Raw genomic sequence first — 72,089 nt, forward strand, 5'->3', positions numbered from 1 at the left:
AAACTCAGGGGAGCTGGAGCTGACCGTAAGTGACTAACCTGCTGTAGCCCCTTTTGCTCTACTCCCTTTTGCCTTCCCTAGGTGCTTCAGAGCACAAAAGGGCTAAAAGGAATAGCCCAGCCTTGGAACGCCGGAGAGCACAGATGGGCTTATCTTAGCCATGGTCTCTGAAGCTCCGGAGCAAAGCTAAGAACAATGGGCTAATTAACAGCTGAGCCTTGGACTGCCCTTGGCTAATTACCATCAGTGGATTTGCCCGCACACTTGGTCCCAGACACAAGGAAAATTTCTGGCCCATTAGGAAACAAATGCCCTCAATTGTCTACCTCACAGGTGTGAACTACACCCTTGAACTCTCTGTGAGAACCAGCATCAGACAGTAACAGAGAGGGAGCCGTGATAGTCTGTACACTATCAAAACAAAAAGCAGTCAAGTAGCACTTTAAAGACTAGCAAAATATGGTCTGAAGAAGTGGGTCTGTCCCACGAAAGCTCACCTAATAAACTATTTTGCTGGTCTTTAAAGTGCTACTTGACTGCTTTTTGTTTGACAGCATCAGACAGTTTAATTCAATTGGCATTTCTTTTTAAACCAAGGAAGAAGCCTACGTGACCCAATGGGTATAAAAGAGGGGTCCGGCAGACCCCCTATTGGAGTTCCAATCATCTTTCCTGCCGGACAGGAGGGTGGGGTCTCCCCAGGTCCCCGGGGATGCCCAACTCCTGGAGAAAAAGGGACAAAGGACTTCTTCCCAAGGGATTGAGAGGAAACTGGCCAAGCCACGTTGGTAACGCAGGGGTGTTCTTTTGTGTGCATTTAACAAGTATAGATCTATGAACTAGAGTGCATGCTAGCTATTTGTAATCAAAGTATAAACCTTGTAACAATTGTAACCACAAGAGCTTAACTCGCTAGGTAAACAAACAAACGTAACAGTAAGAGCTTAACTTGTTAGATAAATAAACAAAGTAATTGATTAAGTGGTAACCTGACTCCTCCTGTTACTGTGCAAGCTGAACACAAACAAAGAATCCGGCTGCTTTCAGATGCTCTCAGCCTCCTCACTGGTGGCCTCTGCCATAGACAAGGGCATACGTGGCATCTCACCTGGCCATTGGCTAACACCTGCTTAGACCAAAATTGTAACTTCCTGCGGTAAGTTTTAGTCATTAGGAAATGTTTTGTTTTACTTGTAACAGTACCTCTGTCTTTTGTTCTGTCTTAATTCTTGCAATCTCTTGTTCTTTGTCAGTCAACTTATTCTGGTTTTGTTTAAAAAAAAAACAGCTCAGTGCCGTGAATTAAACTGACAGGTGAGGTCCTCAGCTAATCAGGCTGGTGTGAGCTCTGTCTCTTTGGAGGCAGTGAATTTAGTAACTTCTGTGTGTACCCTGTGGCCTGGAGCCGACACTGCAAGGCAAATGATTCTGGAATGAGTCAGTACTGGAAGGGGTGTTGGTGTCACCCTGCAAGGACTAGCCAGGCTGGTGGAAGCCCAGGTGAAGTCATTGTACTAAGAATATGCTGCTGTTGTCAGGGGTCTGTGCACAGGTGCCAAAAGGGGAGTGGGAGGTAAGGCACTAGAGCCTTCTCATACTGGAAAATGGTCCCATCACACCTTTTCCTCCAGAAGCTCCACCCCCCGGCCAAGCTGGGGAGCTGCAGATGTTCCACCTGTCCTGGGGCAGGAGGACAAGAGCAAAGAAAGGTTATAATTATTTTTGTTTGTTTGTTTGTTTAAGGGACATAGAGCAAAAGACTATAAAAATGAGCTCCCAGACTAAAGATACAAAAGCAGCTGAGGACAAAAGCCCAGCCTCCAGCAAGGCAACCACATAACTCAAACTGAAACAGAGGAGACCAAAAACTGAAGATGTCTAAAAAGGAGAAGGACGGAGAGCACCAGAGATGGGTTTGAGACAGAGAAGTTGACTGACAGCCCAGGAGAAAAGCACAGTCTAGAAACACCCAGGGTTGATGAAGATGAGTGATACAATCCCTTACTCATTCACAGCTCCTGACAGATAGTGACTAGCGAAGCTTCAGAGCATGGTTTTGCAGGCAGGCCCATCCTCGGTCTTCACAACATCCTCAGGCAAAGAGCTCCACAGTTCGACAATGTGCTGTGTGAAGAAATACTTCCTTTTCTGTGTTTTAAACCTGCTGCCTAGCTATCCCTCCAGGGTTTTCAGTCCAGGTCTATTTATACCCAGGAAATTCCACTGATACAGTTTAAGAATGTTAAAAGTCTCACAAAGAAGGGCTGTAAAGCATCACAAATGTATTTCATAGTAAATTCAACAAACAACATTTGGCCAATGTTATCATCTTGTGCTCTCCTCGTAATAGACAGCAGTATGCAACTGACCCGAGGAGCAATGCTAGGGTTTGCTCAGTGCTATGGTCTGAGACTGAATAGGCCCAAATGATCAGGCCACTGAGATGGCTTTATTTGGCCTCATAATCAGAAGAATTTAGCAGCTCGTTTCTGACAGTCAAAAATCTTGTACTTCTCTGTCATGAAGTTTTAAATTATACTTACAAGGCAATTAGTAACCATCAGCTCTGCAGTGCCATGATGAGATAATCCTTTTAAAACAATCATCTGTTTAATATTGCTAGTTTAATGGTTGTGACTGGCTACGTATCAGCATAATTGATGCACTGCCACTTTAATAGTTAAGGTTATTGGAAGAAGCTATGTAATTGATGTATTATTACTTCCATTTTTCTTTATTAGGGAGCTTAGTCAGGTGCATGGGAACTGGTAAGAGAAGAAGTGGAATTCATTGAATGGATCTGGAATTTAGAATACATGTTCCTGGGAATGGAGGGGGAGGGGAGAGGGAGATGGGTGTGCACACCCTTGAGGGGTAAGAAAGAAAGGTGGCCACAGAAAAGTGCTGGGTTTTATTTTGTTGCAGGCTATATGAAATACAGCCACAGTGATATATAAACTGGCCTTCTCAGGCTTTTGCTCCATCCCCTGTCAGTTCACAATCCATGTATCTAGCTAACCTAGGCAGTGGCAGATTCGACACTGTGCCAGTGGGGCCCTGGCCAAATGGGGGCTTCAGAAAAATAGGCACCCCTGTGCCCGAGCCCACACTTCCCAGCCGACTGGGGAGCAAGGTTGGAGTGCAGAGGCTTTTCCTGCTCCCCAGCAGGAGTGCCAGGTGGAGCGAGGCAAGCCTCCGCGTGCGTGACCGCATTTCTCTAGCAGAAGCATTGGGACGGGGTGGAGGGGAGGCGGGAGGGATTGCTGGGGGGGAGGGATGGGGAGGAGCTCCCATTTGCTCTAGACCAGGGCCCCACAAAACTGTAATGCATCTCTGATCATAGGTATATATGCTCCTCTTACCACAGTATCAGAGGCCCAGCTCCACAAAGGGAGTACGGTAAAGCTCCAGTTTGGGTGCTACTATAAGCCACAATACCCCCCCACACACCCTCAATTGCTTCCCAAACCCTGCAGGTGCCTAAATTTTCCCTGTAAAAGTTCCCCAGATGTCACCCCCAGGGGATGCACACAAGAACGCATTCTAGATGTCTGGATTCCTATAGCCCCAGCATAATCCTCAAGCCAGGTAAAGATAGGTGAGCATATTCCTACCTAATCTGCAGGGGCTAGTGTGGTAGGTGTGTTCTGAGCAACTCCCAATTCACCCTTTGCAGATCTGGGCCTGCCTGCCACTTTAATGTACAGTATTATCTTCACAACAGTCCTGCCAGGTAGGGGGAATTGTTATAGTTCCCATTCTACAGATGGCAAAGTGTCAGTTAGGCACCTAAATCCAACCATCAAGCACCACAAGTATTCACAAAATGTCTACTCAGTTAAACCCTAACATCCCTCTGTTTCTCTGGCTGAAGTCCCCAAAGCATTAATGTTTCAACATCTGACTATGTTTGCAGCTTCTTAAGTCCTGACACAGCTCAGCAGCTAAAACATGTCTCAGCTCCAGCAAGATTTTTTTTTCCTCTTCCTACCCTGTCTTGAGGCCGATTAAGGAGGCATGGTCCAAGATTGCTTCAGTTAGAGCCCCACAGAAAAAGCAGGAAGAGTGAACTGAACCTGAGTCTTTCACCTCTGACACACGTGACTCTAGAGCCCAGTGGTCAGGGAAATCTCCTATACTGTCTGGCATGTGGAATATTTGATTATGCATGTGCACTGGAATAGCTCCTTCAGGAAACACTGAATGAGGTTGGCCCTGGAACACCCTGTAGGTCAGTGGGTAGGTCACTCAGGTAGGAGTTCTGGGTCCAAGTCCCTGCATCTGCAGCTCTGCAGTTTCTAAGAAAATAAGGTACAGAGATGTTTGTGCCTCCAGTTCTTTAGATGTCACAAGAACAGCTAAATGGATCCAATTCATGCCTGGCAAAATGCTACTGAACCCCTTTGAGTTTCACCAGGAATTAAACTGACTTAAATCTTTTTCTTTCCCCTCTTCTCCTAAACTTATTCAGTCACAGGTAAAGAGAAATAGACACAGAAGCTGGAGCTTACAATGACAAAAACATAACTTCATACAAATGAGGACAGCATGCTACTAACGGCACTTCATGATACTGTAAAAATCAATACATTTGGAGAGCCAGTTCACTAATAAAGAAGCACTGAAGCACAGAGAGGTACCGTCGGATAATACCAACACTGGGCTACACAAGTACAAAAGATATGGTACCCTGATTCTTAATCTGCTAAATCATCCTCATGGAGTTTTTTTACACATCATTGTTAGGAATTGCATGGCAGTTTTCTTATATGTTTGAAATATGATCCTTAACCATTTTCAAATCACAGATTCAATACTTCATCTGCATAGCTCAAAGAAATGAATCCACTTCCTCAGGATAAAAGATCTATAGAAAGTGTTTTATCAATCCATATAGTGTCTTTACCCGAGCAGTAAGTATGACACAGGCTCACAAGTGTATCTCAACAATTTCTCTAACTCTTTAACCCTTTTAGAATCTTCACAGTGCAGTATCAATGAGACCACTACCCATCCTACTCATTTAGCCGTGTCAGCTCACAAGGTAACAGCCTCTGCTCTGAAACCAGTTCTCAGTGCCCTTGTTTGCAAGTGCTTAAATGAAAGCATGGTGCAAATCAGATTCCAGTTTTTATCAATTATTAGCTGTTCTAGACTTTTAGTTTAACTTTTCAGCCTGGATTCTCAAGTGGTTTAGGCACCTCACTCCCATTTGTGTCAAGGGAAGTTAGGTGCTTAAATACATTTGCAGATCAGGGCCTTAGTCCCTTGGTTATGGCACCTCTTTACTGAGATGAGACAAGACAAGAGGGACGATTAGCACCAGTTGTGGTGAGGGCATTCTTGGTGCGGGACTGGTTCTTGGTGATGGCTGAGATCATAAGAATGGACATAATGAGTCAGACCAAAGATCCAGCTCCCTCCCAGTAACCTGTTTTCCAACATGGCCAATGCCAAATGCTTCAGAGAGAATGAACAGAACAGATAAGCATCAAGTGATCCATCTCTTGTTGCCCATTCCCAGTGTCTGGCAAAATTGAAGCTAGTGATACTATTCCTGACAACCCTGTCTAATAACCATTGATGGATCTATCCTCCATGAATTTATCTAGTTCTTTTCTGTACCTCAGAAGTCTTGGCCTTCACCACATCCTCTGGCAAGGAGTCCCACAGGTTGACTGCATTGTATGAAGAAATTTTTCCTTTTGTTTGTTTTAAACCTGCTGCCTTTTACCAAACTCTTGCCTATTATCAAACTTGCCTCACCATAGACCACAAATCAGACTGGGTCAACTTTTGGTTACTTTCAAACCCAGCCCAGTCTGCATTTGTATGACTAAACTATATGTGAAAAACTCTGTGGGCTCCCTAGTAGCAATCTTAGCATTTGAGTCCTCTTGTACCCCAAATTTCTGCATAAATAACTCACTAATGCTATTACATTGTTTTTTTTTAAAAAAAGTAACAGTAATGGAAGCTTTGGAAGAGTCCCAAGTAACTTGTATTTATGTTACCAGTTCAGTAAGTAATCACAAAATGTAGTGATGAGATGAACACTATGAAAAGAGCATTTGATGAATAAAATCAACATGAATGTGTTAACAGCATGACCATCTAAGTTAGCGCAAGAATGTCTGAACTCTCTCCCACCGGAACGTGATCCAAAAGGTCTTCAGAATGTTACGAAACAGTTGTTCCTTTGTCAGTTCCATATCCACCAAATAGGTAATGTAAAGGCCACATTTTCTTCTTGAATAGGCATCCTCAACCAAGCACTTCTCTTCTTTAAAAAGACGTTTTGCTGTGTCAGAAAAGGGGGTTAATAAACCTGGTACACTGGCATATGGATGCATGTAGAAGCAGACTCCTCACTTGGAATGACTACTGTGATTTAAAAAAAAAAATCAACCAATGCAAACATATTAGGCCAGGTGCTGCCCTCATTCACTACCAGGCAATCCCACAGCACTTTCTGGCCTTCCTGGCTTATGCCTGCCAGACCATTAGTACCCTTCTTGTTATGCTTTATACCAGGGTTAGGTGAGTGTGGGGTGTGCTGTTCTCCTTGTTAAGGCATGGAGAGCCTGTATGTAATCCATGTTATTTTATTTAAACAGTAACTCTTACTTCTAGACATTAACAAAAAGTATAAATTCCAACTCAAAATAAAATAGGCATGCTAGCTCTGACTGATCTAGTACAGGTTGCACCTCCCTTGTCTGGCATGGCTGGGACCTGACAGGTCCTGAATTAGAGAATTTGCTGGACTAGGAGAGGTCCAGGACTTCTGCCCCACTCCCTCCACCAGATTGTCTGGGGCTCCCAGTGTTACTGCAGCTCCTGCCCCTACCCCAAGGACTCTGGCCCCAGCCTGGACTACAAAGAGGCTGCAGCCTCTGCCCCCCATAGATGCCACAGGGCTGTCAGAGGGCTCCAGCCAACCCCACACTGCTGAAGGACAGGCAGATGCTCTGGTGGGCTCCACTGCTGCCAGGGCAGAGAGAAAAGGGAGGCGCTCCACTCCCAACACCATTAGCACAGAGCAGGCAGGGTTCTTGCACTGGTCCCAGCCCTGTACTCTCTCATCATGGAACACCTGTGGGCCTGCTGGCGGACAGAGTACTGGATTTGAGAGGTGCAGCCGATATACTAAAATAGAATGTAACTGCAGAAGTATGAGCAAATGACAGATTAGCCACCTCAAGTGTGCTCCTAGTGTCTTGAAGATGTACATACTTGGAACGCCACCCTGCTCCTGCCACTGCTTGCACTCGCCGTCACTACATCCTAGTTTTCATGCACTGGCTCCAACAAAGCTAGTGCAGGTATGTTTCCTCAAGCTGGAACTTATACCTTCAGCTCAGAAACGCAGATGTACTTTCACTCAACACAGCAACCAAAACCCAGCATTGACTGATACCTGCAACCTCCTGAAGCCCAGAGTCACCTCCACGCTGGAGGAAGTTTGGCCTTTGAAGCTGCACCCTTGTCCTTACATAGCAGTAACAGTTGTTACACTCAGTGATCAAGACAGTTCCATACTAGCTAATAGCTCCACTAGAACAAGGCAGTTCTCAGCTGGCTGGTTAACAAAACCAGAGAACATCACAGAATTTGACCCATTGGATATAAACCATGGAAGACTTTGCCCTATGTTTCTATGCTGCCTTTTTTACCCTCCTACTTTTATCCTTTCAAGACAATGAATTCCTGCCACACCCAAGAGGTAATTCCATAAAACTCTCTGTCAGGTTCCATCTTTAATGTTCTAAATGAGCAACAATTGAAAAATGTCAGCAAAGAAAAAATAAATCAGAGGGTAGCCACCAAATACAGTATAAGAGCCAAGATTGCAAAGAGCTTGAAAAGGTATCTCCTCAAAACCATCCTCAGGAATATTAAGCAAGAGGTTTTTGTTGTTGTTTGTTAGTGCTTCTCAAAGGGATTTCAGGTCTTAGCTGAAAGTCATAACTGTAAGTCCTGTGGCACCTTCTAGACTAACAGATATTTTGGAGCATAAGTTTTTGTGGGCAAAAACCCGCTTCATCAGAGGTGCATCTGACAAAGCGGGTCTTTGCCCACAAAAGCTTATGCCCCAAAATATCAGTTAGTCTGTAAGGTGCCACAGGACTTCTTGTTGCTTTTGAAGATACAGACTAGCTCAGCTACCTCTCTGATAACTGTGAGGTAAACTAATATCTGGCTTGCCATTGATTTGCACTGAACTCCGCTGCCCATGGCAGATACTGGGCTGTAATGCAGTCTCTAGCACAGGGGTGTGCAAAGCGGGCAGCAGGGCCCCTTGTGGGAGTGAAATTTCATAAGAGGGGTGCAGCACGATTGGCTGCTAGGTTTCAGGCTCATCCATTTCATTAAAAATGCTGAAATCTGTTACTGTTTTTATGTACATGCATTCACATTTATATACCGATTAATAAAGCTTTTACATTTTACGTACTTATTCTCTTACATGTGCCCAGAGGGTGGGTTTGTTGGGTTGGTTTTTGTCACATGAATATAACCAAAATTTCTGTTGGTTTGAATTACATTAGATGTGTTGGGGAGAGAGAGGGGCACTGCTAATTGCAGGGATGAAAATGGGGCCTAACATAAAAAGTTTGCTCAGCTCTGCTCTAGAGTTCAGATGATTTCTACCCAAAGACTGGCCATTGGGGCTAGAGGCAGCAAAGAAAGGAGGTGAGAAAATCAAGGTCTCAAAGGAAATTTTGGCAGAACAAATGAGACAGTAACTGCTGTTTTATTATTTTCCATGTGTGAGAATTTGTGTAGCCACCCCTTTTTTCCCCACATCTACCCGGCTGCTACCTGCAATAAAACATCTCAAACAGGGGACGGTGGCATCCCCTGAAGAAAGGGAAAAGACCAACAAAACCTTCCAGCATATGTCAATATTGTTTTGAGAAATGCAGTGAACAAAAGAGTGAATCCCCGGGGCCGGACAAGTGTGGAAGGTGTTTGCACCAGACAAATTAGGAGGTACAAAGCCATGTGTTTAATTGTTGCTGAAGGCAATGCAGAGGTTCAAAAGTTTCAGAACTTTTAACATGAAGGGAATAGGGGGCTAGGGAAAGAGAGAGAGACAGAGGGAGGAGGAAAATGACCTTTGTGCAATGACAGTTAAGAAGAAGAGATTACAAAAATTTACTATTATAGGATGGGGATTTGGATAGCCATGAAGTTTTTCATGTACGATTTACACTTGAGATAAGCAAAGCCCTGTTTTCATTACTTCCTGGATTATATGCACCGTTGCAGAGCAGCCCATGGTTTCGTGACTACATTAAAGCCAGACCATCTTTTTACATTAGTGGAAAAGGTGATAGCAGCCACCCCAGGAAAAATCTGGTGAGTTTAGCTGAGCCATAATTGTCTCCTTTCTTGAGTTTTCTATCACGACAGTTTTTCCAGCGACCGTTAAGTTTTTGTCTTCTGAGCGACCCATGCATGCAAGACTAACATTTAGAGTAGCTCCAAGATTTTCCTGCCTACTGACAAGACTATCAAAGTGGGCACTACGCAGGCTTAAATTGATTTCAACTGAGCTGTCATCTTGAAATCAGGCTATCTTTGGCATTTTTGTCAATAATCAACTTTGCTTAAGTCTTATATTACCTTCATGACTTCACTTTCCAGTATTTGGAACCGTATTTCTAATACCCAAAAATTTTCTGTCCTTTAGTCCCCAACGGCTATTTTTCTCCTTACACAAAGAACAACTGATACTGTCTGTGGAAATGATTTTGATTTTCAATTGACACAACACTGAGAACAGAAGTAAACTCAGAGAGCACATGGTGTGTGTGTTTACTCTGACAGTCTACATTGATCTCACTACAAAATGGCTTCCAGTCTGGGGCTCAGAACCTTTAGAGCCACAGTGTCCAGTATGCTCCCTGTTCACCACGTCACACCTAAATATAAGACTGAATAAATAGTTTAATGAAGTAGGTTACAGAGCAGGGATGATAGAACATTTTTTGTAATGGGGGTGCTGAGAACTACTGAACCAAACTGTGAACCCTGTATATAATGGAAACCTCTTCAATTTGTGGGGCAGGGAGGGTGTTCTGAAGCACCCTCCACACCCCTCGTTTCAGCACCTAGGTTTCAGAGGTAGCCAAGTTCATCTGTTTCAGCAAAAATAAGTCTAGTGGCACCTTAGAGACTAATAATTTTATTGTAGCATAAGCTTTTGTGATTTGCTAGTCACTTCATCAGATGCATAAATGGAAAGAAAAAGAAACAGATAGTAGGGATACATGTTCCTGGACACCGTTACAGACTTGAAAGTAGCATCCTCAAGCAGAGAAAAAACCTTCAAAACCAGGCTGCAATGTGAAACTGCTGAGCTGGAATTCGTATGCAAATTTGACACTATCAGAACGGGTCTGAATAGAGAGTAGGAATGGTTCATTCATTACCATATCCACTTTAGATAGTCTCACCTTCTTATCCACAGCTACCCTGATTGAATTAGCTCTGATGTGACACTCCCATCTTTGTACTCCTACCATCTATTTCTTCTTCTTACACTTCATGCATCTGATTAAGTGAGTTGTAACTCATGAATGCTTGTGCTATAACAAAAGCATTAGTCTTCAAGGTGCCACCAGACTCCTTGTTGTTTTTAGTGAAGTAGTTAGCACATATTCTAAAGGACCATGCAAAGTGAAGTAACCAATTAACACCCATTGAGTCATGGGAGGGAGGTGAGGGTGGGGGGAATTAGTGGGTAACAGATCGTTGTAATAAGCCATAAATCCAGTGTCTTTATTAAGATCATGATTCTTTAAGCACCTAGCAATGTTAAGAATGTAAACTCCCAGGCTTGTCTTTCATGAGTTCTGTGGGTTTCCTTTGAAAATGAGGACGGATAGGGCAGATCTGAAGAGTGTTCAAGAGGAAAAACAAGTAGAGAGAAAGCCGTGTTAGTCTATATTCTATCAAAATAAAAAGGCAGTCCAGTAGCACTTTAAAGACTAACAAAACAATTTACTAGGTAGTGAGCTTTCGTGGGAAAGACCCAGTTCTTCAGATCGTAGCCCTACCAGAACAGACTCAATATTCAAGGCACAGAGAACCAAAAATTGTTATCAAAGTTGACAAATCAGAAAAATTGTAATCAAGGGTTTACAATTACAATTTTTCTGATTTGTCAACCTTGGTAACAATTTTTGCTTCTCTGTGCCTTAAATATTGAGTCTGTTCTGATATGGCTATGATCTGAAGAAGTGGGTCTGTCCCAGGAAAGCTCACCACCTAATAAATTGTTCTGTTAGTCTTCACTAAGGACTTGCCAGACACCCATCACATCTGCAAGAGATGCAGCAAGGACTGTCACTCTCGTGTGGGTCTTCATAGTCACAGTAGACGCTGTAAATGAAGTACTCAATTGAAACTATAAAGTGCGCGATCCATAGTCTATGCAGACTGAAGGATGCCTACTAGTCTTTAAAGTGCTACTGGACTGCCTTTCAGTTTTCAAGAGGAAAAACAGATATTATGGTGAAACCCATTGAGAACATTAATCCCCCCCACCCCCAAACACACACACACACACACATCCTCCATCCCGAATTAGAAAGGGGGCCAGAGCCCACTACCAAAGTTAAGAAGAAGAATGGGAAGAATAAAAGAAGGCATGTAAGGGGAGAGTGGGGCATGATACCAGTGACTGCAACACTGGTACTGCCCTGATACAGAGATGCTGGGAAGCATGGAAGCTGGATTCTGGAACAATCTATTAGCTCAGGATGCCAGGGATGATGGGGCTGAAGGCAGAACGCGAGACACACAAAACTGATTTTAACAGTGAGCCCCTCTGAGACAGGACGAGGTAAATCTACAGCTGCATGTTCTTACAGGAAAAATAACTTTCTCACCTGTTATGAGAAGCAGCCAGGGAACATAAAGCTTCAGTCCTGAAACATTAGCCAAGCCTCAAAGCACTGTAACACAGACACTGGCTGTGAGAGATAGGAGCATAGGAAAAGTTAGCTGTTTACTAAGAACAGCAGGGTTAGCCGACAGAAGGTTACAATTCAATGTTGATATGTTGATTTTCGCTGGCCAAGGGCCTGGCTATATGCATATTTGTGTCAGTAATGCCATAGATGAGTAGATCAAGAATCCTGCTGTTCTGATCATTCCTACCATACCTGGGCCAGTTTTCCAGTCTGAAAAGGTTATTATGGATACAAGCCAACTATTTGTACTACATTCCACAAGTATGGACACTATGTACCTCCAGGGAGTTATGACAGTGTATGCCAGCTGAGGATTTGACCCTACATAATGACAGTCCAAAGGAGAACAAAAAATAACAAGAAATTTAGCAAACATGGCCAATAAGGAACACTTTAAAAACAAAAACATGTTAGTCTGAAAACTGAGGACATGACCAAATAACTGTCTTTGAATTTCAGAGTATTATGAAGAGGCCAATGACAAGTTGGTCTCCATGCCCCTTGAATACAGGACACAAAATAATGGGCTTAATTTACAGCAAGGAGATTTAGGTTAGATATTAGGAAAAACAGCCTAACTGTAAGGGTAGTTAAACAGCAAAATTCCAAGGAAGGTTGTGGAATCAGAGGGTTTTTAAGAACATGTTGGACAAACACCTGGAAGCGATGGGCTACTTGGCCCTAACTCAGTGCTGGACCCTCTCAGGGCCCCTTTCCAGTTATACATGACTGCGATTGTCACAGCCCCAAAATAAAATTCTCCAAAAAAGCCTAAATGTATTTAAATTCTTTGTGTTAATTAATGTGAAAGACAGGCTATAGTCATCTGGGTTTGTGGATTTACTGCAGCTAATTTCTACTGAGGTATGAAATGAAAAATTCTTGCCTACTGCACAGAGAGAATTATACAGATATTGCTATTCCATCACTGATATGCCAACTGATGCTTGCTTTACATACACTATTCAACTCATAGAAATGCAGTCAAAAAGGCACGTTGTGCTCAAAAGACTGAATGCCAAAAAAAGTCTTTCAAATACCACTTTTGTGAAAATTCTAGCTTTAAAGTAACTTTTTCTTTCTTCATCTCAGAAAGAAAGAAAGAAAGAAAGAAAGAGGCACCCCCTAATTCTGTGAATATATACTCCTTTAAAACTGCTGCTCTAAAACTGGTATAGGAAGCCAGACATCATGCTGTAGAAATTTATAGGCAGAAGATCTGCTCGTAAATTTAGGGGAAAAAGCAGTGTATTCATGATTTTAATAAATATTCTTGTTCAAGAGTGGAAGAAAGTGACTTTTTTCCCCCAGGGATTCATTAAAACCATTCTGTGACACACAAACCCCTTCCAACCCAAACCTTCCCCCCACCCGGCCTCCCACCCAGCCTACCTACTCAAGCACTACCGTGAAATATTCTAAACTTTGCTACTGACCTGTGGATAATCTCTATGCTGAACTCCAGGGAAATCTGTATAAAGGCATACAAGGTGTGCTTGGCCAGAGGTTTTTTTTTTAAAAAAACAATTATTGTATAACCAAGAAAGCAGCATTTGCCCACAATGGCAAGAGGAGAGCGTGGGCCTGTGTATCCCTGACCAGGAGTAATTGAAGCAGCAAAGCAGGTCTACTCAGCCTTTTGTTGTTGCTGTTGTTGTGGTCACTGAAACCGTAAAACCTTAGCTGCCCATAGTAGACATCCTTCAGTCTGCATAGACTATGGATCGCGCCCTTTAAAGTTTCAATTGAGGACTTCATTCACAGCGTCTATTGTGACTATAAAGACCAACACGAGAGTGACAGTCCTTGCTGCATCTCTTGCAGATGTAGTGGGTGTCTGGCAAGTCCTTATTGTGCTTTCTGTGCGCTCGCTTCTCCTCTGCTTACTGTCTGATCTTCAACTCGCCCTTCTGAAGGCCCTTGTGTAACCCCTGCCTCCATCTGCTGCGGTCGTCTGCTCATTCTTCCCAGTTGTCCAGCTCGATGTCTACCTCTCTGAGGTCTCTCTTGCAGACATCTTTGTAACGCAACTGGGGGCGTCCAGGAGGTCTTTTGCCAGAGGCTAGCTCACCATACAGGATGTCTTTTGGAATCCTTCCATCGTTCATCCTGTGGACGTGGCCAAGCCAGTGGAGTCGACGCTGCCTGAGGAGGGTGTGCATGGTTGGGATTCCAGCTTGCTCGAGGACGGCGGTGTTGGTCACTTTGTCCTTCCATGATATTCCAAGGATGCGCCTGAGGCAGCGCAAGTGGAAGACGTTCAGCCTCTTTTCCTGGCGGGCATATAGGGTCCAAGTCTCGCTGCCATAAAGGAGGGTGCTGAGGATGCAGGCTCTGTAGACTTGCATTTTGGTGTGAGTGTACAGCTTGTTGTTATTCCACACTCTCTTGCTGAGTCTGGGCAGAGTTGTGGCTGCTTTTCCGATCCTCCTATTTAGCTCAGTGTCCAACGACAGGGTGTCAGTGATGATGGACCCGAGGTAAACGAACTCGTGGACGACCTCTAACGTATAGTTGTCAATGCTGATTGATGGGGATTCAGCAACATCCTGACCGAGTATGTTCGTCTTCTTTAGGCTGATGGTAAGCCCAAAGTCCTTGCACGCTTTGGAGAACCGATCCAGCAGTTTTTGAAGCTGGTCTTCTGTGTGAGACACCAAAGCAGCATCATCTGCGAACAGCATGTCTCTGATGAGGACTTCTCACACCTTAGACTTAGCTTTCAGCCTTGCAAGGTTAAACAGTTTCCCATCAGATCTTGTGTGCAACAAGATGCCCTCTGTTGAAGATCCAAAGGCATGCTTCAGGAGGAGTGCGAAGAAGATCCCAAACAATGTCGGAGCAAGCACGCATCCTTGTTTGACGCCACTCCTGATTCTGAAAGCATCCGATAATGCGCCGTCATATTGGATGGTTCCTCTCATGTTTTCGTGGAACGACTGGATCATCTTGAGTAACCGTGGAGGACAGCCTATCTTGTGGAGCAGTTTGAACAGACCATCCCTGCTGACCAAGTCAAAAGCCTTGGTCAAGTCGATGAAGGCTATGTAGAGTGGCTTTCTCTGCTCCCTGCACTTCTCCTGCAGCTGCCTCAGAGAGAAGACCATGTCAACGGTAGACCTCTCTGCGCGGAATCCGCACTGCGATTCGGGGTACACCCTCTCAGCAATCTTCTGGAGTCTGCCAAGGATGATGCGAGCGAACAGTTTACCAGTGACGCTTAGGAGGGAGATTCCACAGTAGTTGTTGCAGTCGCTTCTGTCTCCTTTGTTCTTATATAACGTTACAATGTTAGCGCCACGCATATCCTGTGGAACCTCACTCTCTTTCCAGCACAGGCACAGTAGCTCATGCAAGGGTTCCAGGAGTGTGTCTGCAGCACATTTGATTACCTCTGGTGGTATACCACCCTGACCAGGGGCCTTTCCTGCTGCAATGTTGTCGATGGCTCTCTTCAGTTCATCCACAGTCGGTTCTTGATCCAGTTCGTCCATTACTGGTAGGAGCTCGACGGCATTGAGGGCTGCGTCAACCACAACGTTCTCGCGTGAGTACAGCTCGGAGTAGTGCTCAACCCAGCGCTCCATCTGTTTGGCTTTGTCAGTGATGACCTCACCAGATTTGGATTTCAGAGGTGCCATCTTGTTCTGGGTGGGTCCTAATGCCTTCTTCATACCCTCGTACATTCCTCTGAGATTACCAAAGTCGGTACAGGTCTGGATGCTGCTGCATAGCTGGAGCCAGTGGTTGTTGGCACAGCACCTGGCTGTCTGCTGTACTGTTCTTCTGGCCTCTCTAAGTGCTTGCTGGGTACTCTGGCTCGGTGAGCGTTTGTACTCCAGGAGTGCAGCGCGCTTCTCTTCAATGACTGGAAACATACTGCATGGATATCCCCTTATCACTCACTGAGGATGCATGCTGTTGGCCATCTACTGTTCTCTGACAACTGTGGTGGCTTTTCAGTGATACCATATGTCAGAGGCTTGCCCAGTACTTTGTGCAGTCCATTTATGTCACCAAAAGGTGTGTACACAAACATCACCAAATCAGAACCTTACTCTACCCTCAGAAGTAATTTGCAGCAAACAGCAACCAAATATATACCTCAGCCTACATGTTCACTGAGATTAACTGTGAAATATTCCTCTCCCTTCTGCCCCTAGATCCCTCTGCCCCAGTGAGACATTCAATCATATTTATGCCCACCTCAGGTGGAGCAGAGAGTAATCAGTAACCATCCCCCTTGTTTTAGGAGGAGACAGTATATCCCAACCTCCCTGTATCACAGCTACTTAACGGATTTATCGTATCTGCAATAAGATGTGTACTACCAAAAACTTCCAAGGTGAATACAGAGATCTGGCTGTTCTAAGGAAGCGAATATTTTTCTGCTCATAAGAACTATGTTATTGCAAAGGACCTCCTAGGTCATGGAGCTAAGTTCTATGTTACTGGAGGCAACTCTCTTCTATAAACCCCATATTAAAACCAGTTAGGATTTTGCTTGCACTGGTCCTGTTAAAAGGCTAGTCCACAACCTCAGTTCTCTGATGGTTAGAAACCTTCTAATTTCTAACCTAAATTGACTCATGGCCATTTTATACCTATTGTTTTTGGTACTAACATTGTTCCATTGTTCTTTAGTTTAAATAGCTCTTCTTCCTCCCGGGTGTTTACCCTTAGCCCCATCCCCCCTGCCCCAACTCCTCAATGTATTTATTAAGAGCAATCACAGCCATAGGTGCTGGAACTAGAGCCCTGGAGAGGTGCTGCTGCACCCTCTAACTTGAAGTGGTTTCCATTATATACAGGCTTTACAGTTTGTTCAATGGCTGTCAGCACCCCCACTATAAAAACTGTCCTAGCACCACAGCCTCTCTCAGCCTTCATTTTGCTAGGCTACACAAACCAAGCTCTCCCAGACTCCTCTCGCTAGACAGTGTCTATTCCCTGATTGTCCCCATAGCCATCTTCTGTGCTTGTTGAAGTTATTGAACATGAATGACCAACATTGTACACAAACAACAAGAGGTCCTGTGGTACCTTATATACTAACAGATATTTTGGAGCATAAGCTTTTGTGGGCAAAGACCTGCTTCATCAGGTGCAAGTGTGGGGGGGATTCCAGTGGACCATTTAAAGAGGGGGTCCCAGTAAAAGGGAGGGTCAGATGCTAATGTGATAATGGCATCTGACAATGGGCCACATCCTCCCTGACTGAACAGGCTTTTCTCCTCTCTTGATGTTCACTACTAAGCACTAACTGCCGATAATGGGCCATTTCCACCCTGATTGAATAGACCATGTCAGCTCTGGCCCTCCCCTTTACTGGGACCCTGTCTTTAAATCCTCCTCTGTAAACCCACACACCCCACTCGTGCATCTGATGAAGCAGGTCTTTGCCCACAAAAGCTTGAGCACCAAAATACGTTAGGCTATAAGGTGCCACAGGACTTCTTGTTGTTTTTGAAGATACAGACTAACTCAGCTACCTCTCTGAACATTGTACACAGGATTCCAGATGAGATCTTACCAGTACTTTATTCAATAGCATTAATATTCCCCAATCTCTCCTGGGCATACTTGGCCTGATTCTTCCTATGATCTCATTTGCCTTTTTTCATGGTCACCTCTTCATGGTGGCTCAGTTGTTCTGTGATTAAATACACCAAGGTCTTTTTTCTCCTCATTTGTTTCCAACTGACAAGCCCTCAGCTTACAGCAGAAACTCCCTGCTAACCAGGCAGGCTATTCTTCTTCACACATCTCCTGGTTCATCTGAGCAAAGTCTTTTCCAATCAGAGTGTTTTCAGCTTGAATTCCCACACGGGATGGCACTGATATTTTGAGTTATACAACTAGTTTCAGTTTTCCACGGTCGGATGTCAATACCCTGCCAGCAAACTCATTTGTAACATTGCCAGGATAATGACTGGAAAGGAAGCCCCGCTTAAAGCAGCTTCACTTTGTAGTAGTACCAGTACTGCACAAGCTGCTGTTTCATTTAAAGCCTTCCAAAATCTACAGCTCCAGTATCTGAATGGGAATAAATGCATGGCCAACATACATCACAAAGCCCTGCATCATCCCTTAGAAATTTTCAGCCAACAGAATGTCTTTAAAAGTCAGTTTACAGACAATTAAATCAATGCTAGAATGAAACCCTAAATGTAAATTTCTTTCTATTTTTTCTAGGGATTTCCACAGAAGAAGAAATTTTATCCTCAGTTCTCTGACTGAAGGGGTTAAGAATACTTAAAGAACAGTAAAAGAAAGGGGGAAAAAAAAAGAAGAAAACTGTTGTCTTATTCCAGGGGCTTGCCTTAAATACATGACAGATGCTATCACAAATAATTAGGCTGATACTTGCTCCAAGTTACAATTGCCTTTTTAAAATTTCTAGTTTTGTTGGAGACTGTTTAACAGGATGACATATACCAAAATCTCCCTTTAGGGCATGCTAGATTGTTTATATTCAGGTGCCAATGCCACACTGAGAAAAGTCAAACTTTAAATAAGATTTGTATTGTGTAGGGTTTTAAAGACTGGCTAGTAGTAAAATGTCACAATCTCATTTCAAATAGATCAATAAGAAAAAAATCATAGCATAATTTTAATTATCTACTTTTAGACAACATGCTCTCTTGAAAGAGAGTGGGCCAAACCCTACAGCTGCTGGATCAAAGCTCTTCTGCTGACGTTAATGTGAGCTACTCACATTGAGTAATTCCAAAATCTGGCCTATGGAGTCCATCTTGAGTTGTAAATTGCCAATCCTGTGAATCATGTAAATTAAAATCTGGCACTCTTTCCACTCATCTTCTTCATTTTCACCCCCTGGACAGCTGGTTTAGGGCTCTCCTGAGTCACAAAACAACTGTCAGCCTAGTCACTGTCATCTGAGGGTAGATAATATGGCTGCCAAGCAACTGTACCCAGAATAATGAAAGACAGAGAACCAGTTCTCATATATTTACCTAATAAAATCTATTGTAAGTAATTTATTGGAGGGCTGAACATATGGAGGGAAGGATGAAAGACAGGATAGTTCTCTGGGAACTCTTGGGCGCTAAAAAGCTTCCAAATGCCTTGTCTCATTACTGACAGAGCTCACTTTCTTTCCTAGGAATTAATAAATCTAAGTGGTTTAATACTTGCTAAATTATGGGCCAGGCACACTGGCCAAAAGCATATGTTACAATCATGGGAGTGCCACAAGCTGACTCCTTCCTTGAAGCTGATGTGATGGCAGAGCCAATCGCACTGACTGGCATGATTCCTCCCATGTATGGAAGATTAGCTGATGGATCCACATAGTCAGTCCCATTGATGGCTGTGGTTGCAGGGTCGGAGGGAGAAGCAACTGGGGCAAATGTCCTAGGTCCCAGAGATTAAAAAGAGCCCGGAGCTCCCAGTCCTTGCTGCTGCTTTAGTGGTGGCCAGAGCTCAGGGCCCTTCAAATCGCTTCAGGAGCGCTGCACAGCACACTCCAGGCTGCTCAGAGGGCTGGTGCAGGCAGGGTGGGATGGGGGCAGAGTGTGGCACACTCCAGCCAGTGCTGAGGGCTGGCTGCCCCAGCCCAGTCCTGCCTCTTGCAGCCCAGGCCCTGCCCTCTCTGGGAGCATAGCTCTTGGCTTCCCTCCCACCTTGCCCAGAGGTCCAGCAAGTGTGTCAGTCAAACTGCACAGTCACAGATTCACCAGCCATACCTTCCCATTGTTCAGAATTACACCACTAATGAAGAGCCAGAGAGGGCAGACCCACAGCACACCTGTGGTGAAGATCTGCTATACAGGCTGCCCAGATCCCACCCCATAGCCACATTGATTCCATTGCCACCATGGGGCATGGAGAGCAGGGTGGGGACCAGAATACAATTAATGAGTGCAAGGACAACTGGTGGTCTAACACACTGAAAATGCTGCCTGCCATATCCATCTATCTAACCCCATTTCCACCTCCACACAGCTCACGTTGGCCTAGCCTGTGTTAGTACATTGAACTACATAAAACGTTCCTGAACACCAGCTGCCACAAGATCTGCTGAAGATCATTTGCTGAGGTGCAGTCCTCTGTGTAGGCATTTACAGCTGGTACGTTGTTAAAAGGTCGAGACGCCGTTAGGAGTTTTCCCTGGGAGGGAACAGCAATGACAGAGCACCCATAATCCACAGAGGGACTGCACATGTAGGGAAGTGGGGGGAAATTCTCTCCTTAGATACCAGTCATTTCAAGATAATGATGGGCCTGTGAGCCAGCACCAGGCAGGATGAAACTCATGCATAGCTCCTGTTTATAGCGCATGGAAACGAACAGGGGGTCTTGTATGTATGTCCACAAGCTGAATTTTACCAGTATTATAGTTGCTGCCATATCCCAGAATAAGACACTGTTTTCAGTTGCACGTCACTTTGCCATGCTTCAGTCAGAGAACTAGAACAAGAATGAAGTGGGTCTTTGCCAAAGAAAGCTTATGCTCCAAAATATCTGTTAGTCTATACGGTGCCACAGGACTTCTTGTTGTTCTCAAAGATACAGACTAACAGGGCTACCTCTCTGACACGTGTCATCAGAGAACTAGATAAGTTCATGGATAGGTTCACCAGTGGCTATTCGCCAGGACGGGCAGGGATGGTGCCCCCGGCCTCTGTTTGCCAGAAGCTGGGAATGGGTGGCAGTAGTGGCTGCCCCATTCTGCAGCCTATTGGAGGAGGGGCAGCACTTGGCAGACTGACCCCAGCCTCCAGCTGCCCCCACCCCGGCCCTGCACTGCTCTGGGGGTGCAGTGCTTTGGGGGCTATCCCCAGTATTCAGAGGCTTCCTCCATCCTGCAGCTTGTTGGTGGGGGGCTCCAGGGGCTGGCCAGATTCCAGGGGCTGCCCCCCATCCCCCAGTACCTCCTGTGGCCTACAGGCTGTCTGAGAGGGACCAGGCTCTGGGGTCTGCCCTTCCCTCCTGTTGACCACTCCCCAGCAGGTAGGCTGCTGAAGTGAGGGCAAGGCTCTTGGAGCTACCCCAGCTTCCAACAGGCTTCCCCTCCACCACGCAACCTCCAGGCTCTTGAGGGAGGGAGGCTCTGGGGGTTACCCCACCTTTCATCAGTCCCACTGTGGCCTGTGCGGTTTGGGAGGGGCCAGGCTGCAGGATGGCTGGGTGCATCAAGGTTCTAGGACCTGCCCCTAGCCTCCAGCATCCCCTCCATGGCCTGCAGGCTGTCTGGAGACTGCCCCCATCAGCCCACTCTGGGATGTGTAGGCTCTCCACAGGGGGACAGGTGGGGCAGGCTCTGGGTTTGGGGCAGGGGAGATGCGCACCTGGTCTCTGTGGCAGGCAAGAAGGAAGAACTCCAGCCCTGCTGACCTATCTCTTGGTGCTGCAGCTGCCCCTAGAGGCCACTTTTAGTATCACATCTCTCCTGTCTGTTCCCCTCCCTTTCGCCTCCCTCCTCCTTCTGTCTCTCCCTTTCCATGTTCTGAAAAATCCTGTGATTTCAGGCATTTCCCACTTTCGAGGCACAGTACAACCCTGACTTTAGTTTAAATTAGGGTAAGAGGAAGCTGCATATCAAATTTTGTGGTCGTAGCTCTTACGATTTAAGAGAAGTTCTTGGAACAAGCATAGCACAGACAGACATATATATATATATGTGTATGCGCACGCGCACACACACACACACACACACACACACATATAGAGAATGATATTGCAAATGTTTAATTCATGTCATAAAACTCTCCCTGCCTTGAATTGATATGCCCCACATCACATAAACTCTTACTGAATATGCATGTGGGGAACAGCAAGAGTAGAATAAAATGTCAATATTTCAAAATGCTCAGAAATGACAGTGATATTTTCTTAAATGTGTGCTCTTGAGATACAGAATCAATCACCTCCCAGCTCCCCCCCTACAAACTTCTGTGGACCCTGTTGTGAGATTTAGATGTCTGCAAACACATACACACAATACAGTAGTTTTAAGCATCAGTATTACCTGGAACATTACATCTTCTGAGAGTCATATAATTTTACCTATTAAGCTGTGTGAAATATATGTCCTACTTGGAACCTTACTGAGTAGAAAATTTCTGTCACTTTTGTTGTCTTAGTAGTTTTATTGTGGTAATGGAGTTGAAGTATGGATTAACATTTATAAATACCCTTGGTGGATATATTCAAACTTGATATACAGTTTACTTTTACTACAAATCTTAGGTGGCATAATAGCTTTAAAAACTCATATACAGTAGGGTCTCAACATTTGTGAACCTATAGTTCGTGAATTCAAGTATTCACACATGGTCACTTCCCTGGAGCTCCAGGGCAGAGAGCACTGGCAGCTGCCGCTTCCCCAGGATGCCAGGAAAGAGTGCTGGCAGCCCCCACTTCCCCTGGGCTCCAGGCAACAGCGGCTGCCATACAGTACTGTACTGTATTGGTGAAATTCAACATTGGTGAGGGTTCTCAACATGGAACCCTCACAGATGTTGAGACCCTACTGTATTGTGTTTAGCTGATGAAATCAGAAACAAATAGCTTCAAAGAATATTCTTTGGGGAAAAAAGAGTTCAGATACACAGTATCAACCAACCGATTTATCTTTGTACTGTGAGAACTCCTGCAAAGTAGTCATATCTAGAGGCACGTGTAATCTGTGGGTTACACTTTGAGTTTCAATGGATCTTTTGTTTATTTTGTTAAGCTCGAGGCTCTGAATTTTGGGTTGCATGAACCCAACAACTCAAGATGAAACATTTGTTTTATATGAAAGCAGACATTTTGTGAGGTGTCAGCTCCTCTGATAGAAACCCCAGCTCCACATAGCATCCATTTTCTAAAGGTCATGTTGGCGTGATTGGTGAAATCAACAGAGCACCAAAAGCCAGGTGAAAGTCTGTCAGAATTCATTCATTCTTAGCCCAAGAAGCAGGAGCGCTGAAGGGGGTTAATTTGCAATGTGTATCAGGACCCTGCTGCTTCCCTAGAGCAGAGATATCATGTGCACTGATGAACAAGAGAAGGAAGGGGTTGCTAGGCAGGTAGATAAGGTTGAATGACAGGAAGTGGTGGACTAAGAAAAGGAGTTCAGATACAGAGAGATCACAGGAGTAGAGTTTAGTGAACAAGACTGAAGGATTTGCCATTTTGATATGGACAAGAGTTGATTCAGGCTTGATGGTCAAATTGTATGGTGATTGTGAGGAGGCAGGAGACTAAAGGGTCAGGCAGTCATTGTGGAAATTGAAACCATTGAAAATGCAAGTGTAAGACCAAGAAGAGAGGAGGAGAGAAAGCCAGCTGTCACCAAGAATGTAAGAGGTATGCATGTGGAGAGACAGCAGGTGACAGTTACACAGAATGAAACTTTTCCTGACAATGGCCTCTGATTGCATGTTGCCTGAACGTGAAGGGTGAGGAGAGGGTTTGGAAGAAGAACCAGGATCGCAGAGATGATACATGATCCTGGGCTAAGAAAACAGAACCACGTTTAGCCACTCAAACTCATATACAGTATGAGGCACTTTGTCATTTATGTGTCAGAAATATGGGATAAAACAAGCAAGCAGTCATGTAGCACTTTAAAAACTAACAAAATAATTTATTAGGTGATGAGCTTTCGTGGGGCAGAAACACTTCACATCTGGAGACATGGGATGTGAGTTGCCTAACAGACTGAGGCCTTGTCTATACTTACCTGCACCATTGATCTAACTCAGATCTACTTTAGCTATGCAAATACTCCACTGTTTTAATTCAGGGGTGCTTGAAAATCTAAATTCAGGAGAAAATATTTGAGTGGCATGCTTAAAACAGATTTGTTGCCGCTACAAAGAAAATGATGACTGAAAGTACTCATTTACTCAAGAGATCTGCATGCTAGCAAAATTTTGTTTAAGTACATCAGAAGCAGCAAGCCTGCTAAACAACCAGTTGGGCCTGTAGCTGATGGAGCTCTCAAGCACTCAAGGATGATAAGGCCATTGAGGAGAAACAAAATGAATTTGTTGCATCAGTCCTCATGGATGAGAATGTGTGGGAGATTTACCCAAAACTGAGCCTTATATTTAGGTGATAAATCTGAGTCTCAGGTTGTGGTGTCATTATAGGAGGTTTTGGAACAAATTCGATACACTATAAGTCACCAGGATCGGTGGTCCCTGTAAACTGAGCAGTTGGGCAGAGGCCCAGAAGAGATACAAGCACCACCTAGCTGGTTAGCAGAGTGCCCACAGCACCCACAGCCAGCAGCATGTGTTTCTACTTGTGGTGCGCAGCCACACATGCCTCGGTGCACATAACAAAATTTATTCTGCACATGAATGGAAAAATTTAGAGGCACCATTGACCAGGACCAGAGGGTATTCACCCAAGAGTTCTGAAGAAACTCAAATATAAAATTGTGGAACTATGAAGTGTAGTTTAAATCAGCTCTTGTCTCAAATTATTGAAGGATCTCTAATGCTATGCCCATTTTTAAAAAACAGGCTCCAGAGGTGGTCCTGGCAACTACAGGCTGGAAGACCTGACTTCATTACCAAGCAAAATGGTTGAAGATGTAGTAAAGATGGTCAGACACATCGATAAACATACTTCCATGGGGAAGAGTAAATATGTTTTTGGTGAGTGTAAATCATGCCTCACAAATCTATTAGGTTTCTTTGAAAAGCAAGTGGTCAAAGCGGGTCCAGTGTACTTAGATTTTCAGAAAGCCCTGGACAAGGTCCCTCACCAAATGCTCTTAAGCAAAGTAAGCTGTCATGAGATAAGTGAGAACGTTCTCTCATGGTTTGGGAACTGGTTAACGGATAGGAAACAAAGAGTAGGAATAAATGGTCAGTTTTCAGAATGGAGAGAGGAAAATAGTAGTGTTTCGCAGTGGTAAAGTAAATAAGGAAAAGTTATTTACTCCTTCCCACGACGCAAGCACTAGGTGTCACCAAAAGACATTAATAAGCAGCAGGCTTAAAACAAACAAAAGAAAGTATTTTTTTCACACAATACATAGTCAACCTATGGAACCCCTTGTCAGGGGATGTTGTGAAGCTCAAGACTATGACAGGACTGAAACAGAACTAGATAAGTTCATGGAGGATACCTATTAGCCAGGATGAGCAGGTAGGTTGTCCCAAGCCTCTGTTCACCAGAAACTGGTATTGAATGACGAAGTTTGGATCACTTGACTGTCTGTTCTGTTCATTCTCTCTGGGGCACCTGACACTGGCCACCATTGGAAGACAGGATACTGGGCTACATGAATCTTTGATCTGACCCAGTATGGCTGACCCAGTATGTGTTTTTGTGATCATGGTGTTATAGTAAAGTTTATAGCATTCTGAAAAAGACAAAGAGTTAAGAACTTCATGTATACAATACCAATGTGGCTTATTAATGCAATTGGAGGGTTTTCTATCTTCAGTTCCGTGAAATAGGCATGGATAAGATTCTTCCTGAGTATGAGTCTGTTGCTAACATCATACTAAACAACATTAAAACCTGGCTAATTGATAAAATGATTTCATAAAGAGTATCAGACTGGGAGGTCAGGAAAAGGTGCTTGCTTTGTAAGCGTGATTAGGCTGGATTATGTGCATAATGGAGGTAACTTCTGAAATCACAGTAGCTGGTTTCTCATGGGAAATCTCTAAGGATTGGTTGTATTAGTAACATTAAACCAAAGGTTTAGGGGAGTGATTAGGAGTGACCCTGTTCTTACACACCTGCCCTGGTAGCTGGCCTTCTTCTCTCCTGAGAATTCTATCTGAGGAAGCTAAGACCCAAAAGTTCTCTCTTTTCTATGGTCAGCTCCAGAAGCAAGAGCCAGATTCCCAGCTAGGCTACGTCTAGAGTAGAGCAATTTGTCAACAGAAGTATTTGTTGGAAGCTATTTTGCAACAAAACTTCTGTTGACAGATTGCATACAGACCGCAAAACGGATTGAAAGAGTGATCCGCTCTACCAGCAAAACAGCCACCTGGAGTCACAGAAGATAGAGTTGAAAGTCACCACTGCCTTCCGGGAGCCCCAGCAAGATGCTCCCTTGAAAGGCCCCCCTCAGACACCTGTTCTATGCCTGTGCTGCAGGCATGCCTACCTCCTCAAGGGACAGCGTAGCCAGAGCAGGGTTTTAACTCTTTCTAGGAGACACAGCTCGTTCCAGTGAGCCATGGTGCCCCAACAGCTCCCAGGCTTGTTCTGCCCCAACACAGAGGTGCTTTAGCACCTGCTGCACCTCCTGATGGCTGTCCTCCTCTTCCTCCTAGAGGGCAAGCCCAAGAACACCTTCGAGGACCTTGCCATGGCTACAGGATGGTCACACCTGTGCCTGCCACCCCAGGTGCACAGGCAGATCTGGAGACACCACACCAGTTCCAGCTGGTGGGTTTGGCTGGTCACGGGGCAGTGGGATGACCGACAGTGGCTTCAGCACTTCTAAATGCAGAAAGCCACCTTCCTGGAGCTCTGTGCCTGACTCGCCCCTGCACCTCTGGAGACAGGACACCTGGCTGCAGCCCACCTCCCCCTGGATATATGGGCCATAGTTGTCCTCTGGAAGCTTAACACCCCCAACAGCTACTGCTTGGAGGGCAACCAGTTTGGCATGGGGAAGTTCACCATTGTGGCCCTACTCATGGAAATAAAGCACTCTTGGGCTGCAGTCCCTGCATGGGGAGGGGAGGTGGGTGTCCCACCCAAGGGGGACCCTTGGGATATCAGGTCAGGGGTATGAGAGGTTGGGTTGAGGGGGAAGCTGCATCTCCAGGGGATCATGCCACCCACCCTCGCACAGCCCTGCTGCTGGGGGGTTGGCCTCATGGGGAGCTCCCAGAGAGTTTGTGGGGGACAGGAGGAGGGATGGGATGTGTACCATGTGGGGTACTTACTGGAGGGACACTTGCCCAGCTCTGAAGATGCCCAGGAGGTGGCCTGGCTGGTGGGGACTGACTCCAGCAAGAGCTGGGGTTCAGAGGCCTTCTCCTCCTCTGGGGGCACCTACTACAGTGGGAGGCCTTGACTGCCATGTCCATGATGCAGTTTGGGAGGGATGTATCCATCTTCCCCACCCCTCAAGGATGCCATGTAGCTCCCGGTAATAGGGGCAGGTGGTGGGTCCTGTCCCGGAGCATCGGGCAGCATCCTGGGCCCTGACACAGCCCTGGTGAAGCTCTTTCACCTTCACCCTGACCTGGTCCACGGTTTGGAGGCAGGGTTGCCTCATTCTGCTAGGGTGGTGGCCATCCAGGTGTTAATGGGGACATTGCAGTGCTTCTCTTTAGGGTCCTGGAGGGTCTCCTCCTCTCTGCACAGGTCCAAAAGGGCCTGAATCTTGGTCCTGGTCAAGGAGGGGGCCTGCCTCCTGCTGCCCTGGGGTGGCTCCTGGGACCCCTAAGGCTGGTCCCTCAAGGGCCCAGGGCGGTTGCAGGCTGCCTGCTGCTCAGCCATAGGGATCGCACGCTGCTCAGGAATGTCTGTGAGGGTGTGGGACACAGCTGTGTTGCGGTGCTGTTCACACACTCTCAGCTTCCTTCTGTAGAGTTTCTCAGGCTTTCTGAAGTTTTGAGAGGGGCCAGAGGCATAGAGACCTGATTGCTGTGGACAGGGTGTCCCCAGGGGCACCTACGTGGAGCCCTGGAAGCATTTTTGTCAACAGAAGCCCCCTGAAATGTGCAGACCCACGTTTTGTCGACTGTGGCATTCTTCCTCGTGGGGAGCGGGTACAGCTGTTGACAAAAGCGCTGAGTTCTGTCAACTTACTGTCACCAGAACATGCTGAGTAAGATGGACTCTGCCTGGGTTTTGTTGTCAAAACTCTCTAGTTTAGACATAGCCTTCATGTATATTGGCATAAGTATATTGAAATCACTGACTGCATGGAGCTGTGCTGGCTTATCCCAGCTGAGCATCTGGCTCAAATCTTAAGAAAATTGTATTATAACTTAATCAAGCTGTTGATCCCAAAGACATTAAAACTGGAATCTTATCTCTAAAAATAAGTGTAATGATAGAAAAGATAACACAGTGCAAAAAAAATTTTTTTTTTCATTGTACTATTACAGCTTGGTTTTGTTGCATATGACTGGATGGAGATCTATATTAGCCAGCTGATTCTTGGTAAATCAGGGCCCTTGTACTTTAGTCATGTCACTGCTCTTTATCCTTCCTCCTTCGAATATCAGTCTCACTCTCAATGCTCAGTGGTGATATCTTTCAGTTCTTCAATCAGTCTCTCTGAGACACTTGGGTTCAATTGTGCTTTGTACAGATAGGTGCAATATCTCGGCTATTGCTGCACAACCTTCTCCTTGCTCATGATCATCATCTTCTTCAGCTGCCACTTCCTATTAATATTCCTGGTCATCCTATACACCTCCCTGGTCTTATGCTAACCATAATACCTCTCTATATCTTTGCACTGCTCCTCTAACCATTTTGCCTTATCCATATTGACGTTTTTCTTACCTCATTACATTTCACTCTATATTGCTGTTCTGCCATCTGACCAACCCTCCTCCTTTATCCAGGCTTGGGACTGGCATGGAATCCCTAGAGACTTCATGGCAGAGTTACTTACATAATCGCGCACTATTTTTAACTCAGACCACCTGCATCATTTAGTGTACGGCAACAGAACTCAGATCACATGGGCAACAGTTAACCCAGCATTTTTGAATGTTCAAGTACCGAGCTTTGTACCTTAAATAACTTTCTTTCAGCATAGTAATTTTAATGGAATACACAGGTTGAACCTCTCTAGTCCAGCACTCTCTTGCCCAGCAATATCTGTAATCTGGCATGATTTTAGTTAATCAGATGACCCCTTATCATGGGTATGGCCAAGTTTCCCGTGACCCCATAAAGTTTGTTTCCAGTCCTGGCTGTCAGTGTTCTGTGCTGCTATTTAGCTGTAATTTACTCCAGCATGTCTTCTAAGAGCCCAGTAAACCATGAAAGTGTTGGGAATGTAGATCTGACTTCATTACCAAACAAAATGGTTGGGGTAACCTAGTGACAGATGATGCAGGAAAAGCTGAAGTACTCAATGCTTTTTTTGCCTCAGTCTTCACAGACAAAGTCAACCTCCACATGACGGTCCTAGACAATGAAGTATGGGAAGGTGGAGGGCAGCCATCTATAGGGAAGTAACAAGTTCTGAGCTATCTAGAAAAACTAGATGTTCACAAGTCCATGTGTCTGGATTTACTGCACCTGAGGGTACTAAGGGAATTGGCAGAGGTCATTACTGAACCTTTGGCCATTATCCTTGAAGACTCTTGGCGATCAGGAGAGATCCCAGATGACTGCAAAAAGGCAAATGTAGTGCCCATCTTTAAAAAGGAAAAAAGGACAATCCAGGGAACTATAGACCAGTCAGCCTTACCTCAATCCCTGGAAAAATAATGGAGGGAATCCATTTTGGAGCACTTGGAAGAGGGGAAAGTGATCAAAAGTAGCCAACACGGATTCACCAGGGGCAAGTCCTGCCTCACCAATCTGATTAGCTTCTATGACGAGGTAACAAGCTCTGTGGACATGGGGAAGTCAGTGGATGTGATATACCTTGACTTCAGCAAGGCTTTTGACACGGTCTCCCACAACATTCTTGTCCATAAATTAAAGAAATATGAATTGGATCTTCGGACTATAAGATGGATAGAAAGCTGGCTTGAGGGTTGGGCCCAAAGGGTAGTGGTCAGTGGCTCAATATCTGGATGGTGACCAGTTTCAAGCAGAGTGCCGCAAGGCTCGCTTCTGGGTTCAGTGTTGTTCAATATCTTTATTAATCACCTGGATGAGGGACTGGACTGCACCCTCAGCAAGTTTGCAGATGACACAAAACTAGGGGGAGAGGTAGATATGTTGGAGGGTAGAGAGAGAATCCAGAGTGACCTGGATAAATTGGAGGACTGGGCCAAAAGAAATCTGATGCAGTTCAGCACGGAGAAGTGTAGAGTTCTGCACCTGGGGTGGAAGAATCCCACGCATTGTTACAGGCTGGGGACTGACTGCCTCAGCAGCAGTACGATGGAAAGGGACCTAGGGGTTATGGTGGATGAAAGGCTGGATACGAGTAAACAGTGTGCCCTTGTAGCCAGGAAGGCTAACGGCATACCAGGGTGCATTAGGAGGAGCATTTCGAGCAGATTTAGAGAAGTGGTTATTCCCCTCTATTCAGCACTGGTGAGGCCACATCTTGAATATTGTGTCCAGTTTTGGGCCCCCCAGTATAAAAAGGATGTGGATTTGCTGGAGCAGGTTCAGCGGAGGGCAACAAAAATGATTAAGAGGCTGGAGCACAAAACCTATGAGGATAGGCTGAGGGATTTGCGCTTGTTTAGTTTACGGAAGAGAAGACTTAGGGGCGATTTAATAGCAGCCTTCAACTTCCTGAAGGGGAGCTCTAAAGAGGAAGGTAAGAAACTGTTCTCAGTGGTGTCGGACAGTAGAACAAGGAGTATTGGTCTGAAGTTGAAGACGGAGAGATGTAGGTGAGATATTAGGAAAAACTACTTCACCAGGAGGGTGGTGAAGCATTGGAATGTGTTGCCCAGAGAGGTGGTGGATTCTCCAACCCTTGAGGTTTTTAAGTCCTGGCTGGACAAGGTCCTAGCTGTGATGACTTAGTGGAGGTTGATCCTGCTTGAAGCAGAGGGCTGGACTAGATGACCTCCTGAGGTCCCTTCCAGACCTATGACTCTGTGATTCTGGGAAATGGGCTGCTACAGAGCTAGGCGATGTCAGAAAAAAAACAGGCAAGATTTTGTTAGGAGTTAATTATGTCTGCAAAACATTTTCATTTTCTTTCACCTGGAATTTGCAGATTTGCCCATCTTTTGTGAGAATTTCTCCAACCAACGGTAGGAAAGGCATTGAAAACTGTGATGCAGAGATGTTTTTAATCTATCATTTTCTTAGCAGTGCCATGCAAAAGCTTTTCTTTTTCCTCTCTCCCGTGTTAAACAGATTGTCTGCACCTTACAGCCACTTTGCTTTTCATTTGCCAGAACACATGGTTGTGCCTCCCAAATAGCTTTCTCAACACTTTGTGACAACAGCTATCAGCATTGTATAAACCCAATAAATAAGAAATGTTCTTAGACACCAACTTCCCTGCTGCTGTTTCATTTTGACTTTCAATTACAGACTTGAAATCTGAAGCAAATAGGCTTGGGTCAGAATGGTGTTCTCAATAAATGGAATCCAAGCATCATTTTTAAAAGGGGGAATAATAGAAGCCATTTCTAAATTGCCTGGGAGAGGAGTGTTATCAGGTCATAAAAGTAGCAGTAATGTGGACTTCAGCCTTCCTAGCTTTTAATCTGTTCTCATTAATGAACTAAACCCCTGACTTTTTTAATTTCAGAAGGTAAAAAGCACCTTTGGGATCATTCAGAAATTCTTACTGGTGTATACAGTAAAACACTCTAAGCTCCTAAATAGAGGGAAAAAACCACAACAAAGCATTTTGTAAATATAACCTCTCTGAAGTTTAGGAAATGCAGCTCAATAGCTCCCTCTAGGAAAGATGGTAAACTGAAGATATTCTTGATGGTGGATTATGTTCCATTTTCATAAATATCCTGTCACTTGAGAAGGATCTGGGTCTGAATTCCCCTGGATTTTTAGGGTGTTTGGATCAGAAGCCAAATATTTCAGCTAGTTTCTTTCTTTGTAATAGGACAGCCCAATCCACCTGTGATTATCCTCACTGATGCTGGCTACTCCTGATTTATCCCATTGTAAGAAAGAAATTTAAAGTGCCTCAGATCTGAACTTTGCAGTTGTCTCCTTTCTGTATCGCACACCCAGCTCCATAGGTTCCTAAACTTTGGAGGAGTTCAGATCGGATTGGAACTTTGCTGCCTAGGCTTCTGTCTCCTTGGCTGTGTCTACACGTGCACGCTACTTCGAAGTAGCGGCACTAACTGCGAAATAGCACCCGTCGCGGCTACACGCGTCGGGCGCTATTTCGAAGTTAACTTCAACGTTAGGCGGCGAGACGTCGAAGTCGCTAACCTCATCAGGGGATCGGAATAGCGCCCTACTTCGACGTTCAACGTCGAAGTAGGGACCGTGTAGACGATCCGCGTCCCACAACGTCGAAATTGTGGGGTCCTCCATGGCAGCCATCAGCTGGGGGGTTGAGAGACGCTGTCTCTCCAGCCCGTGCGGGGCTCTATGGTCACCGTGTGCAGCAGCCTTTAGCCCAGGGCTTCTGGATGCTGCTGCTGCAGCGGGGGATTCATGCTGCATGCACAGGGTCTGCAACTCGTTGTCGGCTCTGTGGATCTTGTGCTGTTTAGTGCAAGTGTGTCTGGGAGGGGCCCTTTAAGGGAGCGGCTGGCTGTTGAGTCCGCCCTGTGACCCTGTCTGCAGCTGTGCCTGGCACCCTTATTTCAATGTGTGCTACTGTGGCGTGTAGACGTTCCCTCGCAGCGCCTATTTCGACGTGGTGCTGCGCAACGTCGATGTTGAACATCGACGTTGCCAGCCCTGGAGGACGTGTAGACGTTATTCATCGAAATAGCCTATTTCGATGTCGCCACATCGAAATAGGCTACTTCGATGTAGGCTTCACGTGTAGACGTAGCCCTTATGTCCTCTCCACAGATTCTGCCAATTTAAACCATTTTTAAAACAGTCTAGGCTAATACCTCTCAGGACTATAACATACAAAACTCCATTGGCTGAATATTTATTAGTGTGAAAGTTTACGAAACTGAACCCAAAACATCAAATTTGGATATAAAAACCAATTGGTTGATTTTTGTACAAGAATGAGGTACAAGTTAAGCCTCTCTGTTCTGGCACCTTTGGGACCTGACCAGCACAGAATAAGAGAATTTGCCAGACCATGGGAGGTCAGTATTGCCTAGCAACATCACAAACACTTTCACTGCTTACTGGGCTCTTAGAAGACATTTGGGGGTAAATTACAGCTAAATAACAGCACGGAACACTGACAGCCAGAACTGGTGGCTGTGAACAAAATTTATGGGCCCACAGGAAAGTTGGTCACCCTCAAGGTAAGTGGTCATCCGACTAATGAAAATCATTCTGGATTATAGATTTAGCCAGATGAGAGAGTGCAGGACTAAAAAGTTTCAACCTGCACTGTCAAAGAATAATTGACGGTTGCATAACAAATTAGAAATTACCTTTTTGTTGTTTATTTATCTGTCTTGTCTCATTAGCTTTTAAGCTCCATAGGACAAAAATCATCTTCTAGTCTGTTTTTCTGATGCCTAGCACTATCCTTGCCCTGGAGGAGGTTTTTAGATGCCCCAAGAAAACAAATAAATATTCTTTAAAAAAAAAACAACCAATTTTCCCTTACAAGCATGGAGTTTTCCGAGGGGTTAACTCTAGAATTTTAGAATCCAAACAAGAGTCTTTCTATGACTCTCCTATTCCTATTCCTTCGCAAGTCTCTTGTGAGCAAAGTATGGCAACAGGATTGTGATTTGAGTGATACTGGTGCATTATAGATGAAGCAGTAGCCTACATTTTATTTTGGTAGACATTCGGATTTCAAGCAATAACAGCAGTTAAAAGTATTCTGTTAAAATCTATTTATAGACATATCTGCAGATCAAAACAAGGTTCCCTATACTTCTGACCAGCTTGTCGGGGAACACAGCATTAACATTGTATTTAGCACAACATTTGTATCATTATTCCTTCCACAATCAGCTGTAGGTAATCTGAGCAAAAGATTAAGAAGGTAAGACTGACCATACTGGGTCAAAGTTGTGGCCCACCTAGCCCAGTGTCCCATCTCTTACAGTAGTCTGTAGTTTAATGTAGTGTACATATTAACCCAGTTCAGTAACTTCATGTGTTTAGACTACAAAAGGGCTCAAACCACAAAGAGCATCCTGTGAGTTGGATGTTGAACCAAACCCTCAAAAATTGCAAGTGGTGCACCTCTAGGAAATTGTCATTCACTGAGTCCCACAGAAAACCTTCCAGGACCTCTGACAAAGCTAAAAAGCCAGTCCTATCTCTGACTTCTGTTGTCTAAAAAGTAGAGGCTCCATTTTAATTATAGCCATGATTTCTATGACAAAATCTCATCAGTTTACAGGTTTTTAAACATTAACTGAGAAGATCTGATTTTTTCCTTCTCCTCACACCAGATTTGTGCCAGCGGAAGGCCCTTGAGACAAAAAGTGATGCTTCCGTGATTTACACCCATGCAAGAAAGAAAAACCAGGCCCACTGTTTAGATCTCCTTTTACTGACTGGCCAGTGCTAACCTACTGGCTGAGGAGGCAGGGTAACCCATACTAAAAGAGTCTCTCTCTATGTCCCTTCTGGTGATTGACGTACACATGAGATTTATGAATATTGTGCTGCCATTAGTTTGAGGATACAGTCCTTTATCCTGAAGGTCCTGTGTTCAAATCCCACACCTGGTCTGTCAGCCAGAGCAGAGTCGGTTGCAGATGAACTCTGTCCCATGGTCTCTCACAATACCAACAGAGAGATAGCCATGTTAGTCCATATTCTATCAAAACAAAAAATTAGTCCAGTAGCACTTTAAAGACTAACAAAATAATTTGGTATGGCTATGGTCTGAAGAAGTGGGTCTGTCCCATGACAGCTCATCACCTAATAAATTATTTTTGTTAGTCTTTAAAGTGCTACTGGACTAATTTTTTGTTTTGATAGAATATAGACTAACATGGCTATCTCTTTGTTGCTTCTCAGAATACCAGTGTAAGTGGCACGTAAGGGTTGGGCCTGTGTGAAGAGGAATATACTTGCAGAGGAGAAATGGGAGAGAATTTATTATTTTTAATCCAAGTTATTGAGAGTGAGCCATGAGATTTCCTAAAGAGTGACAAAAACAAAGCCGTGGAAATAAGCATGTGGGAAATGTTACAAACAGAGTTGTGAAGTGGAAGAAAAAGGCCCACACAGTATAATGACAGACCAGAAAATACACTCTGATAAGTTGGACCTTGAATCTGTGTAGCTCAAAAGAGAGATTCCATATCAAAACTGAATCTTAGAAGGGAAAGATGGGAAAAAATAATTAGGCCCTGTGAAAGTGATGATTTTTAGCAGTCTGTGTATGTTTCTGAAATATGAATCTATTTTCTCTCCAGCTAACACAGGAAACAATTACCCATGCAGCGAACATTTTTTAAACTCCTATCTTTGACAGGTTACATCTTAAGAGTAGTCTGTTTTGTTAGTCCTCATTGATGATAGGGGCTAATAACTTGCACCAGGAATCTATAGGAGAATAAACCAGCTCCTCATTTAATAACACAATTTAGAAATTTATCAGCAGGGGAAAGAGGGAGAAAGCAACCAAATCACCCTAGCTTCATTCAATTGCTCCTGAGAACACCATTGGAAAGGTTATGTCACAATTAAAATTATAATGTAGATGTTACAAAAAGCTATACAAACGCATACACAGAGCATCTTCCGCCTGTGAGACGTGGTCACAGCTTACACAGGACAGGCTTCATTTTAATGGAGAATGGGGGTTGAACTTTGCATCTCCAGGAGGAGATGATGGGCTATGAATAAAGAAATTGGGTTTTTAATAAAGAAAATGACAAAGCAGATTAAATTTGACCTCCCGACCACCACTTTGGATTCATTGACAACACTGTTTTTCTAATGATTGTAATATGCAGGTAGAGACTCCTCCTGCTACACTAAGAACCTCTGCATGTGTTGTAGGAGAGACAGTAACCTATCAGAAACCTGAGCCTCAGATCTCCCTCATTGTCACGGGGTCTAACCAAAGATGAGTAGGGAAGTTAAGGGGCTCATGTTCATGCCCACATGACAGCCAAATTTAATACTGTTCTATTAATAATATGTCCCATTAACAAGACAATGGGCAAAGTCATCCCTGGATAATTCTACCAAAAGCCATTGAGTAACACCAGGAATTAGGCCTACATTCAGGAAGGATCAAGCACATGCTTAAGTTTAATCAGTGATGAGCCCCATTAACTTCAACACCTTGCCAAATCTAGCCCTGAATTTGGCCCATACTTTGCTGGTAACTAAACAGAGCACTAAAGACTCTGAAATCCTTCAGTGCCTGCCCTCATTTAAACATCATCCATTCATTTCCCAAAGCCAATCGACGACCACAAGTGCTGTAATGATCCAGCCTCAGCGCAGGCAAAAACTATGTGACTAACACACCTGGCCCAAAGGATGAGCTCATTCACTGAGGAAAAAGTCATATTTAGTCAGTCTTCCAGCCACAGTGTACTCCCTTCTATAACGTACCTGAATGCCACTGATTTAGGAACCCAGAACCCTGAAATCTTTATTGAGTCTGTGCTTGCTCCACTGCACCATACAGCACTGCCTTCCTGCATCAAGAGCTGGTAGGATTACAAGGTATAATAACACATGGCTGTCACATGCCTTTAAATACAGTTGCGAGAGTCTGGCTTTGTTGAGTCTGAATTGGATATCATATTACTCTAGTTCCAGGTGTTTCTGTTATGAGGAAAAATATTTATAACTTGAGGGGGAAAACAGAATGAAGAAAGACAGGAACATATATTGTCAATACTTTGACTGTTATTCCATACAGCAGATACAAATAAACCCCTGAACCTGGAAGTGAATAAATCTAAGAGATAAAGGGGGGCCCTAATGCAAAGAACAACTATTGAAATAAAATAGGAGCAGAACAGTAAATGCACTGCATTCAGATGGGTACATTTAGTCCCCAAAACTCGGAAAGGGAATAACATCATAGCAGAAGAGATGGAACTGAAGGTGGTGTTTGAATGTAGCTGAATAAAAGGTAAAGACACATTTATATATTTACTAAATTTTTTTACTCTAGTAAAATGTAACCCTCTTCAAGGTGGTAGGTTAAGATGGACATAAACATGCTCTTAATTTCTAACTCTATAGACAGAAGCATCAGTTGTGAGGTTTAGTGAGACTTACAGTTGCTTCAGGCTGAATCTCTTTTATTTTTTCTAGGCTACTGAGCCAAACACAATGCGTGGAACTGCAAATCAATGCAGCGTTCATGTGCTAACATTCTCCCTGGTTAATGATTTTGTGTGTAAGGACTCTATCAGTGGGAAGTCGGTAAGCAGCCTGATTAATTGCTGCATTCTGTGGGAGGTTTTTTTCCCTACAGCATTTCAGGAGCTGCATGGAGCCTTTACCTTTAAAAAGACACATACTTCAAAAATTAATGCCTAAGTAATTTTTCAGAGTTTGCAGAAGACAGTTCTAATGCACAGTGCAGCCAAAGGACAATGAGCATTATCAAACAGCTGGATTATTTTAGGCACCAGTCACTGTGTCCAGGCTTCCAATAATGGACTGACACAGTATTCTTGTTTTTGATTAGCTCATTTGTAGGAAAGAGGATATAAGTAGTTTTAATAATTTTGGGAACAAAAAAAGATAACATGCCCTCCTAAGTGAGGAAAGGCCACATCAAATGCCCACTGAGGTCAACAGAGTCAGCTGGTCTAGGGAAAATATTTCACACATAAAGTTGTAACAAACTTAAACCAATGGGTGAGAAAGGAATCCAGTGTAAAGGACCTTTCAAAAAAGAAGCAGAAAAAATACCAAACCTAAACTTGTATCTTGTCATTCCTGTGTCATACATCTGTCCATGTTGCATCACATTATTGAAACACTCTACGGATTCTCCCAGCTACACTGTCTTGGTTCTGTGTGTTTTAAGTATTTTAGTTCAGAAACTGTAGCAAGAGCTTATTATTTGCTGCCAAAGAAAAATGCCTTGTGCAATTATTTATCAATCATTCATGCTTACAATTGCCTTAAAAATTTGTGGGATGTACTTGTGGGAAACATAAGAGGTCCCACAGTGAAACATTAATGCTGTTCATTTACTCTGATTTAACTGCACTCTATTTCAGAAACTGATCCTGATGCTTTACTCTCTATATTTTATAGGAGAAGTGAATACAAAACACGTATATATTGCTAATGAAAAAGAAACACCACCTCTCAAGTATGCATTCATTTCCTGCACCAGGACTCAGTAATGAAATACAAGTATTAACAAGTCTAAAGAGTTGCACATTTGATCAATGTGTATGCCTGATGTTTTGTAGCCTGATAACCATTGGGTAATTGGTTATAATTAGGCAGCCATACTGCTTGGAATATGATCTTATTAACTATCCTTCCTCTGTAGCATGAGGCAGATATCACTTGCTGATCTAAACTAGTGTAACGGTGGATTCCTTGCAACATGAAGTCTTTAAATGATGTCATTTAGCCAGATGTTATGGGTTTATGACAGGAATGGGTGGCTGAGTTTCTGTGGCCTGCAATGTGGAGGAAGTCAGACTACACAGTCATGATGGTCCCTTCTGACTTCAAAATCTGCAAATTTGAGCCTCAGAAACCTGCCAAACTGCGAGAGTGTTGGATAGTAACTGCATAGGTGACTTCTATGGAAATCCCGGTTGACTCTGAAATTTCCTCTCAGTCAATACTGAACCAGTTCCCTGGAACAAATCTAGAAGTACCAGGAAACTTAAGACCAAGCCCTTAATCAACTGTGGTTGGTAACTATCCCTGCAACTTTTTTCAGAAGTACATTGTGCTGCAGCCAAAACAGGTCATTCTATTCTGGGAATTCCCTTTTTCCTGAGCCAATAAAAAAGGAATCTTGTACTTGGGATCATTGAAGCCTGAAGTGTGATGCTAAGAGGGAGGAGAAGAGGCAAAGAAACATTAGGGATAAAAACCATAAAGCCAGATTCTGATCTCAGTTATGCTATTGCACATGTGGACTAACTCCATGGACTTCAGTGTAATCACACCAGGATACTGAGATAAGGGTCTTGCTCATGGCAAAGATTGCGTTAGAAATGGCTAAACAAATGCACAGAGAAAGAGAGTGACTGTAGCAGGAAGCTGGTCCCTCGAAGTTCTAGTGTCTCTAGTGTGTGATTGTTGTCAAAGAGTTTAAGCCGGGGGGAGAAAAACATACTAATCTGTTAGATTTACAGAAACCTGAACTGCAGAGTGGGAGAAAGAAAGGTGCCTGTTGGCAAAAAAAGTTAGTGTAGTGGAGAGCTCAGAAAACATTTCAAAAAGAGAGAGAGTGAGCTTGCCTGCCAGGCAGGTTTTTTCAAGATCTCATAGTTCTATTTATAACACCTCGTGCCATGTTACATTACATCACACAACAGGAGATATACACCACATATGCAACCAAATTCATTTGAAACACTATGAATTATCTCCAGAAAACATGCACACAGAGAATCCCACATGTTCCGCAGCAGCTGAGAGATACATTATCTGGCAAGCATTAGCAAATCCTCTGGCAATGATTTGTAACTTGTGCAGCTTGTGTGATTTTGAAATGATTGTCTTTTTATTCTACCACCTCCGCCTTTGACAACTCATTGTGTATAGACCAAAAAAGTCCCAGCTGTCTGACCTTTACTTTTCTCACTTAAGGAGTAACACAGCCATTATTTTTACATTTTCTGTGTTTAACCCCACAAATAACTTTTGCCAGAGGGACTAAAGAAGTTCTGATCCTCATATTCCACCCCATTAAAACAGGTTGTCATGGCAACTCACCAGCAACTCTATAATTCCCTCACTTTCTCTGATAGCCTGAAGGGCCAATGCTGCAGTGTGTTCAACTACTTCAGCTCCAAGTAAGTCAAAAGGAATTGCAGGCACTGAAGACGTTACCAGAGGTGCTGAGCTTCTCAGAGGGTTAGGCCTTGATTTTGCAGAGAAGATCCCATCCCATGCCAAATAAGGGTCCCGTCCGACACAAGATAAGGGAAAGGCTGATTGCCTGATCAAAAGGAGAGTTGACCTCCTGTTGGAATGTTTCCACTAAGTAGCAGGAAAATGAGTGAAGAATGATCCAGTGGGTTGGATGCCTTTTTAGGACACAAAAGATCTTGGTTCAATTCACTGCTATTAACTGCCTATATCATGTTGTGCAAGGTGCTTCATCTCCCAGTTCCTCACCTGTAAAATGAGGATGTGAAAATACTTCCCTGCACCACAAGAATACCATGAGGCTAAATTTGTGAAAGATTGTAAGGTGCTCCAATGGACAGATCAGTTACGTAAACATCTTTGCTGCTTAGAAACATTGTTAGCTTTTCTTCCTGCTTCTGGGTGGGAGAAAATATACTGAAATACCAAACTTTGAACATGTTGGTAGCACTTGCTGCCTAGCAAGAAATAAAGAATATTGGAAATGTTGACAATTTTTCTGTCTCAAGAAGTTCCTATATGGTCCAAATAGCTATCTGAACTTCTCTAAATCAAACTGAACCTCTGAGGGTCACACAATAATAATTCCATCACAAGACAGGTATTATATGAAGTATGTTTTGCCATTATACACACACTTTGAATCTTTTATCTCTGTACACTATTCCGAGAGCAAAGATCAGCTGGACACTGCTGCTAAAAGTTCCTTCGGTTGCACATTGGAGACTCACAAAAACAAAAAAGCAGTAAAGCAGCACTGTAAAGACTAACAAAATAATTTATTAGGTGATGAGCTTTTGTGGGACAGACCCACTTCTTCAGACCATAGCCATATCAGAACAGACCCAATATTTAAATCATAGAGAACCAAAAATAGTAATCAAGGTGGACAAATCAGAAAAAAAATTAACCAGGTGAGCAAATCAGAGAGTAGAGGGGCGGGGTGGGGAGGGAGTCAAGAATTAGATTAAGCCAAGCATGCAAAAGAGCCCCTATGATGATCCAGAAAATTCATATCCTGGTTCAAACCACATATTAATGTCTCGAATTTGAATATAAAAGAGAGTTCCGCAGCCTCTCCTTCCAAACTAGTTTGAAAATTCCTCTTCAGTAAGACGCAGACTCTTAAGTCATTAACAGAATGGCCCACTCCATTAAAATGTTGGCTGACCAGTTTGTGGATCAGGAGCATTTTTATGTCTGTTTTGTGTCCATTAACTCTTTGTCTAAGGGAGTTTGAAGTCTGTCCAATATACAAAGCATCTGGGCATTGTTGGCACATAATGGCATATATGATGTTAGCTGAGGAACATGAGAATGTGCCCATGATTCTGTGACTAACCTGGTTAGGTCCAGTGATGGTATCTCCAGAATAGATATGTGGACAAAGCTGGCAGCTGGCTTTGTTGCAAGACTCAGTGCAGGTTATTCTCAGTTTTGCTTTCCCCATTAGTCTGAAAGAGCCCAAGCCTATGGGTTTTCACTGGGTTTTTCTATGCTTTTGACCAGATCCATTCTGTCCATTGGACAGTTTGGGGCAGTTGCCCCAGGCCTGTGCTTTGCGGGGGGGGAGGGCACCATTCTGGGCAACATAGGATCTGGGCAGTATGGTGGTTGGTGGCAGCACCATCAGCCTGACTCTGCTCCACCTTGCCAGCTTGTCACTTTCAAAAGGAGTGGCTGGGGGCTTTGGGGAAGGAGCGGAGTGGGGGAAAGGCACGAGCGGAGCACAGGAAAAGGTGGGGTGGGGACAGCCAAGCCCTGCCCTGCACCCACCCTGCCTCTTCCTTTGCTCCACCCTACCCTGCTTTTGATGTTTCTGGCCAGCAGAGAATGTGCTAAGGACACATCCCATAAACCTAAGAATAGACATGTAAACACTGTTGGATGAAAATGCAGAACATAGAGTAGTATGTTGCTGTAAGGAACAGCAATTCTTAAACCACCAAACAAACCGCCACAGTGCTTGACTTACAGTGAATCCATGCTTACGGTCAGGGTCTTTGCCATGCACCTGACACTCTACCCAGTTTACCTTCCCCTCAATGACTGCTTGCCCTCTGGATTTTCTGAGGCTTCACAGGAAGGAGATATCTAGCTCTTCCTCAGAGCATGCCAAATTAGAGCTGTACCAAAAATGGGCTTTCATCCCACAGAGGGAAAAAATCAATTTTTCAGAAAAAACGTGAATACTGAGAGACAAACTTTTTTGACTCAGAATTTCTCCCACCGTATTGTGTGAAAGGTGTAGGTTGGGTGACCCATGCTCCCTTCTCCTTTTTGAGCCTGCCTCCCTGGTCAGGCTACATCTCCCAGGTTTTGATGGAGCAATATGCTCCATGATCCAGGGCAAAAGTATAAACTCTAACCAATATTGTTCCTCTGAGAGGGGCACAGAGGATCCCCACTAAGGGGGATGGAAGGAATGTGGTGAGTCAGGGATGGGTCAAGATCAATGCAAGGGATAAGGTGATATAGGAATGGGCCAAAAGGTGGTGTTACCTTTTCTGGGACTTCTTTTTTGGATCTATGCCTCAAGCTGGCCTGGAGAGCTTTAGGGGCAGTTACAGGTAAAGGAGCCACTCTAGCTCAGCTCCTCAGAGAACAGCGGCTGTGGTGGTGCAAGCACTTCCAAAGTGAAAGCACAGAACCTCTGCAAAGACAAGCCAAGGAATCCAAGCAGATCCCATGAGATTCTTCAGAGTTTGAGGGGTCAGAGGAACAGCCCATTCGTAAAGCTATCAACTGGTGGAGCAATTCAGGAGAGACTCAGCAAGAGGGGATTCTTTCCGAGATTTCTCCCTTACTCCAGTGCATTACAATGGGATGGACCAATCCAGCCTCAAACTTCCCCAAGCCATTTGCCAAATGGATCATGCTGAGTACAGCATGTGCTAACATTAACCATTCTAAAAGGACCACACCACAGAGTGTTACTTCTGAAGCATTTTTGTTCTTGCTACAACATCACTCTTACCATTACAGGTCGGAAGCATAATATTACTGGCATTCAACATATGGTGAAATTCCATACAAAGCCTGTTGCTTTTCCCCGTGTAGTTATTGACACCAGTGCAAAGTGGATGTGAAATGTTAGTGTTTTTATTTGATAGAACACCTACTCCTCTCCAGGTCCCTTCCAAACTTATGATGATATGATACTTCGTGCTCCATTTTCACAATTGTCACTACACAAGGTGTCAGGTGGTGGAGAATCATGTTTATACCTTTTACAAGTTCCTTTTATCAGAACTTAAAAGCATATTTTCAAAATAAAACTCTTTATTGTTTTCTATTCTTTTTTAGATGCTGCTGCATTTCAGCCATAAAATTTGCCTAATGCCAGAAGCTCTCTGACAATGATTTCTTATGTCTACAGCATCATCTTACAAAATAAACCCACAAAACAAGCATATAACAAAAAAGTTAGGTGGCATCAAAGGTACTATAGGGAAAACAAGAAAAACAGGAGAAGAGAATAAGGTATGCTTAACCAGGAAAGGATTATGACAGGATACTTGACACCCAAAATATTAAGTTAGTAGGTAGTCCGTCGTGTCCAATGATGATGTCTTGAGCTTGCACAGGCTCGTTGGTTGTGGACTTGCATGTGGAAAATATGGAACGCTTCAAGAATTTGTGTGTCTTACACAAAAGTTATTTCTACAGTCAAGAGTTTTGTAGACAAAACTTGTGGATCGTCCATGCTAAAAATGCACTCTGTCAAGAAACTGTCAACAGAACTTGGCACTTTTGTGAACAGCCTTCTGCCTCTCCCCCACGAGGCAGAATGCCTTTCTCGACAGAATCTGTTGACAAAAAAGCTGTGTGGATGCTCCGGGGACCCTCTATCGACAGACAGGGCTTCCGGGTCACCAGACAGCCCTGACTGCTGTGCTTCCGTTTGCTGTTCTGTCAAGAGAGCAGTCAGGCAGTCCAGCCACTCTCTGTCGACAGAGAATATCGACAGAGCAATCCATTTTTGTGTGTAGCCACAATCTGTTGACAGAAGTTTTGTTGGAAGATCTCTTCTGACAGTAACTTCTGTCAACAGAACAAAAAACAGTCAAGTAGCACTTTAAAGACTAGCAAAATGGTTTATTAGGTGAGCTTTCGTGGGACAGACCCACTTCTTCAGACCATAGCCAGACCAGAACAGACTCAATATTTAAGGCACAGAGAACCAAAAACAGTAAGCAAGGAGGACAAATCAGAAAAAGATAATCAAGGTGAGCAAATCAGAGAGTGGAGGGGTCGGGGGGAAGGTCAAGAATGAGTCTGTTCTGGTCTGGCTATAGTCTGAAGAAGTGGGTCTGTCCCACGAAAGCTCACCTAATAAACCATTTTGCTAGTCTTTAAAGTGCTACTTTACTGTTTTTTGTTTTGATAGTGTATAGACTAGCACGGCTTCCTCTTTGTTACTATTCTGTCAACAGATCGCTGTAGTGTAGACATAACCAAAGGGGTTTAGACATTCCAGTATCAGTGTTGTGATATCCAATGCCTAGGCAACTTGCTGCTCAGTGAAATTTTGAGCTCTGAATTAGGCAGCCAAGGTCTTCACACTAAGCATAGGGACAGTTAGGTGCCTAAGAAAGGGATTTTCTAGCATCAGAAAGCTACCTAAACAAACCAGGAGAGAAATACAGAGAAAAACAGCACATCTTAAGTTCACAAAAGCTTTTAGGCATTTAACTCTCACTGGACTGGGTATAAGATGCCTGACTATCTGGAGGAAGGTGCCTCTCACTACGCAGGATTCTCAGCTCTGAATCCTCTCCTGGAATCAAGAATCCACGTCAGCTCCTGTTCATGAATAGCACACACAGAGAGCGTGAATACCCTCCTAGCCCCACTATAGCCAATAGGCTGAAGGACAGGGCATTCACCTCAGAAGTGGGAGATTTGCTTTCACTCATGCAGAGCAGGGATCCAAAAGGCAACTAAGCACCTCTGTGAATCTGGCCCCAGGTCTCCTAGACAGAGGAATGGTGAGTCAGTGAACCACAGGCTGGTCATGATATAACACAGCTGCAAAATTTGCTGTTTATGCAATTTCCAACTCAGGAATAATTTGTGATTTTCCACAGTGTTTCTGAAACTGGGGGTCCTGACCCAAAAGGGGATCTGAGGCTCTGATGGGGGTGGGATCATGAGCCTTGGCAGAGCAAGGCTTGCACTTGTTTAAGACAGGAGGTAAGATCTTCAAAGCTGAAGGAGCACACTTGAAAAGCAATGGGTAAAGCTAGAGAGTCCTTAACTGGGGCCATTTTCTTCCTGTTTGCTCTCCCGACATGAAGATAGATCACTGCATTCATTCAGGAAGTCTTATAACCCATTATACTATAAGTTCCCATCACTGATGAGGTCACATACAGTGTTTCTTATATTATTATGCCTCAGGATTTTAAGATATTGCATAGTAATTCTCAACTGTCACACTTCTACTCTGTTCAAAATCCCACTATAGTTTCTGAGCATCTTGGACAGTGTACTATGGAAGTGTAGAGTATTAATGTTTTGTAATTATAAGAATCTCCATCTCCTAGGTTTAGTAAAATAGCCAATAACTGATGTGATTGCCACACTGGCCAGAAAGAAAATGAATTCAAATGGCTGTGCTTCCTGTTTCCTACTTCCTGCACACCGAGGCTACGTCTACACGTGCACCCAACTTCGAAATAGATTATTTCGATGTTGCGACATCGAAATAGGCTATTTCGATGAATAACGTCTACACGTCCTCCAGGGCTGGCAACGTCGATGTTCAACTTCGACGTTGCTCAGCCCAACATCGAAATAGGCACAGCGAGGGAACGTCTACACGCCAAAGTAGCACACATCGAAATAAGGGAGCCATGCACAGCTGCAGACAGGGTCACGGGGCGGACTCAACAGCAAGTCGCTCCCTTAAAGGGCCCCTCCCAGACACACTTTCATTAAACAGTGCAAGATACACAGAGCCAACAACTAGTTGCAGACCCTGTATATGCAGCACGGACCCCCAGCTGCAGCAGCAGCAGCCAGAAGCCCTGGGCTAAGGGCTGCTGCCCACGGTGACCACAGAGCCCCGCAAGGGCTGGAGAGAGAGTATCTCTCAACCCCCCAGCTGATGGCCGCCATGGAGGACCCCTCTATTTCGATGTTGCGGGACGCGGATCGTCTACACGTCCCTACTTCGATGTTGAACGTCGAAGTAGGGCGCTATTCCCATCCCCTCATGGGGTTAGCGACTTCGACGTCTCGCCGCCTAACGTCGATTTCAACTTCGAAATAGCGCCCAACACGTGTAGACGTGACGGGCGCTATTTCGAAGTTACTGCCGCTACTTCGAAGTAGCGTGCACGTGTAGACGCAGCTCTGAAGAGCAGTGGAGGTGAAAGCAGCCAGAACAGACACATTGGGAGCACTATGAGATACCTCTGCAGGCTGATAAAATTGATTTAAAGTAATGTTGTTTCTACACTAGCATTAATTTGGCTCTGTAAATCTGAATTTGGTGTTACACCACATTGAGGGGTGTGGCAAGAAAGTTGACCTTAGAATCAACCTAATGGTATTTGCAGTAAAGACAGTTACATTGTAAAATTGAGTTAAGTGTCTTAAAATCAACTTTATGCTCCAGTGTTGACATAGACTGAGTCAAGGAAAAACACCTATCATGGCCTGCATTCACAGGTAAGTGACTGATAGGTGATATCAGCAATAAAGATGCCAATAGAAATAGGTCTTATTCATCCTTGCTACTTCAGATTTTCCCCTTTGAACTTTTTCTTGTGAAAGGTCAGCTATGATACTTCTTTTCAGATGAGTGCATAACCAACAGTGACCTTAAAGCCAATTGACATTATATATAATATGAGACGGATTGCTTACTTCTCCTTGAAAATACATTGTCTCAAGCAGCAGGTATCGCTTATCTATTAAAAAGGTCAATATAATGACCAGATCTACCATCGAAATTTTATACCCAAAGGGGTTTTTTTTTTTGGGGGGCGGGGGGGGGGCAGGAAACATGATCCCAAATATGATTCATGTATTTTGGAAGAAGAATGTTGTTTCAATTTCCAGAGCTTCCTAACAATCATGAGTAGGAGAATGAAAATCAGGAGTGTGTTGAATATGAGAGTGAGTTACACAAAGCCCTATCCACACCTACAATAGAGTGTGCAATCCATGTGACAGGGACACACAGGCACTCTCCGTTGTTCTGTCCCCACAGGCCATCATGAATCGACAAGAAAAATCTAATCAAAAAGCAATAAAGGGAAACTGCCTGACTTTGTGAGAAAGGTGAGAAGAATGAAACTGTGATGAAGAATTGAGGTGAGAAAGGGACAGGACTGAGGCACATTCTTATTAGAGAGGACTTGGTGGAAAGGTTGAGCCCTGCAAAGCCACATGTAACCCCAGAGGCACTGAGACCACTGACAAGAGAGAGTGAAGCCTCTGTTCTACAGAAGTGGATTAACATTAAAGCTCAAAGCTTTAGCCCCTAAGGTTGCAGATTCATTCCCTCCTCCCAACGACCCAGGTTCGTGGGCCTTACACACATATATCTACATATATCGGTGGCTATCTGCACTGCACCCCGCATGCAGTTGTAATGTTTATCATCTTTGCAGGTTGGATACAGATCTAAATGTTTGTATCCACACAGGGCTCTCTAGAAGGGGGTCACAGATAGCATAATAGACCAAAGGTTCTGTGACCACTGGACGCACTCTTTCCAGAGCCTGGAATGAGATCCATGATTCCTGTGTCTCATCCTTCCTTTGCTATTAGCAAATATATGTGAATCCTATTGGGAAATGACCCCATCCTCCTAAAGAATTGGTCCACACCAAGGATGATAATCTACTACTACTATCCATTACTCTGTACATTCAACTGGCAGAGGTGAATGCAGTAGCTCTGAAGAGTCCAACCCTGCTGGAGAGACATGGATGCCCATAAGTTAGCACATAATTAAAAAGCCACTAATTCTGTTTGCTTGTTTTAATGTTAGGAAGTTTCACAAAAGAGCTGCACTAACACAACATTAAAGTTGCAATGTCAAAATGGGAGGAAACACAACCAAGTGCCTGAAAACTGGTTTGTGCATTGGTAATGTTTGTTTTGTATTTCAAACAACAGTGATTATGCTTGTTCAATTGTCTATTGCCCAAAGTGACATCCAGATCAAAAGCACGATGTCCCCATGACAACAGACAAACCAACAGTATTAATGACAGTGATCATGGAATACACTGGCTCCATTGCCAATTGCCTGAACGCTTGCATCTTAGCTATTTTGTACAGGAGTTCATCCGAGTGGCAGGGCCTCAAGGGCCTCAAGTGATGATCCAATTCTTGGAAAAGTATTATATAATATGGGTTGAGCCTCTCTAATCTGGAACTCTCTCATCTGGCAACATCCGTAATCCAGCATCATTTTAGTTAGCTGGACCACCACTTATCATGGGTATGGCCAAGTTTCCCATAAAGTTTATTTACAGCCACCAGTCCTGGCTCTCCATGTTCTTGCTGTCATTTAGCTGTAATTTACTCCTAAACATCTTCTAAGAGCTCAGTAAGCAGTGGAAGCCACCTTTTCGAAAGGACCCCGCCTACTTCGAAGTCCCCTTATTCCCATCAAATAAGGGGACTTTGAAGTAGGCGGGGTCCTTTCGAAAAGGAGCCCCGTTGGGACGAGCCGCGCGGCAGCGAGGCGCGTCAATTTCGAAGTGCCGCGGACGCCCGCATGCTAATGAAGCGCTGAATATGCATTTCAGCGCTTCATTAGTAAACTTCGAAATGGCCATTTGCGTGGCCATTTCGAAGTTTGGGGCTAGTGTAGACATAGCCAGACATTGTTGTAATAAGCCACAAATCCAGTGTCTATTCTGCTCCTGATTTTTATTATCTAGCATAGTTATGAATGTAAGTTTGCAGGCTTGTCTTTCGAAGGAGTGCAGACTGGGCCATGGTGCGCTAGGCAGCTGCATGCTGCTTATGCCTGGAGCTGCCACTGGAATGGGACAGCAAGGTGTGGGCAGCACCAAAGTCAGTGATCAGCCTCATCCCCTGGCCCTCCCACAGGCTGTCCCCAGACACAACTCACTGGCAGTTTCCCATTCCATGAAACCCAGCAGCCACACCCTCTCGGGCTGGCTGTGCAGCCACCCCTTACTCTGCCTCTGGCTCACAGCTCACACATCTCCCCACCTGGGGCTTCATGCCTGCTCCCCTCCAGACTCCCTGGCCTGCTTCTGCCCCCGGCAGCCCCGCAGACCTGAGTGCAACCTTCCCGCCCCTGCAGCAGCCAGCATCCCTCCTTCCCCCAGCAGGACAGGTCAGACCGAGCAACTGCTTTGTGAAAAGTGATCGCCAATAGGGGAGAGGGTGTGTTTGTGTTCTATTGTTTTTCTGTGCATGTTCCTTTGAGAGCAGAGTGATCATCTGGTTTGAGTCACAGGATCAAGATTGGGGCACATAGGTACGGGAAGTAGGAGTCCAGTGGGGCATTGTAGCACCTCCAAGTTTTGAGTTTGGTGCCTCCCCTGCCAGCCCCACATTGGGGTCCCAGCCACTGGCCCAACTGCCACCCGGGGTCCCAATTGCCAGCCCCACACCTGGAGCTCCATAGCTGCGACCCCAGCATGGGGCAGTGAGGGATGTAAGAGAGGTTGCAGCTCAGCAGTCCCACCTTAACATTCGTTCTCCACCACCAGCCAAGCAAGGAATTGAAACCTGGTCTCCCATGTGAGCATCCTAACCGCTATACCACCTCCCTCCATTAAAAATTAAGGAGTCTTCAATAATTTTGGCACAAACAGAACTTACTATTTTTTCTGTAATGAATATTTTACTGGACCTCTGGTTCTGGCACAATAACTGTCCAGGTTTCACAAAAACAAATACAGATATTAGACAGTTGTAACTCTATTAGTAGAGTGCTCATGCATGACCTAAATATGTCACATTCAGTTTTTATCCACTGAAACAAAGCAGCTCAGAGATGCATATACACACTGGATCAAGTTTGCAGAAGTCTGTGAATGAACAGACGACCATCTGATTAAAGCTCAAATTTGTGAATTACGCAACTTCAGTGCATTTGACCTAGATAAAAATCAGGCTGGAAACAGTTAGTGGGTGAGGTGTTTTTTATGCAGATTGCATTCAAGAAGTGAAGCACACTATGTAGATGGAAAGAAGGCCTGGCGAGAGCTAAGCAACTGCACATCACGAGTGGTACGCTGTCTCCCTTTTAAATATTTTTATTATACGTTTCTAATCAAGAGGACAGTTTCTTGAGGAGGAGAGAGAGGTTATCTCAGATAACATCATAAACAAACAGCATATTGAACTCATCCTGTGGACAACACATACCATTAGGACATAAATCACATACGTGCTGGGAAGGGATTAGACCCCTGGCCTTATAATTGCGGCTTGTCTACACTTCCCAGTTTAAAGTGCTGCGGTGGCAGTGCTTTAACATGATTGTTCAGTCACAAGTGCTCTAGGTAAACCACTTCCAAGAAGAGTGTAGCTCCCAGAGGTGGGAGCCTATTCACACTGGCACATTACAGTGCTGTAAGTAGCTGTACTTGGGGTGGGTGTTTTTTCACACCTGTGAGCAAGACAGTTACAGCACAGTAAAGTGGCAGTGTCAAGAAGCCTCCAGGCTTTTATCTGAGGTTCAAGAGAGCTGAATGAACAGGCAATGGGAGCAAGTGCCAGCCAAACTCCTTCAAGGTCTTACATCATGCCACTCCCTACTTAGTCACACAGGCTATGTCTGGATTACAGCAATGTGTCAACAGAGGTTTTTGTCAGAAGATACCTTTTGACAAAACTTCTGTTGACAGATCACGGACAAACCACCAAGCGGATTGCAAGAGCAATCCACTTTGTTGACAGAAAGCAGCCAGACTGCCCAGCCACTCTTTTGACAAAACGGTCAACCAGAAGCACAGCAGATAGGCCTGCTCAGTGTCCTGGAAGCCCTGCCTTTCCACAGAGGGCCAGGCTCCCCAAAACGTCCAGACCAGCGTTCTGTTAGCAGATCTCTGCCAACAGAGGTGTTAAGCTTCGAGGCCCGTGGGATAAGACTGTTGACAAAGGTGCTGCGTTCTGTCAATTTACTGTTGACAGAACACGTTGGGAAGCTTGATGCTCCCCAGATTTTGTCAACAAAACCCTCTAGTGTAGACATAGGAAAACTGGAGGCTATTACTGCCATCCTCAGCACCCTCTTCCTGTAACAATGTGTAGCCAGACATGAACCCCCCATTTGGCCTTTTCTTCCTCTCCCCCCGACTGGGAGAGACAGAGAGAGAAATAAGCAGGGGAGACAGGCAGCCTTTGATGTCCTGGGAACCCAGGTGTGCTGTCTCGCCCAGCCTCTCTACTATACACAAAAACCAGACAGTGAATGGGCTAGCTAATGGCCACCCTTCTGGCTGATCTCTGTAATTGACACGCCTTGATCACTTCCCCAGCCTTGATCACTTTCCCAGGAAGATTGCTGAACCCTGCCCATCACCTCCAAAGGTGCCCAATTGTCCACAATTCACAGGTGTGAATTGAGCCTTGCAACTTCCCTGGGAAACCTGGGGTTCAAAACATTCCTCCCAATTGGCCACTTAAGACCAGGAAGAAGCGTACGTGACAAAAGCAGAATAAAGGGGCTTGGCAGACCACCCCCCCCTTTTGAGTTTCAGTCACCTACACCTGCTGGCCAGGTCTGGAATTAACTCCCGAGACTGGGGACACCTGGTTCGTATCTACTTCTTCCCAAGGGATTGAGAGAATCTGGGTCACACTGGATCTAGGAGGCAGGGGTAAGAATTACACCTGTATTACACTTCTTTCCTATAGGAATTGAGGGAAAGACTCTGGTTCCACCATGTCTAAGAGGCAGGGGTGAAAATCACACCTGCGACTTGCCTTTCTTGTGTACACATTACTTGTATTAGTTTAAGCTAGCTAGTTGGTCTAAAACTTTTCTTAAGTTAAATTGTGTTGTTTCCCCTTTAAAAACCGCGGGTACTAGCTGTTTTGGGCTATAAACTGCTAAAACCATTAGCCTGTCACTCAAATCGCGGGAAGCCCTTATCTTATCTTCAAAACGCGTTTACCCCTTTGATCTATTAGAACACTGCGATCCTCCACTATCTTTTACATAGAACTGTAGAAAATTATTATCTTGCCTATCAAACCCCAGGGGGTCCCTACCTTACCTTAACTGGCGAGCTGCGGTCAGCAACGACCTTCTGTAAACAGTAGTAACCACGAGAAAAATCATTATCCCGTCACTCACTCGGCGGCCATCTTGGTTTCATTCATAAATTGAGCGGTCAGTTTAAAACCCCCTTTTACACGCGGCAGCCGCTTCTGTTGTAAAATCGCTGCCAGCGGTTTCCTATTAACTGTTAGTAAAGTTATAAACAAAAATTCACAATTGTGGTACTTTGATCACTTGTCTTAGTTATATTGTTTGCATCTTTGTATAAATAAAAAGTAACTGTTAAAGCCTCTGTAAGTGTAATTTTCCTCTTGCTGCTGTACCCGAACTAAACACAAACCAAAGAACCCAGCCTGCCCTGGCTGCTTAGCGTAGCTGCTGGTGCGGCATCACCCCCCCTTTGCCCCACCAGACCTTTAGCTGGCACCTGGGCATCGGCTCACAGAATGCCACCACGCAACACTGCCTCAACACATTTATTGCCTGCTTTTCTGAGAAATGTCTCCACATCTTGTCACAATGCCCCTGCTGTGTACATAACAGCTGCCTGAGCCAGTCCACTGCCACCCTCTCCCCGTTCAACTAACTGTTCTTCAGACAAGGGCAGAGCCAGATTATGAAAGTTGCTGGAGGGGCTGTATCCCAAGCTCCTTAAAGCCCAGCCCCTAAAGCCCCTGTGTGCTGTTTGACAGAGGGCAGGAGAAGTGGCTCTGCTGTTGTTCCCTCCACCCCTGGTCTGAAGGTGTTTGTGTGGCACTCGCCTGCAGGCTCCACCCCCACCACTCCCATTGGCCAGGAGTCTCAGCCAATGGGAGTGGCAGGGGAAGTGCCTACAAGTACAGGGCTGCCCAGAGCCACCTGGCCCCTCCAGAGCTGCATCAGGTAAGCACCTGCTGTCCTCTGCCCTTTCCCTCACTCTACCTTCAGCCCAGACCCCACAACCTCACCCCAGCTTGTTCTTGCATCCTCTGTTCTGCCCTGACCTGCCACTCCCAGACCACTCCTGCACCCTACCTCCTACACAGACCCCAAACCTCCAACCTGCTTCTCAGCATCCCCCCTCCTGCATACTGAACCCCTCATTTTTGGCCCCATCCCAAAGCCATGGGGGACCCACAATATCTACTAGCCATGGGCCCCACAACAGTTAATCTGGCCCTGGACAAGTGTTATATTTTCATATGTTACACGGAGCCCAACCCAACAGGCCCTCTGGGTGCTACAGAAACTGCAGTGAAGGTATACTGGAAAATACTGGGATTGATTTTAGTCACTCATATAGGCAAATTTAGCAATACCAAGTGTTACCACCCCATTGCCTATTCTGACTATTTGCATTAGGATTAATAAGACATTTCTTATGACAGAAACCAGTTAAGACCAAGAGACATAGAACCTAGTCCTCAAATCCGTACCTGGGGGTGGTTGCCATGACTTTGATGAGAATTTTATCTGCCTAAGTGCTGCAACATCAGTTCTATTCCTAAAGAGGAACAAATTCTGCTCTGGCTTATACTTCTCTCACTCAAAAACTCAGCAGTCATTCTGTTAGAAAATTCAGCTGGGAAATTCTACTCATGGTAGGTTCCTATCAGACTTTGCCACTATTTGGGATAACAAAAGCTTAGTCGTTATGGCTGATGAGGCTTTGTTCAGCAATGGGATCTTGACACTTTTTTAAAAACAAAATTTACTTGTATAAAAGAAAAGGAAGAAACAGGGACGAAACAGCTTTGAAGGGGGTGTCTGCAAAGGAAGGCAGAAAGGAATATGCAAACAGCAGGAAATTCTGTCAACATCAGAGAATTAATTGTAAAAGCAATAATAATTTTATTGCATTCAGTAGTGTAATTATTGTTTGGATATGATAACAGGATTGTATTGTGATATTTAATTCTCTTGGGCTAGCCACATAACTAGAAGTAAAAACTTCAAACAAGAATCTTGGCCAAAAAACAAAACAGATACTCCCAATGGCATTCAAGTAAGAGGAAGAGTTGCTCAAATCCTACCCCTTAGCAGCAACACATGCATACGTAAACCGAGGCCCAAGGCTGCTTTGAGCAAACCCCTGTGCTCATGCAGAGCTCTGTTGACTATTAAGATTCAGTGAAGCCCCCAGGGCAGAGTCTGCCTGCGTGCACCAAGTTTTCTGTAGGAGCAGGGTGTATAAAGGAAAGAATTGTCCCCACAAGAGTGTCAGGGTACAGCTTGGATTGTTTTTTCCATAGTACCTCTGCATATGGGCAGTAGCCTAGTGACATGCCATTTCACATAAGCTCCTCCAGAGGGAGGACATTTGCAGGCAGAGCCATGATGCTGAAGGCTACAACATTCACCAATGGTGCATGCAGGGTGACATAATTTTATATTTAATTAATCTGTGTCTAATGGCAAACAACTTTGAAATCCTGCTTTCTGGCTGAAGTCAGACCCAGATCCTCCCTGAGAATTGTGTCCAGGCCTCAGTGTTTTAGGGGGGGTTCCAATGTTTAATTTTGTAGGTAAACAATATTTTAGTTTAACTTTCTCTCCCCGACACCGCTATGATCATTTTATACAGATGCCAATCAGAGAGGTGGAGTGGGGAAATAATCAGTGAAACAATTGATCTCTCTCAGGCTATACCTAGATTACAAGGATTTGTTGTCAGAAGTGTGTGTCAGAAGATATCTAGCAATGAAACTTCTGTGGACAGGTCATGTCCAGAGCGCAGGGCAGATCAAAAGAGTGATCTGCTCTATTGACACAGAGCAGCCAGACTCCCCAGCCACTGTCTTAGCAAAAGCCCAGCAGACAGGGTTGCACATCGACCCAGAGGCCTTTTTGTCAACAGAAGGCCCCACTGGAAAAGCCAGATCTCTGTCTTCCTCATAGTGAGTGGGGTACAGCTGTCAACAAAAGCACTGCGTTCTGTCAACTTACTGTTGACAGAATGCGCTTGGCAAGCTGGATGCTCCATGGGTTTTCTTGACAAAATGGCCATTTTGTCAAAAAAAATCCTTGTAATCGAGACATAGCCAAAGACTTACCAAGGTACACATCTTACTGGCCATGTTTTTTCCAGGGATACATTCAGAACAGAGCTCCCTAAAAGAGCAGCAAGAGTAAAAATAGCAAGATTTGTTTATGTAGGAAACTTTCACCTGGATTAACAATGACTTTTTTCTATCTCTCTTCCAGTATTGCAATAGAATCTAGGCCTCCAGAGCCAGCATTCTAGGCATCCCTCAGTCTGCGTAGACTATGGATCGTGCCCTTCATAACTCCATTCAAGATAGTCATTTGTAGTGCTGACTGTGACTGTGGAGGCACACACAAGTGACAGTCCTTGCTACATCTGCTGCATATATAGTGGGTCTCTGGCAGAGTCCTTTCTAGGGGCTCGCTTCTCCTCTGCCAGCTGTCTGATCTTCATCTCGCCCTTCTGAAGGCCCTTGTGTAGTTCCTGCTTCCAGCTGCTGTGGTCGTCTGCCAGCTCTTCCCAACTATCTGGGTCGATGTCTACCTCCTTGAGGTCCCTCTTACAGACGTCTTTGTAGCGCAACTGGGGGCGTCCGGGAGGTCTTTTGCCAGAGGCTAGCTCACCATACAGGATGTCTTTTGGGATTCTTCCATCATTCATCCTGTGAACATGGCCAAGCCAGCGGAGCCACCCCTGCCTGAGGAGGGTGTGCATGGTTGGGATTCCAGCTTGCTCAAGGACGGCGTTGTTGGGCACTGTGTCCTTCCATGATATCCCAAGAATGTGTCTGAGGCAGTGCAAGTGGAAGACATTCAGCCTCTTTTCCTGGGGGCATACAAGGTCCAAGACTCGCTGCCATAGAGGGGAGTGCTGAGGATGCAGGCTCTGTAGACCTGCATGTTGGTGTGTGTACAGCTTGTTGTTGTTCCACACTCTCTTGCTAAGTCTGAACAGAGTTGTGGCTGCTTTTCCAATCCTCCTGTTTAGCTCAGTCTCCAGCGACAGGGTGTCAGTGATGGTGGACCTGAGGTAAGTAAACTCGTGGAGGACCTCTAATGTGTAGCTGTCAATGCTGATTGATGGAGGTTCAGCAACGTCCTGACCAAGTACGTTTGTCTTCTCTAGGCAGATGGTAAAGCCCAAAGTCCTTGCATGCTTTGGAGAACTGATCCAGCAGTTTTTGAAGCTGGCCTTCTACGTGTCACTACAGCAGCGTCGTCTGCAAACAGCACGTCTCTGATGAGCACTTCCCGCACCTTAGACTTAGCCTTCAGCCTTGCAAGATTAAACAGTTTCCTGTCAGATCTTGTGTGCAAATAGATGCCCTCTGCTGAGGATCCAAAGGCGTGCTCCAGGAGGGGTGTGAAGAAGATCCCGAACAATGTCGGAGCAAGGACGCATCCTTGTTTGACGCCGCTCCTGATGCTGAAAGCATCCGATGATGTGCCGTCATATTGGATGGTTCCTCTCATGTCTTCGTGGAAAGACTGGATTATCTTGAGTAGCTGTGGTGGACAGCTTATCTTGTGGAGCAATTAAAACAGTCCATCCCTACTGACCGAGTCGAAAGCCTTGGTCAGGTCGATGAAGGCAACATAGAGTGGCTTCCTCTGCTCCCTGCATTTCTCCTGCAGCTGCCTCAGGGAGAAGATCATGTCAATGGTAGATCTCTCAGCATGGAATCCGCACTGGAATTCAGGATACACCCTCTCAGCGAGCTTCTGGAGTCTGCCGAGGATGACATGAGCGAACAATTTACCAGCGATACTTAGGAGGGAGATTCCACAGTAATTGTTGCAGTCACTTCTGTCTCCTTTGTTCTTATACAAGGTTACAATGTTGGCATCCTGCATACCCTGTGGAACCTCACCCTCTCTCCAGCACAGGCACAGCAGCTCATGTACGGGTTCCAGGAGTGTGTCCAAGGCACACTTGATTACCTCTGGTGGTATACCATCCTGGCCTGCGGCCTTCCCTACTGCAGTGCTGTCAATAGGTTGCTGCAATTCGACCACAGTGGATTCCTGGTCCAGCTTGTCCGTGACTGACAGGAGCTCGACAGCGTCAAGGACTGTATCAACCACAATGTTCTCGCATGAGTACAGCTCGGAGTAGTGCTCAACCCATCGCTCCATCTGCTTGGCTTTGTCAGTAATGATTTCACCAGATTTGGATTTCAGAGGTGCCGTCTTGTTCTGGATGGGTCCCATTGCCTTCTTTATGCCCTCGTACATTCCCCTGAGATTACCAGAGTCAGCACAGGTCTGGATACTGCTGCATAGCTTAAGCCAGTAGTTGATGGCACAGCACCTGGCTGTCTGCTGTACTATTTTTCTGGCTACTCTGAGTGCTTGCTGGGTACTCTGACTCGGTGAGCATTTATACTCCAGAAGTGCAGCACGCTTCTTTTCAATGACTGAAATCATCTCATCAGAGTTAGCTTCGAACCAGTCATTTGTGTTTCCAGCTCTTCTTCCAAACACTGACAAGGCCATATGGTAGATTGTGTCCTTCAGATGCTACCATCTGGATGTCACATCAGCACCCCCAGGGCTGCTGCGCAGATTCTCCTCCAGGGTCTCTGTGAACATTTTGGCTTTTTCTGAGTTTGCCGTCTTTCTGGCATCAATGTGGGGCCTTCCAGTTGGTTTAGAATGGTGCAGCTTCTTGGGTCTCAGCTTGAGCTTGGAGCAGACTAGCAAATGATCTGTATCGCAGTCAGCACTATGGTAGCTGAGTGTCAGGAGGACGTTTTTGAGATTGTCACGTCTGGTGATGACCAAGTCTAATTGGCGCCAGTGTTCTGAGTGTGGGTGTCTCCATGACACTCTATGCTGTGGCTTGGGTCGGAAAAATGTGTTTGTGATGCACAGATTGTGGTACGCACAAAGTTCGAGGAGACACTGTCCGTTTTCATTCATTTTTCCCACACCGAAGTGACCCAGGCAAGAGGGCCATGAGTCACAATCGGCTTCAACTCTTGCACTGAAGTCACCCAAAAGGTACAATTGTTCACAAGCAGGTATTTGCACTATGGCAGCACTGAGCTCATCATAGAACTTGTCCTTTGCTTCTGTTATGGCGTTCAGGGTTGGAGTGTAAGCGCTGATCAGGTGGACCGGATCAGTGCAGGTTTGACGTTTGACCTGAAGGAGTCTTTGTGATCTGCCCGTGACTAGTTCCACCATTTGCAGAAGGGTGTTTCTGATGGTAAAGCTGACACCGTGCTCCCTGGGTTCCTCTTGAGCTTTGCCCTGCCAGAAAAAGGTGTAGTCCTTTTCCTTTAGGGATCCCGAAGCTGCGAGTTGCGTCTCCTGCAAAGTGGTGATATCAACTTGGAGCCTCTTCTGTTCCTCGCTGATGACAGTGGACTTTCGGGTGCCACTGATGTCCTGAAGATCTTCAGTCAAACCGGTCAATATGGTCCATACATTCCAAAAAGCAAGCTTGAAACTTTGATTTCCTTTTCTTAATAATTTTCTTGTTGGTTTGTCTGGTGCTCATTTCAGTCACTTGTCAGGTTTGGGAACCTTAAGCCTCATGCACCCAGTGAGGCAAGTGAACTGTGGCGAGACAGTACCCTACTGGCTGGGGGCTGCCCAGCTTAAGGTGGACCATGACTGTCCAATGAGATGCGATGGTCTCTCCCACCATCGGAAGCAACCCCTGGCGCTTGTTCTCTACGCCAGTCGAGCAAGAGCTTATAACTGGTATCTGTTGCCTCCCGTGTTGGTTCAACGCTGTTAAGTGATGCTGGAGTACAAGCCTGGGCAATTTTTATGGAGACCCTGGGCTGCCCAGACACCAGGCCCCACCTCTCAGCTTTACTGATATAGTCCAAAGGAGAGGATAACCTCTACGTTTGGTACCAGCTCAGCTGCAGGACTTGCTGGGACAGTGCCAGAAGTTGACACAGAACCGCCTTAGGACTCCCCTCCGGATTTTCTGTCAGGGTTTACTCCCTTAGCCTTGTTCCTTCCCAGGATAACCCACAAGGGAGTGGGGGGGGTCTTCCTCCGCCTTCACAGGAGTTGTCGATTTGCAGCACCACACCTCCTGGTCCACCATTGAGATTGTGCATTAGAAGGAATAAGTCCTTCTATAAAGTCTGTATGTGAGACAGATCAGACCCCCACCATTGTTTCACCTGTGAGCTGACGCAGTTGCCCAGGGGATAGCATTGCTGTAATGCACAACAGCTGCTAGGAGCCAACAGTGAGTTGAGCGGTTGGTGAGGGCCAGTGCTTCCATCCGCCTGAAAAGGCGCAGCTGCCGGAGAGTCAAAGGTACTACCTCTACCCCAGACACCCCATATCCCTAAAAGAGCAGCAAGAGTAAAATAGCAAGATTTGTTTATGTAGGAAACTTTCATCTGGATTAACAATGCCTCTTTTTTCTATCTCTTTTCCAGCCTTGCAATAGAATCTAGGCCTCCAGAGCCAGCATTACAGATTGGTTAATGTGATCGTTAATTTGTTGCCTTGCTCAGGTTTCCTTATAGAATAAATATCATCTTCCATGCAGGATTTGCTTTCTGCTTTGGTTTTAGGTGAGGATTTTGTGGGAAGAAGGTGGCAGGGTAAAGGGGAAACAGGTGGAATTAGTTTGTTTGCTTTCAGTTACTCTCAGGAACACTTTTGCCAAGCATTACCAGAGAGCAGAATCATACGTAAAACATGTAACACAAAGAAGCCACACAAACAGGAGAATAAGAATATCCGTAACAAATAAAGTTGTGCTGTTCACTCGAGAGGAGGATCAAATTAAATCCCCTTTATTTCAGAATCAAAAAGACAGTTCTCACTGAAAAGAAAAGTTGCTGGTCTCTTTTACAGCCACTTTGTGATGGAGTTTACTGAACACATTAAGCCCTTCCCCTCCTCATTTGTGCTATAAAAGGTCACTTTCCATATGTTAGTTCACGCTGTATTTTAATGCTTGAGCAGTCTTCTGTATTCCCACCCTGGAACAGGAAAGACATAAGGACAACGGTTTCTACTTAGCTCCAGGAAGGGTACTGCTGTGCAGCAGGGCTCTACTGGCTTTAGCAGATGGGAAGATACCAAAAAGCAGAGGAAGGTATATGCCAGGGGTCAGCAACCTTTCCGAGCTAGAGTGCTGAAGTTTGACCTTTTGACCTATATGTAGTTAGAGTGCCAGTGATACTTTTTAAACAAAGCAGCAGAAATGTAGCTCTTTAAAGACTAACAAAATTATTTATTCAGTGATGAGCTGTCATGGGACAGACCCCACTGCCAACATTGCCCACATATTTATTCTGGGGATACCATCACTGGACCTAACCATTTTAGTTACAAGATCAAAGGCACATTCTTGTGCACTTCCAGCAACATTATATATGCCATTATGTACCAACAATGCCCTGCCACTATGTACATTGGACAGAATAGGCAAAACCTTCGCCAAAGAATAAATGGACACGGAGCAGACATCAAGAAACTCAATACACAGAAGCTGGTCAGTGAACACCTCAATGGAGTGGGCCATTCTGTTAAAGACCTGAGAATTTGTGTCCTAGAGCATAAAGAATTTAAAAACAGATTAGAGCGAGAAAATTGTGAGTTGGAGTTCATATTCAAATTTGACACACTAACATGTGGTATGAACAGTGACATCAATTACCTCACACATTACAAGGACTGCTTCTCTTCTTTTGATGCTTGTAATTATCTCAGACAGGACAATTAACATCGCCCCACCCCCTAACCTCCTCCTTCAATCCTATTTTATTTGTCAGTTTTTATTGCAATTTTTTTTTTTGGTCCTCTGTACTTATATATGTCAGTATGTATTGGAAATTATATTGATCTGATGAAGTGGGTCTGTCCCACAAAAGCTCATCACCAAATAAATCATTCCGTTAGTCTTTAAAGTGCTACATTTCTTCTGCTTTGTTTTGATGGAGTACAGACTAACATGGCTACCTCTCTGATACTTTTTAAAGTTACTAATAGTCCTACTTACAACAGCTGCATTAATAAATAAAGATGAAGAACTTTACCATTTAGGTGGTGGTTGGTAGCATTAGCTGGTCTTGTTAAACCACAGGCTGGATGGCTTTGAGCAAGCCCCCAGCTGCATGGGGAAGGAGAGGCGGGACTGAGCTCCCACCTAACATGCCGATAAATATCGGCTCGTATGCCACTCTTGGCACCTGTGCTGAGGGTTGCTGACCCTTGGTATATGCCATGCACAAGCATCATGCCTTTGTACTTCGATTTTGCTTTTTCTTTCAGAAAGTAATATTGATAGCAATGAAAAATGATGGTTATGAGACCAGTTGTTCCCATTGTTACTGGCCCCCTGTGCGACAATGGACAATGCATCATTTTCCCCATTGGTAAAATAAGTCTGTCTTCCATTCCCCCTGTAAAGTCAGAACATTTCTGTAAGCGCCTCCTTGTATCACTTCCTTCATCCCTGCTTGTTCCATGTCACATGATTCCTTGGCATCCCCTTCACACTACTTTTTCAAACTCTGCCCTTCTCTCCCCCTTCACAATTTTGTATTATGTTTAGGATTTTTATTTTCTTCTGTCCAATTCAGATGCATAATGTATTAGCCTGGCTGAAAACTTCAGTGAATTCTCCATGATTGCAGAGTGCTTAAATCAAACTGATTTCCCACAGTAGCCTGTCTGGCAAATTTAATGCCTCAAGCATTATAACAACATGACTTTAAATAGGAGTTCTGAAATATTAATCTTACTGTTCATTGTTCTTTCACAATGCCTCTGTATTTTGACTTCTCTTTTCACGTCCTCAGATGTTCTCTCGCTCCTTGTCTGTACTCCAATATCCTCTGATGACCAGCCCACCCATAGAATGATTCATATTTCATAAAAATTCCATGCTTTACGCTTAGTTATATTCCAAAATAAGTTCCTCATTTCCCTTTTTTTCTTTCTGTGTAGCCCATTTTCTCTGCAGTCACTGATTGCTGCAGTCTTGCCTTTCAAATGATCTTCACAGCAGTTTAAGGATTGTTGCATTTAAAAGTTTTTGTGATATTACATGGCATTGGGAGGTTAAACTGTAGCCTTTTCCCTTCCTCTTGGACCTGGTGTTCCTTCATGTTTTTCCCGACAAGGAAGATGAAAATAAATCATCCTATTAGCAATACCCTGGGGGCAGTTAAGAGATCAAACTGAGGCGAAGGACATTCTGAAGGGTGTTAAGAAGCGTAAATGGCAGTCAGGTGGGAGAGAAGATGGGTTAAGAACATGGATGTAGCTTGAAGAAATAGGTTGAGTGTTCTGCCCCCACCCCAAACTGTAAGCCTCAAGCAGGCATGGAGTTTGTCCCCCTCTACAGACAGTCCCATTAGCCTGACCGGAGTGATTTATCACTGCCCATGCAACTTCATTTTGTGTCCAGCTTGCAAAGTATATGAGGCACATGTCTTGTGGAGCCAACAGTGTGTGATCTTGTAACTAAAGACTGTATATCATGTGTACATATAAGGGGACCAGATGCCAAACCTGGCAGAAACTCCCTTCCACCTCTAAACATCTTCCACAACTCACGGTATTGTCTGCCTTTTACCCTTGGTTTATTGACTCGCAGCCAGTTTTCAATTCATGGTGCTCCTATCCAAGTCAATTTGAATTAATTTTTCAAGTAAATTGCTGAGTGGTTCAGCTTCAGCCAAATGTGAAAAAAGAAAAAGCAGATCTTTCCTGCTCAGCCTCCTTATAACGGAGGTGGAGTCCAGCAGCCAAATCTCATAGATCTTGGCTCACATAATAGAATAACATAGATATCAAGCATCCATTAAAAAAAAATATACTGAAGGTGGAGTTGCCCAGAGGCCCAAGGGACACAGGTACTTCTCATCAATATTCCAGAAGATACAGTCACAGCCACAAAGGGCTGATGGTTGACATGCTCTGGCTCACAAATTACATTTCCCATCATTCATATTTTTGCAGAGGCTCATGTGTCACCCAAGTCCCAATTAAGTCATATTTGGCACACAGAGCATATGCTGGCCTTCTGCAGAGAAATGAAATTCAGCCAAATTGAGTATAAAAGGCCTGAGATATTGAGGGGTTTGATCCCAAAACCCACTTATAGGAAATTCAGTGCTTACAGTTTGGTTATAAGACTCAGCATGTTTCTGGCTCAAATTCCCCCCTTCTCACCTCTCCATCCCCAACTGCACATTGTTTGATCACACCAGCTCTGCTTTGTTTGAAAGCATTATCTTTTATTTCAGTCTTTCATCTATGACCCCTTCCAATTTCATTGCTGAGAAGTATGAAAGATTCTATCATTGCTTTTGGATTCTCTGTACAGTGGTGAGGAGGAACATTGGAGATTTTGCTCCATCCACCTCTATCACTATTTTTCCCATCAGCTAGTAGCACTCAGACAGACTCTGCCTCCAAATAGCATCCTCTATCCCCCATTCATCACGGGTGCATCTACACTTGCATTCCTCTTTCGAAAGAGGTATGCAAATGAGGTAATCAAAATGCAAATGAGGTATAATTTGGCAAAAACTGGTACCTTGTTTGCATATTCTAATTTCAAAAGGGGTTCTTTCGAAAGAAGAAAGCCAGTGTAGATGCTGCTCTTTCAAAAGTAAACCCATCTTCGAAAGAATCCTTCTTCCCTTTATTTAATGGGAAGAAGGATTTGTTCAAACGGGGGCGGGGGGCGGTCCTAGCGAAAGAGCAGCATCTACACTGGCTTTCTTCTTTCGAAAGAAGTGCTTTTGAAATTAGAATATGCAAATGAGGTGCCAAATATGCAAAATTTATATCTCATTTGTATTTTGATTTACCTAATTTGCATACCCCTTTCGAAAGAGGAATGCATGTGTAGATGCACCCCATGTGTGTATGTTTGAGATATTTCATGCAAAGCATAACATATCATAGAAAAGGTTAGAATCTGCTGAAACCCATTGTTCTTTCAAAATATCTCTCTTGTTAGTGTGCATGAAGAAAACTGGTTTTGCTGTATGGTTGTTATTGAACTACATTGTCGCTATGTCTACACTGAAGCAATCTGTCAAAGGAAGACCTTCCAGAAGATCACTTCTGACAGAACTTCTTTCGAAAGAGTGCATCCACGCAGCCCCCCATTCTCTCAAAAGAACTGGCCAGGGATCGAATAATCAGGCACCATGATTCACTGCTCATTCAAATAAAGGGCTCACAGAGCATCTACACACATTATCTTTTGAAAGGACTTTTCAAAAGAAAGCACTCTTCCTGAAACAGGAGTGGAAGAGTACTTTTGAAAGGAGCGCCAGATTTTTTCAATTTAATTTTGAAAGAACAGTTTTTGTGTGTAGATGTTCTGCTGGATATTTTGAAAGAGCCCCTCCTTTCGAAAAATATTTCAAAAGAACTTGCTAGTGTAGACGCGGCCAGTGATTTTGGGACTCGGCCATGACTAGTTCTCAAATGACAATAAAAGAGGTGACACACACCCATTCAGCAACCATGAATCAGCAGGGGAATTTTAAACCAAGGATTTACATTTTCATAAGAGAATTGCAGAAGAAGCACATCCTGGTGATTGCTCAGTTCTATGACTCAGCAAAGCCCACCAGGACGTGCCTAAGCTAGTGTTTTCCAGGCACAAGGTCTAAGGGTATAAAATAGGGGACAGAGGCATCATGAGACCACCTTTCTCCTTCCCTGCTGACAGTGGAGGCAAAGGGAATGCTGGGAACACAAATACATGAACTGAGGAGATTGGTCCCAGGCTTAAGGAGAAAGCTGATGTTTTAAGGACTATAGCCTTCCTGCAACATACAGTAGGGTAAGAAAAGCAACTCGGTCCAATCCTGTTTATTCTAATAAGTATTCTGTTACCAACAGTGTCTACTACCACATATATCAGAAGAAGGTTCAAGAAGGTTTGTTTTTAACAAGTCAACCAACATCATGGCATTTAAACTCTCTGGCTGGGTCTACACGTGCCCCTTCCTTTTGAAAGGGGCATGTTAATGAGCAAGTTTGAAAGATGCTAATGAGGTGCCGCAATGAATATGCAGTGCCTCATTAGCATAATGGCGGTCGCAGCGATTTGAAAGTGCGGCTTTTCAAATCGCGTGCCACCTGTGGAGACAGGACCTTCTGAAAGGACCCCCCAGTTTTCAAAAGCCCTTCTTCCTATCTGGTCATCGGAAGAAGGGCTTTCAAAAACTGGGGGTCCTTTCAGAAGGTCCCGTCTCCACGGGCAGCACGCAATTCGAAAAGCCACACTTTCGAATCGCCACAGCTGCCATTATGCTAATGAGGTGCTGCATATTCATTGCAGTGCCTCATTAGCATCTATCAAACCTGCTTATTAACATGCCCCTTTCGAAAGGAAGGAGCACATGTAGACACAGGGTCTAAGGGTAGCTGTTATTTTGAAATAACTCTACTAGTGTGTACACAATGCAACCACTATTTCAAAATAATTTTTAAAATTGGCCGTTATTTTTATTTATTAAATAATGGCTTATTTCAAAATTGGTAAACCTCTTTCTATGAGGAATAGTGCCTATTTTGAAATAAGCTATAGTGTGTCCAATGGCTGTATTGCAAAATAGGCTCTATGGCCATTTCTACACAGGCCACTTCCTTTGGAAGTGGCATGCTAATACAGGGAGCAAACGATGCTAATGAGGCACAGATGAAAATTCCCCACGCCTCATTAGCATAACGTCACGTGATTTGGAGTCCAGAAGACCGTTCTTCTGGACTCCAAAATGCTGTGTAGAAGCGCGGCCCCCCTGGGGCCTTCCGGAAGGAAGTCCTCCTTCTGGAGCCCCTTCTTCCCTCTGGGTTAGAAGGGGCCTCCGGAAGGAAGCCACCCAGGGGCCGCACTTCTACACGGCATTTTGGAGTCCAGAAGAACGGTCTTCTGGTCTCCAAATCACGTGACGTTATGCTAATGAGGTGTAGGGAATCTGCATCCATGCCTCATTAGCATCTTTCGCTCCCTGTATTAGCATGACACTTCCAAAGGAAGTGGCCTGTGTAGAAACGGCCTATGTGCGTAGATGCTGTATTTCCAAACAGCTAAGTGCTATCTTGAAATGCATTTTTGTGTGTAGCTATGTTATTTCAAAATAACTTTTTCGGAATAGCTCTCCTGGAATAGCTTATTTTGAAATAAGGCTGCAGTGTAGACATACCCTAAGACCGTTTCTACATGGTAATGAGCACCCGAGAAGATGCTAATGAGGCCTGGATGTAAATTTCCTGCACCTCATTAGCATATGGCCAAGTGATTTTGAGGAAGAGGGGCTTCTGAAACATCCCTGCAGGCCGCACGTGTATTTTGGAGTCTGGAAACTGCCTAAGAGAAGATCATAGCAGTGAGTTGGATAACTTGACTCTCCTGGGTTATTTGTGTCAGGCTGACACAAATATCCACCTACAGAGCAATTTCTTATCTTCGAAAAGGTTCTGGGCAACAATGGGTCCAGATTCATGCTGGCAAATGAAGGAGAATTGAAAGGAGCCTTAGAAAGTGCTAAATGTAAAAATCAATCCACAATTGGTAGCCTGATTGAAGACCTAAGGGCTGTTAATATAATTTGTAGGCTAAGTAGGGATGCAGAAGAAAAAAGAACACAGATTTTTTTAAAAATAGGTGCTTGATTTAATAGTTCTGGCCACAAGCAATTCAGCTCTGTTTTACTTTCAGTCAACAATTATCTAAGAATTTATCTCATTTATATGGTAATAACTTGTCTCATGTCAACACAACAAGCAGAGATAGCAGGCAAAGCAGACCTGGCTTCCCTGACAGCTCCTTGACTGTTCTGGCTGGCTGAAAACCTGCCATACGTGGGCTGGACGGAAGAACCTGGATAGGCTATTGTTGTACTCAGAGCACCAATTAGACTTGCCAATGAGCCAGGCCTAGAGGCTCTGTGAGATGCATAATAAACAATGGAATGTAGTATAACTATGGATTTGGCTTAACTCTTTGTTAGTTCTCTGCTGGCTTCACATAAGGACATCTTTAGAGAGACTAATCTCGTCCAGAAAGAGGAGAATATGCTCAGCAAGAAAGCACAAAGCAATGGGAAAAGAAATTTGCAAAATGAATAGCAGAAAGCCATCATCCCACATTTCTGGAATTACTTGAGATCAAGGCTAAGTCTACCCTAGCCCCCCGCCTCCCTTTCAAAAGGGGGATGCTAGCGAGACACTTTGGGATATGCTAATGAGGCAGTGCAATGAATATGCAGCACCTCATTAGCATAATAGCAGCCATGGCACTTTGAAAGTGCTGCTTTTGATCGCATGCAACTCATCTACACAGGGTCCTTTCGAAAACCTATAGAAACCTATAACCAAATAGGAATAAGGGGATTTCGAAGTGTGCAGGGTCTTTTAGAAAAGAACCCCATGTAGCTGAGTCGCAAGCGATCGAAAGTGGCACTTTTGAAGTGCCATGGCAGCCATTGCATATCCATTGCAGCACTTCATTAGCATATCCCGAAGTGTCTCATTAGCATCCCCCTTTTGAAAGGGTGGGGGATTAGTGTAGACAGAGCTCAAATGACAACCAGAGCTCTAAAAACTTATTTTCTCAACAAGAAATGGTATATGTAGGCTAAGTGCTTTAAATACAGGAAGGGACAAAACAAAGCTGGCCTTCAGTGAGAGTTATGTTCGCGCAAAGACTACAGTGAAACCCTAAGTAATGCAGAGACTGCATTCCTCGCAATCCCCCTCAATTCAAATTTTGCATAAATTGGGAGGGAGACTCCTCCCTCTTCCTCTGAGTCCCTGGGAGCTTAGAGCCAGGTGCAGCAGCTGGTCATTTCCCAGCTCCCCACCAGAAAACTGACTAGGTGCTGCTTGGCCTGGTTCCTGGCTCCCCTGGGCTGAAGGGTTCTCTCCCCCCCTCCTCCCAGCACCGGCGTCCACCTGGCTTCCCCCAGCTGGGGTAAGCCAGGGGAAAGCCATTCCCCCGCCATGCTCCATCCCCCCCCCCCACTTCCCTCAGCTAGGGGAAGAAGGTGTCTAGAGCCAGGGATTTTGACGTTTGTTTGAATATGAACAACAAGCGTGTTGTACTCTTGTAAAGCAGGGCTTTACTGTATAGGATTTGGCCTATAGCAATTCCTGCTGAGATTTGCAAAAGGACATGAAAGGATGCTATTTACATCTTTCTGCTTTAAACAGTTAAGTTACCCACAAAACAGCTTCATCAAGATTAAATTAAGACTTAAAACACATGCCTCTCTTAAACAAAAGGAACCCTGTTACAATGACATAATTAAAAATCAGCATGCCACAAAGAGTCTGAACTCTGACCCTCAGACTCCAATCTATTGTCTGTTTACTGGATATATTGGAGTATTACAAGTACTACAATAGCTTGCCACATCACAGGCTACAAATGGAAATGTGAGACATTCTATATAGGGTGACCATTGGGACGGTCCCATATTTGGGACACCAAAAAGGAATCCCGACTTATTTTTCAAGAGAGACTCGTTGTCCCGTATTTGAGCCCTGTCCCGCTGACCTTATTGACCAGCAGCTGGTGGCTGACACTTTTCCGCGGCTTCTGGTGAGCACCAGCAGAAGCAGCTGCCACTTCCCTGGACTCCTGGGGTGGGCCAGGGGCTGCTGCTTCCCTGGACTCCTGGGGAGGGCCGGCAGCTGCTGTCTCCTTCCCAGCTCCCCACAGCTTGGTGGAGCCAGGAGGAGACAACCCTCCCCCCTCATTATCTCCCTATCCCGTATTTGGAACAGGGAGATATGGTCACCCTAATTCTACACAATAGCACCCATCTATCCTCCATCAGTAATACTTGCCTCCAATACATGTAGAATGGAAAGGGTAAAAGTTCTAGTCTTTCTTGTAAGGTGGGTTTCAACACCATAGTGGGAAACTGAAGGTGGCAGGCATAGTATGGTTTCTAAATTATCATATAGTTCTGATTATGGGGGATGAATGGGATTTTCCAGCTCACAATGGAGGGTTAGATGGGAATGTTTTTTCTAATTAGGCATACAATACACTTGTTCAAAGAAGAGTCTAAAGAGTCTTTCAGGTGATTTGTTAAGGCACCAAAAAAGATTTTGATAGTCAAAACAGAGAAGGAAAGTAAGTCTCCAGTGCCTTATGTCACAAAGGCTATGTCTACACTAGCCCCAGGACTTTGAAAGGGGCATGATACTGAACCTGATCGAAAGATGCTAATGAGGTGCTTCCATGAATATGCAGTGCCTCATTAGCATAATGGCGGCTGGGGCGCTTCAAAAGTACCTCTTTCGATCACGCGCAGCTCATCTACCGTGGGTCCTTTTCAAAAGGACCCCACACACTTTGAAATTCCCTTATTCCTATAACCAAATAGGAATAAGGGGATTTCAAAGTGTGCGAGGTCCTTTTGAAAAGGACTTGGGGTAGATGAGCCGTGCGCGATCGAAAGAGGTACTTTCGAAGTGCCGCAGCTGCCATTATGCTAATGAGGTGCTGCATATTCATGGCAATGCCTCATTAGCATCTTCCGATCAGGTTCATTATCATGCCCCTTTCGAACTTCTGGGGCTACCATAGACATAGCAAAAGGTTTGTTTTCTCAGACTGAAAGGCGATTCCTGTCTTCCTGTGTCTCAGGAGCAGCTACTTCTCCTGGATGTGTGCTAACACCACCAGGAAATGTTCATAATCACTAAGATGTCACTAATGCTTTATGAAATTTGGAAAGCGGCCAGTTGCTATCCAGGGCCTTGTCCAGGCCACAACAGAGACTTCTTGTAAATGAGGTGGGCACTCAGAAATCATTACACTTCACCAGCCAGGCAGGGCAGCCCTTGGTTGAGATCCTTCATTGTCAGCATGTCCCAGATTTCAGACAAACACAGAGCCCTGGAAAAGGAAGCAGCTGTCTGCAGATGCACCATCTCAGACTTGTGAAAGACCTTGTGGAATTGCCATCAACAATTCCAGAATACAGCAAACAGCTGGACAAAATTCAAGGCTGACAACAGCCCAGCATTAGTGCCAAGAGAAATCACATACAGGAAGAAAGATGCTATCAGAGAGATAATGTTGGGCAGATAGTCTCAAGAATGGAACACATCCTGGTTAATTTGTTTCATCAACTTGTCCTACTAATGACAGGTATCCCATTTTTCTCCTTCCCTCACACTCCTCTCCCTGCTCTGTAAACCCTGGATTCTATTTTTCTACTCCTATTATCTGAAAAAGTGGGTCATGATCTCTATACAGCATTCACGTGCATACACACACTAAACCCCTTGTAATCTCATGACCTAATAAATTTGTTAATCTCATAGATGCCACAGGACTGCTTTTTACATCTGATATAATTGTATCCCAGTTCCACAGCCAGGGAAGGTTGTAGAACAGTGAGCAGCTGCCAACTCTTCCAACCTGATGAGCATAAAACCGCTCATCAATTGAAAACAACAGCATCAATAATGAATTTTCACTATTAGCAAATCTTGACTACAGAGGTTTCCAAAAAGCATAATAAATATTGCATTGTCTTTCATTTAAAGAAGTTATTCTGAAAATCCTGAGGAAACTAAATAGAGTAGATTAAAATGCAAAACTTTTAAATGCTAAGAATTATTACCAAATGCTTACCATTTTATTTTCAGATTGCATTAAAAATGAAAATGTTAGGCACTTGATGGCCAAGATTCCCCAGTGATAATATGTCATGATGTTAGATCTTTATTCAAGCATACTACAGTAAGTTTCCAAAACACTGAAGTATAACTAATCTTCAGTAGTTAGGAGCATTACTCTACTCTATATTTTTAAAGAACGAATGAAGCAGAATAGAAAAATCAAACATACTACAAGATCACGCTTAAGTACTTTGTAATAATTAAGTGATCTCAGTGTAGGTTCTGCAAGCATAATTCAGAACTCCCAACAGCTGGAGATAAATTAATCCCACAGGTCCAAACGCCTTACGTTTTTAAACATGCCGAAGCTGGAACCCAATAGTAATCTCAGTGAAAAGCCTGACTCTCACCTAGATTATCTGTAAAAGCTTGCACACTGCAATAAATATTTTTAAAGTACATTTACTATCCCTTTAGATTTTAATGCTGCTGCGATGATTGAAGCTTAAGCAAATAATAAAATTGCAAAAGCCAGCTTGGCCTCAAAAAGATCGAGCATCAAGCCAAAATTTTAGATGGCTGTTCTTTTCCAAGTGATTTTGGATTAAGGTTTAGTTAGAGGAGAGAAGAAACCAGGCAGAAAAGTCACAAAGCATTTTGAATTTGTGACTGTAATTTAGAAATAACATTTTAGAGGGTTATTCAGCCAGTGTGACAAATCATAGGTCGTAGAAGAAATGATTTTCTTTAGGCAACAGTGCAGCCAAAGTAGAATATGTCTCTCCCAAAGAGTAAAATTCAGCTGTTTGCAGAGGCTCATTTTAGGATGACACAGCATTCAAGTGTCAGTTACAGCATGAGGATGCATGTTACTCATACCACCAAATTCTGTTCTTAGTAAGTCAGGATTGGGGGAAAAAATTATACTGGAGAAAAAGATCTGGTCCTTTGCTTTTGTTTCTGATTGAATTTTTCATATTCAGACCTACTGCAAACAATCACACCTTGCAGGAACAGCTGTCCAAGGAAAAGCGATCCTCTCTCACAGAATACTAGCCAAGCTAATATTTCCCTTCCTTGAAAGCAAATATTTTTACGCCAGGGGGCAAATTCTACTGATTTTACAGCCCAGGCAATTCCACATCATAGAGTGAGATTCAGAAGAGAGCAGGGTTGGGTCCAAGACATATGAAGGTCTGATTCAAAGGCCACAGAAGTCAATGGAAAGACTATGGATAAGGCCCTAATAGAAGAGGCACTAAATAACATAATGAAGAGAGAAAATGGAAGAGATTCTCTTTCTCAGTGTAATACAAAAACACTCAAACTTAAAACACTCTGGAGGTACTTAACCACATAGATATCACTCAGCAGCTGCGTCTACATGTGCACGCTACTTCGAAGTAGCGGCACCAACTTCGAAATAGCGCCCGTCACGTCTACACGCGTCGGGCGCTATTTCGAAGTTAACTTCGACGTTAGGCGGCGAGACGTCAAAGTCGCTAACCTCATGAGGAGATAGGAATAGCGCCCTACTTCGACGTTCAACGTCGAAGTAG

Source organism: Carettochelys insculpta, chromosome 6 (assembly GCF_033958435.1).
Source record: "Carettochelys insculpta isolate YL-2023 chromosome 6, ASM3395843v1, whole genome shotgun sequence".
Classification (NCBI taxonomy): domain Eukaryota; kingdom Metazoa; phylum Chordata; order Testudines; family Carettochelyidae; genus Carettochelys; species Carettochelys insculpta.